The sequence below is a fragment of the Vicugna pacos genome, chromosome 13, assembly GCF_048564905.1.
Source record: "Vicugna pacos chromosome 13, VicPac4, whole genome shotgun sequence".
In the NCBI taxonomy this organism is placed as follows: Eukaryota; Metazoa; Chordata; class Mammalia; order Artiodactyla; family Camelidae; genus Vicugna; species Vicugna pacos.
In genome coordinates, this window is record NC_132999.1 from 50,589,900 (window position 1) to 50,646,408 (window position 56,509).

Sequence of the window (56,509 nt, forward strand, 5' to 3'; positions counted from 1 at the left end):
GCCCCTGGATTATGTGGCAGGAAGAAGGATTAAAGTGTGTAGAATACATCTAGTCTTTGTTAGATGTAAACTAAGGAAATGGGGTTGCATTATGTCCCAATCATTCTTTAATACTTGACCTCACACCATCACAGAGATATGTCCAATGGCTCATCCCTCTGTCTTCCTGTTCATTGCTCCTGCTGCTTTCAACCCTGCTGCCCCCTACTTCCCACCAAATTCTCCCCTTCATTTGCTTAATGAATATGTATTGAGAGCCACTTCTTGCATTAAGGTCATCCTAAGAACCACAGTAATTTTTCTTCTCTAAATTTCTTGAACACAGCAACTTCAGCAAAAATTGAGTTTTTGGGTCAAATAAGTTTGGAAACTGCTGCATTCTGTACCCCTGCTTGAGGATCCATTAATGCACTTTAACACAGAAATGGCTCTGAGAGGTCCTCAAGTAACTCACAGTTTCCCTGAGGTATTAGGCTTTGTGCTGGATGCTGGGCTTGCAAGGATAAGAGCTACACAAATCTACCCCTTCAGGGGCTCACAGATAGTGGAGACAGACAAGTAAACTAACTGTGATACAATTTTATCTATGCACTAGTAGAGACATTTGCAAAGTGCTGACAAAGCAGAGGAAGAAGAGGAATTCTACCTGGAAAACTGAGGGAAGGCTTTGCATTAAGAGGATATTTGAGTAGGAGTTTTCTAGGTGGAGAATATGGGAAAAGGCATTCTATAGACACAAAAGCATATTTAGAGATTTATAGGTATGCTCTTGTGTTGGTCTCTGGAATAAGTATTATTAAACAAGAGTTTATTTTTGTTTCTATTTTTGTTTTTTGTTTTGCATGTAATACTCTATTCATACCAGGTTAAGCAACAAATGGAATTCATTGACTCATGTAACTCAGAAACGTTGCAGGCTTCAGGCATAGCTGGATCTAGGGGCTTAAAATTATGACATTAGGATTCAGTCTTTGTTCTCCATTCCTTAACTCTGTTTTTCTTTGTGCCGAATTCCTTCTCAGGCTGCCTTTCCCCATGAGATGGCAGAATGACTGCTTACAAGTTCAAATCATATCCTTACCAGCAGAGAGTTTTTTTCCCAAAACGCTACCAACAAAAGTCTCAGGACTGCATCTTGTTGGTCTAACTTGGGTTGCTTGTGCATCATTAAGCCACTCTCTTCAGGAGGGGCATGGAATATTCTGACAGCGCAGACCTAGGTCACATGCTAACTGCTGGAGCTAAGGTGTGGTCAGCAGCTCTTAAATCTCATGGACTGAGAACTGGAGAAAGATGCCTTCCTTGGTGAGGTTTTTTTCTTTTGCTCCCTTTAGATTTACTCTCTAACCTTTTCCTTCCCGATTTGTGCCTCAGGAGGCTGACCTGTATGGACTACTTCAATGGGTCTCTTATTCTTTGGCTTATAGTTTTTTTTTGAGGGGGGGTGCTCTGGGGGAGTCTTTATTAAATGATACTTTAGTCTCAATCTCTGCCAGGGACTGGAAGTGGGAGCGACTCCACTTCCCTCAGGTTGTCCCAGATTTGCTGTCTTAGAGGAAGGAGGCAGGAAGCCTGCTTTCCTGAGAACAGCCTGGGAAGCTAGGCTAGTGCCACGGTAGGGGACAGCAGAGCTGAGGTTCCCCACCCACAACCCCCAGTCCGAGCTGTACGTGCAGCCTCTGGGTTACAGTTGAATTTATCCAATAGAAGACATCAGAAGGAGTTCAGAGGATTGGAGGAGGATGAAGTTAGGGTATGATCTCATTGGCCCTTTCTCTTCTAGGCCACTGCAGTTTGGCTACACACATATACTGAGTCTTCTGTCTGGTGCCCCTCTTCATACAGTTCCCTCTCCTAGTTCTAGTAAAGTCTCTCTTCTCTTGGCCTAGAGATGGTAATAGCTCCCTTCTGTTGGCAGCCTCAGGGTATCACACCATCATTCCCTCTTGTTTCTCTCAACTCTGCCCACACATTTGTATATAACCTTACCAAACTCACCTCAAACTAACCTTCTGCTGGAACCCTGATGGTTACATTCACCAAAGGTAATTTAAGTTTCTATTACAGAATGGAAGGGAAATGAATAAAGAGCAGGCAACAGTGATAAGATAGCAATTCTGGTTTGGTAGAGCTATTGCAATGATGCAGACCAGAGATGACAGTAGTTTGGACAAGGGTCATAGGGAGGGAGGTGGTGAAAAATAGTATGTTCCTGGTGATATTTTAAGGTCATGTTAACAAAATTTACTGATGAATTATATGTAAGTTATGAACCTTAGAAAGGACTTGGGATGGAAGCAGTTGGAAAACATAGGTCTGGAGTCTGGGAGTAAGCTCAGACCAAGCGTGGGGATTTGGGACAGAGGTGTGGTGGGTAGTTGAAATCATTGGCTCAGGTGAGATGACCCAGGAGGGGCATGTGGGGAAAAAAAAAACACAAAAAGGGCAAAGGGCAGAATTCAGAGCAACAACAGACTTTACATGGTGGGCAGAGGAAGAGTTGCCATCTTGTATCCATCAACTAGGTTGTGAGCAACTCAAGAACAAGCATGAAATCTTCCACGTCTTCCCTCTTACCATTGTGTCACAGTGTGTAATAAGGGCTTGCATGAATGAACTTTATGTAGTCTCACGTTTCTAACACTCCCTGCCTCTCCTCCTCATCATTGTGAGGTTCGAGTTACAGGCAGAGAAGAAAGGAGAGAAATTGATCCCTTGTGACTCAATCCATTGGAACCTGTGCCAAGGTAGATAGGCATTTTGCTGTCCTGAAAAACTCATGTAGAACCTGTCAGATTATGCTGTAGATCCTGAGTAGCTCATTTCTTGCCTTGCAGGAGAATTTCCAGGCAGGCTATTTCATTTCAGATTTTGTTTTTCTTATTTGAATAGATTTAAAAGTCAATACTTTGGGGGTCTGTGTATAGCTCAGTGGTAGAATGCATGCTTAGCACACATTAGATCCTGGATTCAACCCCAATACCTCCATTAAAAAATAAATTTAAAAAATTTTTTTGTTTTTTTAGAAGTCAGTACTTTAAAAAGTCCTTATTAGGTTTGTGCCATGGAATTAATTGAAGTGGTAAAAGAGCTCCGTGTCACACTCAAGTGTTGCTGGTGGAATGTAAAAGGAGACAGCTGACTGTGGGAAACTATTTGCCAGTTTCTCAAGCTAAATATACACCTACCCTGTGATTCGGAAATTCCACTCCTAGATATATATTCCAGAGAAATATGAGCACATGTTCAAAAAGCGGGGGTAGTTGTACAAGAATGCTCTTAACATCTTTATTTGTAATATCCCCAAACTGGATATATTCTAAATGTTCATCAAAAAAAGAATGGATAAACAAACTATAGTATATTCAAACAATGGAATACTACAGAGCCATAAAAAGGATGAACTGCTGATACACATCACATAAATAAATCTAAAAAAAAAAAACTCGTTGAGCAAAAGAAGGCAGACACCAAAGGTTATAGATGTATGATTCCATTTACATAAAGTTCAAGAAAAGGCCAAACTAATCTACGGTGATCAGCATCAGAATAGTGGTTGCATCTGAAGGATGTGTATTATTAATTGGAAAGGGGCACAGAAGAACATTCAGGGAGCATTCACTTTGTTAGATTTCTGCTATTTGCCAGGCTCTGTTCCAGGCATTGAAAAGGTAACAGTGAACAAAGCAGACCAGGTCTTTGTTTTCATGCAAATCCACCTCAGCTCTTTTCATTGGCTACATAGCATTAATGCATTTTAAATAGAAAAAAAAGTAGCCTTTTAAAAAAATTGTCTCTAGATAATTTTTAATTTCTTCTTTGATATCTTCAGTGACCTGTTGCTTGTTTAGCCTCCAGGTGTTGTGTGTTTTTTGCAATTTTTTTTTCTTGTAGTTGATTTTAGATTCATAGCATTGTGATCGGAAAGGATGCTTGATATTATTTCAGTTTTCTTAAATGATGAATACAGAAGATTTGAGTCCTTTTGTCTTTTAACCTCTCTACTAGTTTTGTGTGGCTGATTGCTTACCCTTATTGTATGTTTGCCTTTACTAGTGAGCTTTTCCATTTCTTAATTTTCTTGTTACTAGTTGTAGCCTTTTCTTTTCCACTTAGAGCATTTCCTCTAGGATTTGTGATAAAGCTGGCAGTCAAATCTGAGCAAGAGCCTTGCTGGGTAGAGTATTCTTGGTTGTAGTTTTTTTCTTTCATCACTTTTTTTTTTAATGGAGGTACTGGGGACTGAACCTAGGACCTCATGCATGCTAAGCACACGCTCTACCATTGACCCACTGACTCATGCCTCTCTTTCATTATTTTAAGTATATTGTGCTTCTTACCAGCACCACATTCAACATTGATTGGAAGATGAGCGATGCTGATTTTTGATATTTAATTTTTCCATTGTAAAAACTAGACTTGGTTTTTATGGATAGTTTGAAAACAAAAGGATAAATAAGAAAATTAAAATCACTCACAACCTCATGTTCTGGAGATAGCCACTATTCTATATTTTGGTGTATTTCCTTTCAGTCTTTTTTGTAAGATTAAGTATATCATTGGAATTATTCCATTTTTGGGGAAAAAAAAGAGTTTCTTTTAGCATTTATCAATTTGAATCTGGCAGTTCCAAAGCAGAAGTGGTTAGGGGCCTCCCTGGAATCATTTACTATGGATGTCCTATTTATTTTACTTGACATTGTATTGCAAGCATTTCAGTATATTTAAAGTCTATTTTAAAATGTGTTTTCTAACAGCTACATAATATTGCATTGTATTTCATTATTTATCTTATCATTGTTGGGAACAATATTTGTTTAGAATTTTTTCTTACATAGTTAACTGTGCAATGAGTATCTTTATATATAAATATATTGATGCATTTATGATTATTTCCTTAGACTAGATTCCCAGAAGAGGTTACTAGGGAAAGAGGCATGAACATTTTAAAAACTCTTTGGAAAGTTACAAAATGCATTTCAGAAAGGTTGTACCAACTCTCATATTGTCAATATATGCCTTGTCACATCCTAAATAATATTGAGTATTGTACTTAATTTTAAAAGTCCTTCCTATTTGATAAGCAGACAAAAACAAAAAACAAAAACCCAAAACCAACCAAACAAGAGAATGAACATTTTTTGTGTGCACTTCATTTGAAAACCAGCGAAGTTCTTCATCCATTCTTCTGTTGAACTATTAACATTGTTTGATTGACTGTAATGATATCTTGTATATTATAGATAGTGAAATTTTTCTCAGTTTCTGGTTTCCTTTTTGAATTTTTTCTTTTTTTGGTACACAAATGTGTTAAAATTTTTGTTTGTATGTAAAAGTATCAATCTTTTACATTGTCATTTCTTCACTTGCTTTCCCCCCGCTGACATTTAATTTACAGTAACCTTAATTTTTGATGATTTCTATTTTTTCATTTACCACTTTAGTTCAGTTGAAACTTATGTTAGTATAAAAATATGAAGTAAGACTAACTTAAATTCTTCTTCCAATGAATCTATTATTAATTATTAAAGAATCCATTTAACCCACTATTTTGTATATATACAATTTAGTATATATAAAAGCAGTACATATACACTTCTGGGTTATTTAGCTGTTAATAGAAACTGTTAGGGTACATGAATTCTACTATCTGTAAGGGAATGGGTACACATATTTCCAAATATTTTTCAGGAAAGATTTACTAGTTTATACTGCCTCCTTCCTGCACCCCTTTCTCACAACCTTCAAACTTCAGCAGTGTGTGAGAGAGCTAGTCTCAGGGCTGCAGGCACTTTATTTAAAAGTCTTTAAAAAATGTAGGATCACATCCTGGTTATGCTGCTGACTAGTTGTTTAACCTTGAGCTAATCTCACATGCTTTATGCCAGGTTCCCCTTTAGCCAAATGGAAATATCAGTGGTACCTCCCTCATAAGATGGTATTGAGGCTCAAATGAACTGTTTTTTTTTTAATTGACGTATAGTCAGTTACAATTTGTCAATTTCTGGTATACAGAATAATCAAATGCACTGTTTTGGGGTTTTTTTTTTGAGGGGGAGAAGGTAATTAGATAGATTTATTTATTTATTTATTTATTTATTTATTTATTTATTCTAATGGAGGTACTGGGGATTGAACCTAGGGCCTTGTGCGTGCTAGGCACACACTCTACAACTGAGCCATACCCTTCCCCTCTTCAAATGAACTGTTGTTTTAGAGTCTCCTGACAAATTATAAAATCCTAATAGTGCAATTAATAATTATTACGTGTTTATAAAGAGAAATATGTCTTTAAAAACCCACTCCTGCGTAATTTTGAGGGTTGAGTATGGAAGTACGTCTTTTCAGTGGCTTCTGAAGCCTGGATGCTGTTTGAGATTTCATCCTGCTATGTTCGTCTGAATTGCAAAGAATCAGTTCTATTTGCCTGCAGAATTTGAGGCTGCAGAATTAACTGCAGATGGGTTGGAGAACAACAGTGTTACTCCACGCTGGAAGGAGCAGCTCTTTAAATGTTGCAGTCCTTGAATTTGTTCTGAGGAAATATTATTTCCTGATTAATTTGAGCTACAGTTGGATGGAGGATAGTAAAAGTTGGATAACCATAATCAGGAAAGGGTAGGGTGTGGCACAGACAGCCAAGGAGGAAGTGGAACATTAAAAATTGGCAGCTGCATAAACAGCCCAGGAATTCAAATTCTTTTGAATTTTTTTGACTATCAGTGAGGGTTTGATCAGGAGACAGAAATCACACCAGTGATTTAAATAGAAAAAATTGAATATAAAGAGTTGATACCTAGATACAAAGTTACTAACTAGTAACTAAACAGGTAAAAAGAATGCTAAAGGATCATGGAGGTAGTGACTACAGGAAGCGGCTTCCATTCTGAAGATGAAAGGAACCAAACAAAGGAAGAGGTTTAATTATTAAAACTTAGAGGATAAGGGGATATTCAGCCATAAAAAGGAACAAAATACAAATACATGCTACGACTTCGATGAACTGTGAAAACATTATGCTAAGTGAAAGTTTGTTGCACTAGTCTACATATTGTATAATTCCATTTGTATGAAAGTCCAGAACAGGGAAATCTACAGAGATAGAAGACAGATCAGTGGTTGCCAGTGGCTGGGAGGGTGGGGATGGGGGTATACGAAGGATGAGGGGGTGATACCTAAGGGTACAGGGTGGTTTCTTTTTAAATTGTGATAAAATATACGTAACATAAAATTTATCATTTTTATCTTTTTGTGTGTTTGGGGGGAGGGAGATAATTAGGTTTTGTTGTGCTTTTTAATGGCGATATGGGAATAGAACCCAGGACCTTCTGCATGCTAAGCACACACTCTACCCCTGAGCTTTACCCCTCCCCCTTTACCATTTTAACAATTTTAAGTATACAGTTTAGTAACATTAAGTACATATACTCAGATGTACAACCATCACCAGCATCCATCTCCAGAACATTTTTAGTCTCCCCAAATTGAAACTCTGTACCCAGTAAACAATAACTCCTCATTACCACCATTCTTTCTGTTTCTATGAATGTGACCACTTTTCAGTACCTTATATAAGGGGAATCATACAGTATTTGTCCTCTTGTGTCTGCCTTATTTCACTTGGCATAATGTTCTCAAGTTTCACCCATGTTGTGGCATATCTCAGAATTTACTTCTTTTTAGGACTGAAATTCCGTTGTATGTATGTACACACCACATTTTGTTTATCCATCTGTTGATGGACACTTGAGTTGATTCCACCTTTTGGCTATTATGAATAATGCTGCTGTGAACATGGATATTCAAATATCTGTTTGCTTTCAATTCGTTTTTGTATATACCCAGAAGTGGCATTTCTGGATCATATGCTAACTGTATTTTTAAAGTTTTGTTTTCCATAAGGGCTGCATCATTTTACATTCCCACTAGTGATGCACAGGGTTCCAGTCTCTCCACATCCTCACCAACACCTGTTATTTTCTTTTCAGGGTTTCTTTTTGAGGTGGTGAAAATATTCTAAAATTGGTGGTGGTGATGGTTGCAATATCCATGGATATACTAAAAACCATTGAATTGCACAATCTAGATGAGCAACCTGTGCAGTATGTGAATTATGTCAATAAAGCTGTTTAAAAAGTATATGTAGGAGGAGGGCACAGTAGACCTGGGCCCCACACCTCTGAGAAGAGGGTACTGATGTTGCTGAGGGGTTGCCATGAGGCTGGTTGTGCAAGAGTTGGAAAGAACTACAAAACCTGATGCAACTCATACTGTCTTAGAGTGAAGCAGTGTTGCTGGGTGGTGTGCACAGGAGCCGGAAGTAGACAGGAAGGTGCAAGTCCCATCTTCCCCCTGCAGCCACATAGGGCCCTCACAGGGAGCCGCTGGCAAAGCAGAAAGGTGGTTTCAGTCCCAGCATCCCAAAGCCATCCCCTAGAAGGGCTGGTTTAGAGCTGAGAGAAAAGAGCTTAATGACATGCTGTCTTTTTTTTTTTTAAGCTTTTATTTATTTATTAACTGAAGTATATAGTCTGTTTACAATATTGTGTAGTTTCTGGTGTACAGCATAGTGATTCAGGTATACATACATATATATATTCCTTTTCATATTCTTTTTCATTATTGGCTACTACAAGGTATTGAATATAGTTCCTTGTGCTGTACAGTAGGGCCTTGTTATTTATCTGTTTTATATATAGTAGTTAGTATCTGCAAACCCCAAACTCCCAATTTATTCCTCCACCCTGCTTTCTCCCCTGGTAACCATAGTTTGTTTTCTTTGTCTGTGAGTCTGTTTCTGTTTTGTAAATAAGTTCCTTTGTGTCATTTTTTTTAGATTCTACATGTAAATGATATCATATGGTATTTTTTTTTCTTTCTGGCTTACTTCACTTAGTATGACCATCTCCAGGTCCATCCATGTTGCTGCAAATGGCATTCTTTCTTTCTATTTTATGGCAGAGTAGTATTCCACTGCGTGCACGCACAGCGCGCACACACACACGCACCCCCGACATCTTTATCCGATCATCTGTTGATGGACATTTAGGTTGTTTCCACGTCCTGGCTATTGTAAATAGTGCTGTTATGAACATTGGGCTGCGTGTGTCTTTTCAAATTTCAGTTTCCTCTGGATATATGCCCAGGAGTGGAATTGCTGGATCATAGGGTAAGTTTATTTTTAGTTCTTTAAGGAATCTCCATATTGTTTTCCATAATGGCTGCACCAAATGACATTCCCACCAACAGTATAGGAGGGTTCCCTTTTCTCTGCACGCTCTCCAGCATTTATTGTTTGTGGACTTTTTAATGATAGCTATTCTGACTGGTGTGAGGTGATACCTCATTGTAGTTCTGATTTGCATTTCTCTGACAATTAGTGATACTGAGAATTTTTTCATGTACCTATTGGCCATTTGTATGTCTTCACTGGATAAATGTTTGTTTAGGTCTTCTGCCCATTTTTTCGGTTGGGTTGTTTTGTTTTTTTGGTACTGAGTTGTATGAGCTGTTTGTATATTAAGCCACATCATTTGCAAATATTTTCTCCTATTCTGTAGGTTGTTTTTGTTTGTTTATAGTTTCCTTTGCTGTGCAAAAGCTTATAAGTTTAATTATGTCCAATTTTTAAATTTTTGCTTTTATTTCTATTGCCTGGGTAGACTGCCCTAGGAGAATATTGCTAAGATTTGTCAGAGAATATTTTGCCTTATGTTTTCTTCTAGGAGGTTTATAGTGTCTTGTCTTATGTTTAAGTCTTTAAGCCATTTTGAGTTTATTTTTGTGTATGGTATGAGGGAGTGTTCTAACTCCATTGATTTACATGCAGCTGTCCAACTTCCCCAACACCGTTTGTCCAGCTTTCCCAATACCACTTACCGAAGAGGCTGTCTCTTCCCTACTGTATATTCTTGCCTCCTTTATAGAAGATTAATTGACCGTTAAGTGTGTGGGTTTAATGACATGCTGTCTTAATCAGCTTGGGCTGCTACAACAAAACACCATAAACTGGGTATCTTATCAGCAACAGACATTTCTTTCGTTCCAGAGGCTGGAAGTCTGAGATCAGGGTGCCAGATCATAATCAGGTTCTGGGGAGTGCCCTCCACCTGGTGTAACAGATGTCTTCTTGTGTATCCTCACGAGATGGAGAGAGAGCAAGCCAGCTCTCTGGTCTCTTCTTATAAGGGCACTAATCCCATTCATGAAGGCTCCACCCTCATGATCTAATTACCTCTCAAAGGCCCCACCTCCAGATACCATCACACTGGGATTAGGGGTTCAACACAGGAATTTGGGGGCCACATGAACGTTCAGCCTATAGCACTTGCACACTTTGGTTTTGGAGTTAGGCAGTTCTGAGCTTAAATCCTGGTTTTGCTACTTACCAGCTATAGGACCTGAGACTTGGGTTCTTCATCTGTAAAATGGGGGTAATATTAAAACTTACCTCATAGGATTGTTATCAAGGAGACTTGAGATATTCATGAGGTCTTTGTATAGTGTGTGGCATATAATAAGTGCTTATTAAACATGTGAGTATATAGACATTATCCTGTGTGTAGGTATAAATAAATATTTTTGGCACTATTCCACACTTGCCTTTGTAGATTGGAACTTATAATGAAGAGAGACATGTGTGCTTAGAATTACTTAAGAAAAATCATTAAACATTCATTATATATAATTTAATGTCCTTATGGGATGCTGGACATAGTTCTAAGATTTTATTAACTCATCTGATCCTCATAATAACCCTTAGGTAGATACTGTTACTATTCTGGTTTTACAGATGAGGCACAGAGAGTTTAAGCAACTTGTCCAATGCCACACAGCTACTAAGTAGTGAGCTAGGAGTCAAACCTAAGCGGAGTGGCCATAGAGTCTGTGCTCTTCACTACTGCAGGGGGCAAAAAAGTGCTTCATTCAGCCTTAACTGCAATCGAAGGGCATCTCGAGATCTGCACTGTTACTACAGCAGCCACTAGATATATGTGGATATTTAAATTTAAGATAACTGAATTTAAATAAAACTAAAAATCCAGTTCCTAGGTCACATTTACCACATTTAAAGTGCTCAATAGCCACACGTGGATAGTGGCTGCCGTGTGGGCAGCATAGACGTAGAACATTTCCATCATCGCAGAAAATTCTATTGGACAGCACTGTTCTAGTTAACTCTAGAAAGTATTAACCAAACATAAGACTCAAACTCAACAGGTGTCACATGGGTTTGTTTTAATTAAATACCACTTCAGAATGTTATTTGCACCTAGCACACACATTTTTTTGAAAAATAAGACATGCCACATATTAGTCACTAAATTAACAAAATGTAAGCATCCACATAGAATATATTCTAAGGTGACTTCACTTACACAGCTTCTCAGAGAAACACACATTAAGATGTTTTGCTTATGAGCCAGCCTTGGACCAGATTTGGAATTCACCAGGCTGCAGGTTGGAGGTTCCCCAACACTACCCTGATGGACATCTTGGACCCACACTGTACCATCAAGCTGCCTGGTTTCCACCAGAAAAGCAAGGGAGAGGTCAGTCCTGCTTTCCTACCCAATTTTCAGTTCCATCCTGCAAAAACCTCCCATGACCTTAAGCTTAATGTGATGACATCGTCAGACCTGCAGCTTCCTGGGGGGGGGGGGTGGTGGAGCCGGGCTAAGCTCTCTTTAAAATCTTCAGGCATCAGTCTGTGAAGAACTGGTCCTAATGTCTGATTAGGGAACCCAGAATCCCAGCCTTTAGAACAGAGGGACAGAATTGAGTAGGGAGAGGAAGCCAGAGAACAAATGGAACATTTAAAAAGTTTGGTAACCTGGCCTTAGATACTGGCTGCGAGGAAGGAGATAGAAGCGTGATGTGTCATGTTGCTTGTAGCAATCAAGAGGACTTGAGGGGGGGGGGCAGTGAGAACCATAAAAAAATAAAATGGGCAGTGAATGGAAAGTTGATGTCCTCCCTGCCCTGTCCTAACAGCAAGTGCTGCTTATCTGTCACTAGCAAACAGTGCATTTACACTCGGGGACAAAGACGGGGAAATGCTCGCCGGAGACAGGATTCTCGAGACCATGGCTCCACCTCAGCTGTTCTTGCCTGACGACATGACCTAACTTGGCTTCCACTCGGGAAGCCACCACAACACTGCGCAGCCTTCCAGTACTCAGCTTCCAGTACTCGGAGGATGCTGCTAGTGCCCTAAAGCTGAAGGCAGGGAAGCTGCCCAGGCCCCCGAAGCAGCTCCCAGGCAGCACTGAACCCATGATCGTCAGCCGACCTGAGATGATGATGCACTTTTATCCACTCATCTTTCTTGCCTGGCTGGAGGTTAAAAGACCTGTAATGGAACAATGGGAAGGGGGCAGAGGAAGGCTGGGAGGGTGTAGTATGCTGAGTGATCACCTGGGTTTGACCCATGTGAACGGCCTCCCTGCTCACCTTCCCTTTATCCACTTGGCCTTCACACCCCCTCTTTGCCCACTTTAGAACCATTGCCTGGACAATCTGAATAGCAGCAAAATTGGATTTTAATTCCCCTTAAATGTTTTGTTCTTGCAGCGTGCAGCCTGATCTTGAAAAGTGGCTTTTATCACCCCTTTAGACTTTTCCTCCACACTGCACAAGGCCTACTTTCCAATCAGTGCTCATCCTGCCATTCTCTTCCTCATGAACCATCAATGGCTCCCATGCCTTGTAGGCATTCAGGTCTCTCCAAGATTCCACCTCCACTGCTTATCTTTCCAGGCTCCTCTCCCGCCACCTACCCTGGCTCACTCTTTGATACCTCCCAACCCATCTCTGTGTCTTTACAAATGCTGGCCCCTCTGCCCAGGGGTGATCACTTTACTTTCTCTGCTTTGCTCAGATCTTAGCTAGATTTTAGTTGCCACCCACCAATGAGTGGAGCCAAAATCATCTCCAATTTTGAATACCCAGTTCTGGGCTCGGGGCCTGTGACCTTTAGCAGGGCCTCCACAACTCTCACTTTCTGTGGTCTGCTGCTGCACTGGGGTGTCTGTGTCTCCCACTGCTGGCCTGGAGGCAGAAACCATGTCTTTTTCTTGTAACCCTTACCATCCAAATGTTTAACACAGAGTAAGTGTCTCATGAATATTGTTTAATTAAGTTGACACCTATCCTAAAGGAAAAAAAGTCGCTGTCTGTTACCTTCTTAGGCATGTAAGACACAATACAGAAGTGGTTAAGACACAATACAGAAGTGGTTATCACAGGAAACAGACATCGGTTTTGAAGTCAAGGTACTAAATCAGTATTAAGCACAATCCATAAAGGTTAATGATCTATCAACACTGGTCTATTAACACTGTTATCTTGCCTCTTGGTTCAAGGTTGCCTAAGAAAGCTGTTAAGTGTAGTTCTAGTGAGTAATCACTGGATGGAGGAATGCCACAAACCCTATGGGGATTATTCGGCCTGCCAAATGAACCCCCAAGAGGAACCAGGAATGGTAATTTCGACTTCCCAGCAGGGGTGTGTCGGGCTTTTAGCAAACCATTCCTCTCAGTTATCAGGCTTTCAAGGTGTGTGATATTTGGATTACCTGCTGGTGTGTCGGGCTTTTAGCAAACCATTCCTCTCAGTTATCAGGCTTTCAAGGTGTGTGATATTTGGATTACCTGCCTCAGAATCACATGTGCTGTCAGTTAAGAATGCAGACTCTGGGGCCTGGTCCCAGTCCCACTTAATCAGAGTGTCTGGTTGGGGTGTAAGAATCTGCATTTTAAATAAACTCTCTAAGGGAGCTTTATTTTCATGAGAGTTTGCAAAGCTTTATCTGCCATTCTCAATAGTACACAGTCAGTCTAGGGGAAGACGTTTGTGTATGCAGCCAGCCAGACACAGCAGCCCCATTTCTGAGGAGGCTTACTTCTCCCAGATGTATGTGCCCAGGAATGAGGACCCAAAGAGTCTACCGACACCAAGGAAGTTAACCAATGACTCAGGTTTGGTTTGTTGATCTAGAAAGGAGAGGATGGAGGAGAGTGAGCGAGGCTGTCTCTGAAATGAGCACCCCTAGTTCTCCCAGAGGGCACCAGATGTGCAGGAAAATACACAGGAAACAGCCAGGTTGCCTGTCTGTCCTTTTATAAGTGATGCAATCACCTTTTGCAAAATGAAAAGGGATTTTTCTTCCTTTATGGGCAGAAGTCTCATCACCCCTGCTCCTGTCTTTCTTCTTCTTCCCCTTCTCTTAAGTCTCAGTTTCCTTTGGTTGGGGGATTGGGGAGGAAAGCAATCATGTAGTTCACAGAACCAAAACCAAGTTAGTTTTCAGGGTAGATCCAGGACAAAGACATCAAGCACATGTTCGCTGGAAATGCACAATCAGAAAGCAGATGTGCGCTTCTAACAGGCGAGTGACAGAATGTTACACCCAGGGCTGGCTCACCATGCCATGTGAAGGTGACACAAATGTTATCACAGGTACAGAATCAGTGAGCCGGGTAGACATCAGGTCTGTACAGGAGGTGGGGGAAGACTGGATTTAGAGGTCTCCAGCCTTTCAGTGGATTTGGAAAGTAAGAGCAGAATCTTGGCCTTGTTTCAGTTCTGAAGAATGTGGCCACCTTTGGTCACTGACTGGGGGAAGCTTCAGTCACCATCCTCAAGGATGACAAAGACCTTGCAAAACTGGTTGGGCTGAACTCCGTACCCCTCACCTAGAATACTGCTTTCAACCCCCACCCTCATCATTTGAAATTTCCAGGACCAGGATAATCTACCCTTTGCCAGAGTCAAAGGCTTTTCAAGATCCTCATCCATAGAGTTCTTGGATTTAAAAAAAAAAAAAAAAAAGGCTTGAAAGCCAAGTTTCAGAATTAAGGGTTGAACCACTGTCAGCACGGCTTGAGCAGCTATAAATGGAGGGCAGGTGAGTCTCCTTCGAGGCAGGCTCATTCCTTCTTGGTGTGTTCCAGGACTCGGTAGGGAACCCCGGAGGCGCTTCTGGAGCTGTGTTCTTCCTGCATGACAGGCAGTGTGGCAGGAGCATAGATCTCAGAAATGTTGTCATTGTTTTCCAGGGCCCCGTAGGAGAAAGAAGCTTTGAGGTCGGGCTGCACTGTCATCCCCTTGTCATGCATGGTTTGCATACCTGAAATGAAATCCATTCCCCTCCTCAGTCATGATGTGGTCAGGGGGCCAAAGGAGACCGTAGCTTCCTCTATCCCGCCACAGACTATTTACTGTGCTCAGGAGCTAATCATGGTCATTGTCAATTTCCTGAATGCTTTAGATTGAAAAAAGAGCCCCATAAATATACATTAGAAATATAACGGTTGCTAAGCAACAAAGGATGAACCTTCAGGAAATATGCACACAGACCAGCCACTGTCAAGAGAAGCCACCCATTGGCTCAGAACAAGGTGGGAATGTCTGGGCCATAGGGGGAGCGGAACCAGCGCTGTGTGCTGAACGTGGTAGATGCCAGTGCTTTTCTGCTGAATGAAATCAGGATCCAGAAAACTTCGTTATACTGTTGAGAGGAGAGAGTAACTTTTGTGTCACGAATATGTGATGGTGACACCGTGTATTTGTAATGCCCAGAGGGAGAGTTCTGAGCTTTAACCTTAACATCCCTGATCCACATATGGGGTAAGGTGTGGTTTTGCTTATCCTGTGCACACTGATTTTGGATTTCTACCTACATATGAGGGCAAAGACTTTAGTCAGTTATCTCTGTAATTCCCCTAGTCAGGTGGGGTGTGGTCTCCTCTGAGGCCAATTCTTTTCCTGGTAGGGAATTAAGATCCTTCAAATTCTCTTAGCCCTTGGCTGAGTCATAAGAAATTGAATGCAAAGTATCTTCCATGAAACTATGGTGATAGTAACAGCTGACATCTGACTGCTTCATACGCCCTAGGCACTGGCTGAGTGCTTTAGCAGGAATAGTAACAACAGTGGCAGTAATGATGATGGCTAATGAGCACTGAATGTTTAGTTGGTGGCAGACACTATTCTAAATCGTTATCAAGTTTTATCTCACGTGATTCTCACAACTACTAATTAGGAAAATGAGGCAGCTGGAGGTTAAGGAACTTGCTTGAGGTCACCAAGCTAAGTGGCCGTGCCAGGGTTCAAGCTCAGGTGGTTTAAATTCTGAAGCCCACACTTAACCAGAATGCTGTGTGTACTCTCTGTACACCTGCACTTAATCCTCAAAAATCCTATGACAGAAGTATGCTACTATCCTCCTTTTCTGGATAAGAACACAGAGATTCAGAGAGGTAAAGTAAACTTGTCATGCAGCTAATAAGAGACAGAGCTGGGATCTGATAGCAAAGCCTGTGCTCTCATTCCACTCTGCAAGCGGCTTGGGGAGACCCAGTCTGTGGAAGGCCCTTTGCTTCCACTTTGCACAGGTGGGAATTTGAAGGGTACAGTTTAAGAGTTTGTCGTTTGGATTGTGGGGGAGGCAGATTGGGAGAAGATGAGGGGTTGCCTGTATCTCAGGGAAGAGAGTTGGTTTACCAGGCACAGTTTAATTTTATCAGTGGTCTCTAGCCAAAACTCACCAGGAATACACCCACAGTCTAACAAATTTGGGTTTCTTGATGCATTGCAATGAAGGAGATGTTCACCATAAGCACTGCGGAGTGTTTCAATACGAGGGTATCAGAAAGGACTTACTGCAAGATTTGGCTTGTGTTAGGTGATTCAGGGAGGGTTGAAGGAAGCAGGGCTTTGCTTTGGATGGCTGCTGTCAGGAAGTGGGGATAGTCCTATAACTGGGGATCCTAATGATTCTTATCTAGAAGGAAAGAAGACTAGCTGGACACTAACGCTGCGATTGGTCAGGAAGCAGCAGTCACTCATGTTAGAGGGATGGCTGCTCTTTTTTTGTGGTGTGGACAATGTTCATGTTCTGCCTGTGTTTGGACATGATAGCGGAGTGGTCCTGTTTGCGTCTTGATCCATCACAGTCACATGGTGACTTTGTCTGATGATGTTTTGTGAAGTGCTCTGTGGTCAGCCATGAACACCAAGGCCCAGCTGTGGGAGCCAGGCCAGCTCCCAGCCTTCAGGGACTGCTTTTCTCCTTCTCATTTTCTAGAAGTCTTTGGGATGCTAAAAGGCTTATTTAAAGCTTCTCCCAGTTGTGACACAGAGTGAATTTTTGGAATTTGTTGCTTCTTGAACCATGGCTACTGGTCAGTTGTGAAGATACTATTCTAGGTAGACCAAGAGCAAGGTCCTGATGCCAAACAGAGAAACCAGCTGAAAAGCAACTCTGTGTAAGCAGTTTTCTTCATATGTTCTACCTGCCGTCAGGTCAAACAAGTGCTTGAAATCTTCGAAGTTTTTTTTTAAAGCAAAAGGCAAATGAAACCAAATTCAACCAGGCATCTACCAGGTCCCAGACACTGTGCGAGGGGGTCTTTAACTTATCATCCCACAACCCTGGGAAAAGGAACCCCAATTTACAATTGAGGGCAGAGGCCTTGGGGGGTCCAGGTGCCCAAGGTCATTCAGCAGGTAGGTGGTGGAGCTGGGATTTGAATCCACGTCATCTGAACTCCAAGCCCATGCTCCTCTTCGTAGTACAAACCCATGTCTACTCAGAAATCCTGATACGCCACAGCAAGAGGGCAGGGTCTCCTTTCTCCAAAGTCCGACTTCCCACCAATCACAAGCACAAAGAAGAAGCGAGAGCCACATCCACAGACAGACCACGGAACACTGATATGTAAGATTACCTTAGGTTACCTTCTACCTTCTACCAGAAAATACATCTCTATATATGCATATGCAAATACTTATATAGACGTATACACATACACAGTTGATAAACACACAAACACACGTGTACATACACATACTTGCACACACAGAGTTGACACCTCACCTATCTGGAATTCAGCTATCCAGCGCCCTCATCTATCCGGAACACAGCCGAGAAACAAGGAAGTAAGCAAAAAAGGCATCTGAGCAGCCAGATTAGATGTTTACAAAGTCCATGCACTAAATAAAGCTCATGCACTTAACTCCTAGGAGAAACCTTAAGGCCCCAGTTCGGAGCTTATTTATATTAATTTTCTACACGATTCGAACAACTTGGGTCAAATGAGAAGATTGACACGGAGCCGCTATACGCAGGTCACAGCACGAATGACAGACAACAAACAGCTTATTAGCAAGAGATGAAGAAATAATATAAAAAGTGGACACACAAACCCTGGGGCCACTTAGAGCAGGGGCACCTCAGTCAGCCCTGAGAACACGCCTGCCTCCCAGAGTACTTTATTAAGCAGTGTTAAGTATTAAGCAGTACTTTGCACCAGCACTGTGACTGCTGTCTTAGTGAAGGCTGGGAGATGATGTTTTGGAGACAGTTCCATCTTATGTAGCTAAAATAAAAATTAATTTTGAGTTGAAGAATGAAAGCTAGCGGTTGCTAGCACCCTATAATAGAATTTAGGTCGGCAACCCTAGATGGGGCTGGCCCAGGGTCTTAACTTTACTAATCTGGATCCCTTGAGGCTGGGCAGGGAGCCTCCAGTTCTCCACAAGCCCCGCCACTCCCTCTGGTGCAGTCCTCGGCTGATTGGCACATTTATGTTCCTGCCGTTTGAACCTGTGCTTCTCAGGGTGAACCCTTAGCTCCCTGGGGAATTATTTCCAGAACAATCCACTCCCTTGTGGAATCTAAGGGGTGAGGTTACAGTATTTGAACTTCACTCATCCTGCCTTCCTTCCCCTCTCTGATCATTCCATTCCGCTTAGATGAATGGGTTTTTTTCCCTTTGCAGGCAGGAAGCCTGGTGCTGCAGATCGTAATTATATGCAGTGTGATTTCGGACTGTCTTTAAAAGATCCCCAAACAGACATGAGAACTGGCAAGATGTGCTCAAAACCAATTGAGGTGCCTCAGCCATTGCCTCCTCTTCCGCAAACTGAGATTAAACAAAAAACCAAAAAAAAAAATAAAATAAAAGAGAGAGAGAGACAGTCACACCGTAACGGCACAGCACGCCGTCCCTGTACCAAACCCAGAGGCTGCTTGCCTCCTGAAGCAGGAGGCAGCAGTCATTCTGTCGGGATGGGCTGGCCAGCTGGAGACATGGGGTTTGACGTTACCTGGCATGGCATCCATGGAGATATAGGGCTCGAAGGGAATGGCCCGCTTCCTGTGACGTGTGATTAAGAAGACGCCCAAGAATGCGATGAGGCACCTGAGGGGCACAAGCAAGGGAGGAAGAGAGGGAAGGCCAGAGTGAGGTTGGGAGGGATACTTTCAAACCTGGGTAATGGGGAAAAAAGGGAAAAGAGGGTTGCAGGCTGTAGAGGGGGCTTGCTGCTGGGCGGCCCTGAGATCAGCAGGGAGCAGATGCCAGATGAATGTCAGCCAACGTGGCCCACACGAGCCTCAGTCAGGACAAATTAGGCTCTTCTGGGCAAAACCCTCACTGTTCTTCTTCCCCACTTACCCTGTATCTCAACCTTATCTTTCAAAAAAAATGTTTTTAATTTAGAAAGTTCTTTATGGCCTAAATTCAATCAATACAGGAGCAGAGAAAGCAAAAATTGGAAAGCCCCTGTACTCCCCTAGTCCCTTCCCCCACCCCCAACAGATGTGTATTCTTCCAGAGTCTGTTTTGTTTTTTTCTTTTCCCTAGAGCTTGGATAAACAAGCGCACTTTCTAAACATTGAGGTATAATTTACATGCAAGAAAATGCGCAGTCCCTAGACATGGAGCTGAATGAATTTCACTTGTGTACACACTCGTGTGATCGCCATCCAGGCCAAGAGGGAAGACATTTCCATCCCCTCCACCCCAGAAAGTTTCCTTGTGCCCCCTCCCAATTGATGCTAACCCTTCCCTAGAGGAAACCAGTGTTCTGACTTCCACAGATTGGATTTGCCTGTTCTCGAACTGCTTGTAAGTTCAGTCTTGCAGTGTGTACTCTTTTATGTCTGGTTCTTTCACCCAATAAAGGTTTTCAAGATTCATCTACTTCATTGTGTGTACTAGTTGTTCATTTTTTTTAAAAAAATATTTTTCTTTTTTCGTGGAACAGACCTGAGAGTCCAACTAATTGATTGATTGATTGATTGATAGGGAGGAAGGTAAGTAGGTTTGCTTATTTATTTACTTTTAATGGAGGTACTGGGGATTGAACCCAGGACCTCATGCGTGCTAAGCATGCGCTCTGCCACTTGAGCTATGCCCTTCCTCCTCAGTATCTTTAACTGTTGTGTTGAACCCACTGTCTGAACACACTGTAATTTGTTTCCTACTCGCCTATTGAGGACATTTAGGTTGTCTCTAACTCGGGCATATTATGAATAAAGCTACTGTAAGTTTCGTGTACAAATCACTTTGTCAATATATGTACTCATTTCTTTTGGGTCTATATCTAGAAGTGGATTTGCTGGATCATAGGGTACACTGTACATTAAAAAAATGTAACTTTAATGCATCTTAGACATTGTTCTATGTCAGGACCTACAGACTGGCCTCAATTTTTCAAAGTGGCAGTAATTACATGGATATAATATAATGTATTTAACCCATATTTTACTGATAGGCACTGAGGTTGCTTCCAATTATTTGCTTACACAATTGATTTTAAAATTAATGAACACCCTCATATATGGATCTTTATGTCCCATTTCCATACTTTTCCAAGGTAAATGATTAGAAATGGATCCTCATTTAAGAATTTTACTGGTATTGCCACATTGTCCTCCCACATTAGAGAACTTCGCACACTGGCAGACAGCCGGTCCCCTCACCCTTTTGCCAACATGGGATGTCACCCATCCTATTGGCTTTTGCAAAATGATGACGTTTAATGTAGCTTCAATATGCATTTCTTTGATCTGAGGTGAGATTGAGAGTCTTCATGTGTCAAAATATGATGTTTTCAAAGTGATAAGGTGGTTAAAGCCCAAAAGAAGAAAGGAAAAGGAGAAAAGGCCCTCTGGGGAGTAACATGCTCGCCTCTGGGGACAGAGCTCCCAATGCTGACTGTGCCTCTGGCTCTAAAGGATTGCCTGGGAGGCTGAAGCTGGAGTGGAGAGACGGGGCAACCTGCCTGGAATTTATGCACCGCGACCTGGGGCCCGGGAGTGGGCTGGGACTCACCCCAGTGCAAACATGCAGACGTGCAGCACGTCCTCCCCGATGAAATCCAAGTAAAAGATCGCGCCTGCAGCAGCAAACGATAGAAAACACAGGTGAGCTGTTTTCAGATCAACTACACTCGCCAGTCTGTCTAGGATTTGGCTAAGCTCTCTCCCCTGCAGGAAACCAAAGTGATCAAAAAATACTATGACTGCACCTAGTAAGATATTAGAAGAATGGAGTAAAAGCCATTTGGGGAAACATTGTTTTTTCTTTCTCCCCCTTCTAAGCCCGTCTTACTGCCATCTTTTTTTCCCCCTTAATTTTTTACTTTGAGATATTAGACTCACAAAAATAGCATGGAGTTCCCATGTACTCTTCACCCAGCGTTTCCCAATAAAATGACACTATGATTTAATCTACTGACCTTACTTACCAGTTTTTACACTCTCCTTTCCCCCATCTTTCTTAAGATGGAAAACCAAGGCTTTGTGTTTAAGCCATCGAAACTCTCTAACCTCACACGGCCAGCAGACATCAAGCCCTGCAGCACGGGAGTGCACGGGCCTGCACCCTTACCCTGCGGCCAGCATCCGTCTGGACTCATTCTGCCTCCATGCGCCTCCTGCAGTATACCGGAGCTCCGGATTCCTCGCCTAGCTTCTGGCTCAATCACGATGTTTGCTATTCCTTTCAAACTTGCCTGGACCAAAGTTGTTGACCACAACTTACATCTCTGCATTAGGTTAGCTTTCTGGCTGCTCTGGGGCAATGCTCCACCCCAACCCTGGTACCACTCACAGCACAGGCTCTGGCAGGGTTCGTGCCCTCTCGATTCCTCCCTCCGTGAGCAGGATTTGGGCACCACTTGTCTAAAGTGCGGGGCAAAGCATGTAGCTTTATGGCCAGGCCTTCCTCAAAGGGAGGCACACTGGTTCTTACTGGTCTTTCTACTCTGAAACTTTAGCCACCATTGCCAACTAAAAACAAACAAACACTGATATGCTTACAGCCTGTGAAGCCACCTAAGGAAAAGAAAAAATACAAGGGTGAAGTAGAAGAAAAGGGGAATGTAATAATGATGATGATCGCTTACTGAGCCCCTGTTATGTATACATTCATCTCTAAAAATTACACAGCAGAAATGTGTGGTCACTTGGCCAGTGGACGCTGTGGAGCTAGCAGATGATGGTACGCATTGTAAACGAAACCTCACACAGGCAGTACAAAGTTGGCGACATTTGGATTGTACATATTTCAATTCTAGGAGGTAAGTGTTAGCACTCCCATTTTATGAATGTGGATCTGAGGCTCAGAGAGGTGAAGTGATTTTCCCACAGTCACACATCTCTGTGTCAGTGCAGGGGTGCAAACCCAGGACTCCCTGTCTCTAAATTCTGCACTTTTCCCACAAAACCATCTACAACTGTGGTGGTAGAACAAGTCAGCGGAGTTGGCCTTCAGACAGAGGCAGCGTCCCCTCCCTCCACACTAGGGTAGTGTACCTGCTGTCAAGGTAGAAGACAGAAATCTAGCCACCAGCCAGGCTTACCTGCTGTGATGGCGACGGTCGTGGACAGGATGTAGCCCACACTGGCAATCAAAGAGGAGTCGTACATCTGGGAGGCTTGACCTAAAAACCTTCAACACAGGAGCACTTGGGTCAGTGGGCAGTGGGGATGTCAGAAAGGCGGAGGTGAAAGCCGATGACAGCAGGCTTGTTTTGAAATACAAAGATGATGCACAAAGAACACTCCTTGGGTTTATAAAGATGCCAGCCTTGGGTCTCCCCCAGGCTGGGGTCCACGCTTTGCTGCCATTTTCCTCTGGACACTCAGCCCGAGGCCCAGCCCCCTCCCCTGCGCGGGCCATGCCTTCCCCGTCTCACACCCCTGACCCCGTGGTTCCTATCGTTCGAAATGCCCTTTTCCTCACCTCTGTGTCCCCTGTGTCCCCAACCCACCGAAAAGCCATTCTTGGTCTCTTAAACACTCCAAGGAACTCTTACAGCACTGGTCACATTCTGCCTCATGTTGTAATTTTTTTAAACAAATTTTCTTCTTAATTCAACAATCACGTTCTCACTACAATCTCCATCCAGGGTAACCCTCATCTTTTGGGGATATATTCTTTGTCCATTCTCTGCACAGCATTTTGGTTATTATCGCATAGCTGCTTACTCCACAACACACTTCCCACCCAACTGTAATTGCCTGTTTCCTGGGCTGTCCCCCGACCAGGGTTGTGAGCTCCTCCGCTCTGTAAACCATATAAACACAATTCTCGGATGATTATATCAGAGGAACAAGAATGTTTCTGAATGCTGGTAATCTGTATTTTGATTAAGGATCCTACAGTGTTGTTTGATAGGCTTCATTTAGACTATGTGTGAACTTAATATATGTTAATTAATGAAACTGAATGGTTTTACTGTGTTTAAAAAAATAGTTAAGTGACTGCAGTTCATCTCTCCTTGTGCGGAAGGCCCATCACGGCCGACACACAGCAGGCCCTCGGTACATGCATGCTGACTGCGTGAGTGAGACACTTCCCGAGGCGGGCAGGGCACCGATCCCCTCTGGAACCCCTGGAGGGCACAGCACAGAGCCTGGCACCAAAATCGCTGCAGTAGGACTAAGCATAGCGATAACTGACAAAGTAATAGGAGTGATTGTCACGAAAGGAGCTGCTGTTTATTGGACGTAATCCTGGGGGCCGTACTAAGAGCCTCTGTGATTCTCCTCTTATTTCTGGATGAGGAATCTGTGCCTTAGAGAAGAGGAGGAGGAGGAGGAGGCGTAGGGCAGAGGGGTGAGGGGTGCAGGATGGGCAGGGAGCCAGATGCCCGGCTTCCAGTCTCAGCTCTGCCACTTCCTGGCCCCTTAACTTCGCTTTGCTGCAGTTCCTTATAGGCAAAATGAGGATAACATCACAATTGCGGGAATCAAATGAATTCAAGTTCACGTGAAGGCAGTGAGAGCAGTGCTTACACTGGGCACCCAGGCAGTGACCCCCACGATCCCCGGAGGTGCTGCTGGTGGACATTGAGCCTTGGCGCTGGAGTCCAGGGCCTGAGCTGCCCGAGGCTGACCAGCCCCACCCACCACACTGAAACCTGCACCGTCCCCCCTCCTGGCCCCACGCGGGACTCACGTGCCTCCTCCTAGGCACCGGGGCTCAGGCGTGAACAAGGTCCAGGCCCACCCTCATAACTGCTGCTACTGAGGGAGAAATGGTCACCTTGCTCTTCCACTTGGAAAGGTTTCTTGAGGACAAGAAACAACAACTTTCTGTCTGCCACCTGGCAGACGAACAGGGGCCTCCTGGGGACAGCACAGCTTCTCTGAGGTCCCTGAAATGTACGCCTGCCGTAGAGCAGATGAGAAGTGAGGCCACTCCATTCATGGTTCTCACACTTTGAGGCAGAGTGAAAAATACACCACTTTACAAGCCACAGGGGCCCCTCCAGGTGATAACTCAGCATATTAGCAGCCCCTCTCTCCACAGTGGGTGCCACACCCTGGCATTTGAACATTCTGCCTTCCCTGTGGCTTCAAAAACAAATATAACCAGGCGCAGAAGATGGAAGAGACCCCCATGGAGAGGCCCAGCAGGAGAAGGACGTGCAACTCACGCGGCTTGATAGACAGCGGTCGCCACCATGCACACGAACATCACGTAGAAGATGGGGTAGTCGAGCTGCAGGTTCCCCTGTATGGACAAGATGAGCATCCCAGCCACGGCCTTTACCGTCACCACGGTCATCGAGCCTGCAGAGGGTTGAACGGGGACGTGTGGGAGCCTTGGAGACACGGAGGGAGTCAGACCCTGAAAGTCGGCGTCTGACCCCAAGGACCGGACGCGGTGAAATAGATGGAGGGAGTGCTGGTGGAGCCAAGCCAATAATTGACTCAGTGAGATGATGCCCTCCCTTTGCAGTGGATCTCTGTGCGTCTCCCGTGAGAGGGGAAGGCAAGAACCCGACAGGTATTCCCAAACATCCCTTCTAAACTCTACCAAGAAAGGGCAGTGAGTTCAGGTCTCTGAACCCCAGAGTGGCAGCACCGTGCCTGGAACACAATGTGCGGGAAGTCAAAACAAATCTTTTTGGGAAATTTTTTTTTTTAATTGAAGTACCATCAGTTACAAGGCATCAATTTCTGGTGTACAGCACAATGTCCCAGTCATGCATATACATACATATATTCCTTTTCATATTTTTTCATTAAAGGTTATTACAAGATATTGAACATAGTTCCCTGTGCTATACAGCAGAAACTTTTTTAAAATCTATTTTTATATATAGTGGCTAACATCTGTAAATCTCAAACTCCCAAGTTTATTCCTTTCCACCCCTTTTCCCTGGTAACTGCAAGATTCAAAACAATCTTTGAACATATCAGTGAGCTTCTTTTGAGTATCATTTTCATAGCAATCACAGGAAAAACATGTGCTGTGGAAAGAGCTTAGGAGGGTTTTTTGCTCTTTTGGGGGTCTTTTAAAATGCTTACTCACTTGTATTTTTAAAAACACTTCTTTAGACCAGAGATCTCTGCGTTTTAGAAGGCATACCCCTGTGCATATGTACATACTTTTCAAATATATGTTTACTTATTTTACAATTATAGCCACATACTACTGTGCTTATCGGGTATGTATGTTACAAAACATGTGCAGGAAATAAATTTAAAAGGTAGAAATAGAAATAAATCTCAGCTCTAGTATCTGTTCTTCCTGTACATCCAGTGGACCACCTTGCTCACATCACCATGGAGACCACTGCTCTACCCAGTGGGGCAGACACGACTTCTGACTCTTGGACCCCCTGCCAAAGCAGGAGCTACAAGAAACTCCCAGGTACGGCACAAATGAAGCCCCTTGCTCTGCCTTCCTGTTCTTTTCAGCTTCTGCTCGTTTTGCCTTCTCCTGCCAACAGCCCATCATACACAGCGGCTGGGGGCCCCTCCGCCACTTAGACTAGTTTTCAAACATCGGCAGCCAGTTAAGACAGGCACTTTCATCAAGTTGTCTTTGTTAGTGAGGAGGGGACAGGAAGGGGTTGGCCAACGTGCCTCAGAACCTTCTGGCCTTGCTACTCACCAGGAGAGAACGTTTTGGGACCATGATCTTCCAATCCACTGTAAAAATGAAATCATCAAAGAACGGACTACTGATTCATGCTACAACATGAGTGAACCTCTGAAACATTATGCTCAGTGACAAATGGCCACGTAATGTATGATTCTGTGTATATACTATGTCCAGAAAGGCAAATCCACATAGACAGAAAGTAGATTAGTGGTTGGCCAGGGCCTGGGAGGATGGAAAATGGGGAGTGACTGCTAAGGGACACAGTGACAAAAATGTCCTAACATTTGATTGTGACGATGGTTGCATCCTCTGGGAATATACTAAAAAAATCACTGAATTGTATACCTTAAACAGGTGAACTTTACGGTATGTAAATTATATCTCAGTGAAGCTATTTAAAAAAAAAAATGGAACCCTGTCCTATGATGCCACGCATCTGTGTGGTTTATGGCCTGTGGCTGGAGTGGGGGCCTGCTGTGGGAGGGGCACAGGGAAGTGACACACACTGGGCACCTGTGCTCATCTCGGGGCATCTCCTCTCCCCGCTGAGATCTGGGTGTTCTCACTGCCTATTTGTAGAGAACAGTGAGGCTTCAACAGGGAGAGGCACTAGGAGGCAGCAGCAGGGCTGCACCTCCCCCCCTCCCTCCCCAGAAGAACAAGTACTTCTCACAGCTCTGTTTAGTAAATCACACCTATGTGGGGTTAGAGCCTTGCCCCAATCTGATTTAGGAGCCACTTCCCCCAAATCACCCATGCCTCTAAAAGGAAAAAAAAAAGAGAGAGAGGGAAAGAGTAAAATCAAAATCAATTCTTGGGGGCGGTGGAGCTCAGTGGTAAAGTGTGTACTTAGCATGTATGAGGTCCTGGCTTCAATCCCCAGTACCTACATTTAAATAAATACATACATAAACCTAATTACCACCCCCGTGCTCCCCCTGAAATCAATTTTAGCCTTTGAATCTAGAATTAATTCCTAACCTCTGATAGGTTTTACATGGACACTTAGGGACTCAGTTATTGGAACTTGCTCCACCTCTGACTTCTCTGAAATAATCCTATCCCCGCCTCCCTTACCCTGCTTTCTTCTTCTTCATTGAAATTGTCACTGCCCAAACTTACACTTTCGATGTATTTGTCAACTCGTTTACTGTCATTTCCTCCCTTAAGAGTGGGCAGCACCCTGTCTGGTTCACTGCTCTAGCTAGTTTGCAGCCCACTTCCCGGCACTTAGGAGACTGGGAATTGAGCAAGGACACTGAACGTAGCCAGCGGCACCAGGGAACCGCCAAGAGCTGCGTCCACTCAGCAGGGACGCAGCCCCTGCAGCTGCTGATGCAGACGGACCAGCCTGAGCCGGCCTCCAGCAGCTCCTGGGTCCAGAGGCCACGGCTTGGTAAACAAAGCCCCCATTTCCTTTTGGTGCTACTTGGCGGCAACAAAACTCAATCACCCAGACCCTCACTTACCAAGTAATGCCACCAAGAGGAGAATCACAACGATGTTGTTGGCGTTCCTCTCCTTGTAGAAGTACAGCAGCAAGCAGAACAGGATGATCTCCACGAGCTACGGACAGCAGCAAGGGGGGAGGTCAGGGGGCCCAGCCAAGACTGGGAGACCCGAGTGAGTGGGGCTGGAGTTTATGCTGCTGATTTCACAGCCACAGGCCCTCAGAGCTGAAAGGGAATTGAAACCCCCGGCATTTCCCAAACCACTAATGGATACCCTGGGGAAATGGAAGGAACGCTGAGTGACTCTCTCTAATCCCTGGACAACACTGAGCAGGATTTCACCTCGTGGGAGGGCTCTGCAGGCCAGGTGCTGGCCTCACGTCCACCCTGTCCTGGACGGCCAACATGCATCAGGCTGAGCTGGTTTCTTCCCACTTCACTGCTCCATGGGTAACCCCATTAAGACTGGGAGTTGGTCAAAGAGGGAGACACTTGTTCATCAAGGAGAAGAGCTCTTTGTTTAAAAGTATGCATGCCACCTGCCCCCTAACCAAGCCTCCGATGTGTGCGGCTTGATAGAGTTGAAAGAAGGGGACATGTGGGGACAGGGAGGCCCAGTTCTGAACTTGGATCTCCTTCTGAACTAGTTGTGTGGCCTTGGGCAAGTCATCTAACTTCTCTAAACCTCAGTTACCTCCTCTGTGAAATAGGGATAATAGTTCTTGCAGGGCCATAATCACAGCTTATACTTTTAATGAAGTCATAAATATGCCAGACTCTATTCTAAGCATTTTATCTTTACTCAGCTCATGAAGTCAGCACAGTAATTCTACAAACTAGGTACTACTGCAATCCCAACTAAATGGCAGACCCAGGATTTGAACCTGGACAGTCTGGCTCCAGGGCCCATGGACTTTCCCACTAGGCTACACTGCCTAAAGGCTGGAGGCCCAGTGTCTGGTGTTTAGCAGGTGCTCAGTCAGAAGAACCTTAACTGCGAGACAATGATAAGTTTGTGAACTCTGAAGTCTGGAAGTCCCCTGGCCTTGCATCCACAGTCTGTCCTTTCTGTTCCTTAAAGGTCCAGACATTTGGCCACACTTTCCCAAGAGGTGAAGCCCGTTCCCAGCACCCAGCAAAACCTAAGCAGAAACATTGGACAATGGCTCAGCTCCGCCTGCCCACCCCAACCTCCTACCAAAGTTTATCTATCATTAAAAACCAATGCAGAAACATTCGTGGGCATTTTGAGAAGAAAAACAAATTTTTTTAATTCCTCATAATTTGACACCATAAAACACAGCTGTTTTCATTTTCCTGTTTCTTCCTGTCTTTGTCACAGTGAATACATATTTTACCTACTTGTCATCATAGTCAAAGCACAATTTTGTACTGGGCTGGTTTTCGTTGCCATAAACAATTTTCATGTTTTATGAAGTTGTCATAATTATCTTTAATGGCTGCAGAATGCTCCATCAAGCAGATGTACAGTTAGTTACCCATCAACATTCCCAGCCTTCATGTGTGCATTCGGGGCAGAGGGGAGCCCAATTTTCCAGCCATTCTTCATGACGCTTAAATGCATGCAGGAAACGCACATGGCATCCTATGGTGGGATGGCTGGGTATGGTTGTTGCCTCCTGACAGACCACAAGCTCTGTGAGCAGTCTCATTTATTTATTTATTTTTAACATTTTATTTATTTATTATAGTGTTAATTATTTTATTTTGGTGGGGTGGTAGTTAGGTATTTTTTTTTTAGAGGAGGTACTAGGGATTGAACCCAGGACCTCGTGCATGCTAAGCATATGCTCTACCACTTGAGCTATATCCTCCACCTTCATTTATTTTTTATATCCACAGTGTCTGGCACATAGCAGACACTCAGAAAATATTTATTGAACTTGATTCGGCCACATCTCTCTAGCTAGCAGCACTACCTCACAGTTACAATGGAGGAAGACAAACTGAATTGGCCACTGAGCATCGGCCAGGTGCTGGGTTGTTCCCACCTGTCTCCCACCTGTCACCTGTCTCTGGTCCAGTGACCCCCACCAATTTACAGAGAAGGAGGCAGAGCATCTGGCTAAGTGACTTGGCTAAAGCTACATGGTATGTAACAGACTCAAGTCCTGGACTCCCTGGAAGAAAAGTCTGTGTTTTGAGGTCAAACTTTTCCTGAAGAGGTGGGACTGCCCGGCAGACACCTCTCTATGGCCACCAGGTAAATGCTGGGGCTGGCTGGGGGTAAGGAGATAACCAGGCCCCAAGCCTGGGGAGACCCATCCTCCACCCTGTGGGCAATCTGAGGAAAAAGGACGTTCTGGGGTTCCTGAAGCAGCCCCAGGCTGCTTGAGTCAAGGGAAAACAGAGAACCCCTTTGTCAGCAGGCGTGGAAGGAAGGTGGCCCGTGAGGCCAGGCAGGCAGGTGTCAAGTCCATTTCCGCTCTCACAGGACTCTGAGCAAGTTCACCAACCCCGAGATCCAGTTTTCTCATCCATAAAATGGGGAGAAAAATGCCTACATTATAGGGCTGTTGAGAGAGTCTGAAATGTGATGAAATAAACTTTCACATATTAAGGTACAGGGAAGTCATTCTGGCTTATCAATGATTTAACTCCAATTTTATGCTAACTCAAACAGCCTGTTTGAGTCCTATCAAACATATATAGTATATGTGCTTTAATTATTAAAGAATAGGGCATACTGACGAGAGGTAAAGAATGTCCATGTTAAAAATAAAGATTAAATGCCTTCCTTTCCGGGATGCCAGTGCTGGTCCTCCTTTGATGATCAGACTCCCTTCCCAGGTACCAAGGCCATACTGACTCGCTGTGTATGTGCTGATTTTTTTTTTTAAACCGTGAAGGACTGTATTCCTGACTTACTTGATGTTCTTCGTTCTGACAGGATAGAAAACTGTGCTGAAAACCGTGCTTCTCTGGAGCAGTTCCTCAGAGCTATCTGAGAGGCTGTCTCCCCGGCTATAGTTCTTAGGGTGGCTCAAATAAAATTCTTCTCTATTCCCATTACTGATTATTTTCATTGACAGGCAATACATTAAAGTGTTTAGCGTGGTGCCGGGCATGGAGCAGGAATATGCCAGTAGTTCATCAAATACCTTAGATGTTTGCCTTCATTAGCCTATTTGTAGACCTAACTGGGGTGTAATTGGGACAGAGGACTGAGCTCTGGCTGGGGGTTTGGGAGACAAAGTTCCCAGTATCTCTCATGCTTCCATCAGCTGTGTGATACTGGACAAAAAGAAGTAAATAACATCCTATAACTGTTAAATTTTAACTTTTTTCTTCTTACCATAAAAGTTTTAAATGCTCACTATAGGAATTATGGATGCTATGTGAAGATGAATATGAAATAAAAACAATCATAACTCCATCTCCCAGAGACAACCACTGATGGAATTTCTGTCTTTCTATTCAGTCCTTTAAGGATAATGTACAAACCTACAAATACCTCTAAAAAATAGTTATCACACTACACATGCAGCTTTAGACATTACTCAGGACACAAGGGAAAAGAAGCACTTCCCCAGGAACTACACGCTCTCCACAAGCACGGTGCTCAGTGCTGTGAAACACAGCAGCACGACTCCCGTGAGCCCCCTCTTGCTGGGAATTCAGGTTTCCGGTTTTCGGGGCTCGCTCCCCACTCCCGCCATCTCAGGTGGAAGGACCAGATGCTTGTCTTACCATGTACAGGAGAAAAGGCCAGCTCACGAGGTGCTTGGTGATGTTCTCGCCTGTCATCTTCTCATGACTGTTGGGTGCGAATGTCACCAGCAAGTAGGTGCCCACAATGGCCAGACCGCAGCCAACAAAGGATAAGACGTAGCGCCCTGCAGGGAGGGGGAGGCTGTCACAGGGCTCACTGCAGGCGCAGGCCCCAGGACAGAGCGTGCTTCCGGGGCAGCACATGATGACCTGCTATGGTTTGTATTTTGGGGGGTTTTCTTTACTTGAAAAAATTTTTTAAAAATCACATTTAATATTTAAAAAAATTTTAATGTAGTGTAGCATGCATACAAAAAAGTGCTTGATGAATTCTCACACGGTGAACTCACCATGTAACCAGCACCCAGACTGAGAAATGGAACATTAACAGGACCCCCAAATCCCCACTCGTGTCCCCTTCCAATCACCAGACACCCCCCAGGGTAACACTTTGACTTCTGCCAGCACTGAGTTTGCCTGGGTTTTTACTTTACGTAAATGGATTCATACAGTATGTCTTCTTATGTCTGTGGTCACACAAGACTATATTTGTGAGGTTCATCTGGATTGTGGTGTGTGGAGGTAGTTCATTCATTCTCAAGGCTGTAGGGTGGTCCATGTGTGCATATGATACTGTTGATGGGCATTTAAGTAGCCTCCAGTCTTGGATTAAAATAAAGAATGTTGCTAGAAACATTCTTGTGCATGTCATTTGGAAAATACATACGTACTTCTGTTGGGTACAGAACTAGGAGTGGGATTCCTGGGTCATACGTATGTGGCTGTTCAGTTCAGTAGTCCACTGGTTTTCCAAAGAGGCTGTACCAGTTTACACCCCCACCAGTAGAGGATGAGAGTAAAACTGCATTATTTTTTCATCTTCATTTCAGTCACTTTGGTATTACACTGTGGTTTGAACATGCATTTTACAAGGAACATTCTAAAGCTCGTCCAGCAAGATGAACAAAAATAAAACAAAAACCTCAAAAGCAAACCTTCAGAGCCTACCACGCACCTTTTAAAATTGTCTCATCCTCTCCCAATTGGCCATTTAACCTATTCCCAAGGGAACTATTTAAATACTATCAATACCCACGGGCCTGTCAGAGACCATTGGTGGCCCAGGAGGCCTGTTCCTGGGTGAAAGACAAGAGTCTCCTGACTCTTTCCCAGGGCCCTGTCACACTCCAATTGAACCCCATGGAGTGGTGAAAAGCCTCTGGAGGTGAGTCCAGTCCCGGGCAAGCTGAAAAGCGCTGTGAGTTCTCAGAGGCACATATGGTGACCATAGGCCTCTGGATTTTTCTGTGATAGAACCAACTATACCTGTTTCATTCTACTATCTCCAGGAAATGTGATACCACCTTAAATATCTTTGATTTTCATTCTAGGCCTTATAAAGTGCTCAAAAACCGGTTGTTCAATTGCTCAATGAATGAACGAACCATGGTTAAACACAACACGGTGTTCTGTGCAAGTCTATTGTCTTAAGTTTTCCGCAGACAGGGAGGGACAAGTCTTACTCATCAACATGCCTGCATTGTCTAGCACAGGTCTAGCGCTGGATGAATGTGTGCTGAATTTAGTGGAACTTTAAGCAGGACAGCTACATAGAGTTGTGCAGGTTGCTCACTGAACAAGGGCACCTAGCTGAAGGGATGAGGGGGGCTAAAGTCTAGACCATGCTTTTCTCACTAAGGCATGTGCCCATAGAACTACAGATGCCCAGAGGGGTATCTTTTTTCAGTTCACATAGGGCACTGCCTGGACTGGCATGTCTTGAATTCCAGGACTACCTAGAGTGACTCCAGGAGGGACATAAACCTTTACACTAGTCTCAGAACCAGCCCAGCCCCTCTCTTCTCCCAAGGAGGATTACTGCAAATCACTCTGAGTCTTTTAGTCTTCGTGGCATCGTTTACTGAGCAGTAGTTCTGCTTTTTCAGTGTAAGATGCTTTTCTTTTTCAGCCTCCTGGTCCCATCTTGCTCTTATTCCACACCAATGATTCAGAACAGTGGTTCCCAAACCTGGCTGCGTGTCTGCAACATCTCAGGACCTTCTTCTCCCTGACATTTTGTACTTAAAAACTTTCAGACACACAGAAAAGTTGAAAGAGTTGTACAGCAAGCCCCCAAAGTCCGGCTGCCTAGACTCTAAGTGGACATTTTATTATACTTGCTTTCTCACATATCTACCCATTTTCTTCATCTCTCCACTCATTCACCAAACCAGTGTATTTTCGGATACACACTGGGGAGCAGGAGACAGATGACCCCTAAACTGGGGTGAGCTGGTTTTATAATGAAAAAAAAGCACAAGCATAAAATTAAGAACAGAGGCTCAAATCCGTGAACTTACTCAGAAAGTCTTTAGGTTTCCATTTTTCTTTGATGAATATGATTCCTATGATGGCACTGGCTATAAAAAAAAAAGAGCAGAGGGAGAAGAGAATTGAGGTTGCCATCAGTCAGATGGAGTCCCTTCGCCCACACCCTCCGGGTGGCTCATCTGCATTGGGGCTTGATACTTCCTAAGCTCTCACTCATGCCCCCTAGGGCTCAGGCTCTTGTTACTCCATCTCTTAGAAACAGAAACTCCTATCTGAGCCTCCCTGAGGGTTTTCTACAAGGCCAGGAGCACTGGGTGTTGAATGTTCGCTGTGTGATAGGCAACTTACTCCAGTTATTTCTGGCATAGTCACTCTTTGAGGTGGGCGCTGTCATGATTCCATTTGAAAAATGGGGACCTTGAAGCTTAGAAGAGATAAAGGATCTACTAAAGATCATGCAGCTGGCCAGGAAGGGCTACACTCGAACCCAGGACTATCGGAGGCCAGAGCTCTTGTCCCTTCCACTACAAGGCCTACCTGTGATATCCGCCCCCCGCCACCCCCACCCCGTTCTTTTCTCTCCTTGACTCTTTTGCAATTAAATGAGATAATATATGCAAGTCATTTGTCACACAGTAAACATTTGCTCAGTAACTAAGCTGTTGTCATCATTACTATTAAAGTACCTGGAACAATGACTAATAAGTAATGGGTGCCTGATAAGAGGTGGTTATTATTTTAATATTCACATATTTTTAATATTATTTTAAGAAACTTAAGAAACTCTCAGAGCCCCTTAATTTCCAGTGGCCATGATCTGAAGTGACAGAAGAATCATTACAAAAAGCCTACTTTTAAGAATTTGGTTATTTGATCCTTATTAAAATTCAAAGACTAATACTTAAAGCACTTAGTCACCAGCCACTTATTCCTCATTGTGCATAAAGATTCTGAAAGCCCTTTGCATAGATCAGTAATGGGTAGGGAACAAATCTAAATACCTATTGGGGCTGGGCAACAACACAGATGTAGAAAGTGGGTCAGATGAGAAACAAGAGGCAAAAGTGGAGATTATGGCAGACTGCTTGTCTCAACCGAAGGCACTCAAATTATATTTTGAAACAATACTGTGTGGGGAAGAACACAGCATGCCTGAGGACCTCGGTCATTACGTGGGCTGCCAACCCTGGTCAAGAAAAAGAGGAGCTTTTAATAAACAGGATCAGGGAAAGCAAATTGGTTTTTCCTCCCTTGCTAACTCCTGGTAACTGGTAATGACTGCCTGAGGCTCTGAGAACTTGGAGGGCCCATCCGGGCTCACTAGGAAGGAATGCTATGATTGATTAGTGTTGTCTGCCTTGGGCACAGGAGGGGCACATAATTACCACACATATGCCATCCCTGGTGTAGAAGAGGCCCTCTTAATTCCAGGAGGAATAAGACTTAAAACATGACTTTCTCCTGTAACAGCAGGGACGAGCTTCCAGGCATTGTAATGCTTGCCATTGAGATGGAAGGAAAGATTTCAAAGCAAGTTCACTGTCCCTGCTCCTATGTACAAAAAGCTATTATTGGTCACTAATCTACTAACATCTTTTATTCAGGAAGAGAAAAATTTTTTTTTTCAAATTGTATTTTATTTGTGACCTCGTGGGCGTTAAAACTCCTTTGTCTTTTAGTTGGTTTAAATGTTCTGAAACCCTGGTTCAGGATTACAGAAATCATAGAAAAATGGCAGATGAGAAAGTTAATGATGTTTTAAAGATGATATCAGTTGATATAAAAAGATCAGAATAAGCTGAATGTGCATTTCTTAGAGGCATAAGATATCTGAACTCTGTGAAAGCTTAGTGGTAGGATGAATGGGTTAAGGTTTATCTTCCTTCTGTAGCAGAAATAAAAAGCAATTCTGATAAACCTTCTAAATTTTAGATTCTAGAGGCAGACAGCCTGGTTCGTAGCCCAGCCCTGCTCCTCACTAGCTGTGTGATCTGGGGAAAGGAACTTTACCGCTCTGTGCCTTGGTTTCTTCATCTGTAAAATGGGGATAATAACAGAATCTCCCTCAAAAGCCTGCCAAGAGACTAGACGACCAGTATCTGTACAGAGCTCAGAGCAGGGCCCTCTGTGTGTGTTAGGTATTAACATCAAAGCAGAAACTGATTTGTTTAATGAGTGTCTTTGATCCTGGCAGTGACACTGCCCACATAGGTGGGTGGGTCCCAGGGGAGGGGCGGGGGGGACCAGTCTTACCTATGACGGAGACTGCGCTGAGGGGCACGATCAGGGAGAGCGGAGCGAAAGCGTAGGAGGCAAACACACCGAGCTCGCCCAGCAGCATCAGGAACAGGCCCAGCCACCATGTCTTGGTCTTGAAATAGGCCCGAGGGTCCTTGGAGCCTGCTAGGCGGATGTGGCAGTACTTCTAGAAATCCGAGAAAAAAATGCGATTTGTCCAGATGTCTAGGGGAAAGATGCTGTGATGCACGGATCCTAAATCCACCCCTGACTTTTAAAAATAGTTTGGGGAGCTCTGTGGGGTTTTTCTGGTGTCCTTACTCAGAGAAGAGCAGAGCAGCGCTTAGATGGCTATTCTATGACGGCAGTTCTCTAATCGGCTGGGAAGCTCTGAAAAAATCCGTGTCTGGGCCTCCCTCAGAGGGGAGGTGTGGGTGAGGCCCGGGAATGTGCATTTCTGATGCTCATCACAGGCAATGAGCAACTTGGGGTGGCAGCCATGATGTAAGGACCCCCACGTTGGCCCAGCCCTCAGGTTGACCTTCTCCCTCTAACAGCAATGCCCAGGAGTCCCCTAGTTCAAAGTGTCCACTCGGATACACACCTTTCTGTAAAAGTGCTTGCAGCTTCCCTGTGGTTATTAGGGGACCCTGCCCCTCCTCGGGTGGATACCTGCCCAAGCATGGACAATGTTCTTTATTCTGGAAATGTGAACTTGGGACACAGACACAAGGCAGTGACTAAGGAAAGCTAGAAAGTCACAATGACTTATAGGGCCACATCTGCCATGTGGGGAGGATCACGATGGGGGCTGCAGAGGCACAGATGTGTAAGCAGAAGTGCTGGTCTGCAGAGAGAGGAGAGTGAACTAGACAAGTTGCTAAGAGACCACATAGCCTTAGAAACACACACATGTGTGTGCACGAGAGCAGAGAGGTACCAGGTACACAGGTACCAGGTACACATACTGGTCATGTGTCCTCTCCAGAGAGGGAGGGCGGTTCCCTGAAGCCGGGAGCTGGGTAGCGCTGTGGGGTTTTTCCTGTCGGTAGGTGTCAAGTTTTAGTCTGAGTTTCCCAGAAGTCATCCCTGAAACAAGGGCTTGGGAGTAAGCAGCTGATTTGGGAGGTGATTCCAGGAAGCACAAGTCAGGGAGTGGGCAAGTGAGACAGGGAAGAGAAGAGGACCAATGGAGAGAGCATTCATGGGTGAGTTAGTGCCTTGGGCAACTGGGGCTCAGTTCCACTGGGGACCCTTAGAGAAACCCCGTGAACTCCCCTCAGAATCGTCCTACCCAATGATGGGGAGCCTGGGGCATTGATCCATTGACTTCTATCCCCACTAGTGGAAGGCCGCCCCCAGGGGCTTTAACAATCTTCACCCCAAACACACAGCTGGCTTCCTGGCTCTCCAGCTGCACCTGTACACTAGTGGAGCCAGTTCCCATGGTGCTATGAGCTCAGCTTGGCCGAGGGGTTGTGGGGCAGGGCACCCCCAGAGACTTTTAAGTAATGAAGAGCACTGTCTTCAAAGTTGAGGAGTAATGGGGGGATGAGGTAAGGGCAACAACTAAAGAGATTCTGGAACAACCCACAGGGTATTGTCCCAGCCCAGGGATGGAGTGGGAAACATCCCAGAGAAGAGGCAGCTAGGCCTGCACCAGACATCTTGGCTATCAGCCCCAGGCAGTGCTGGTGGTGGAAACTTACCTGGAGGTTAAGTGCAATGCTGACCACAAGGTGCCCAAAAATCGCCAAGAGGGCGCCAATCAAGTTTTCCTGTAAGGAAAGTTCACAGGAGCAGACATGAGCAGGGCCTAAGCCAAGGGGCCCCAGGACATATTGAACCCATCTGTTTGCTGTTCCCCAGAAAAACCAGAAAAGCAACACCCATCACAAAGCCACACCCCACCCCCACCCCAGACCCTCTACTGGAATTTTACTACGCAAGCTTGACCTGGCTGCCTTGCTGGTTTACAGAACACCGCCCAGAACAGGATGCTACCAGATGGCACCATCCTTCATCCACTGGTCACAATGACCTGCTTGCCTAAATCTGCTCTACCAGTTCTCTTAATGTATGGACTTGCCATGGTTTGCACAGACTACATTCAGGAATTAGAATTTATACGAGAAACACAGGCAGGGATGCTATCTGCCATCTTATCAATGGAGTCTTCATCTTCCCAGAGGGGTTCTCATTGGACAGTCTTATTGGGACTGTCATTTAAAGAGCTTCATTCTCTTCCCCTGGACAAGGATGGGCCTGTGACCTGACCCACATTTGATCCAAGCTAGGCAGGTCAGAAACTCTCTTCCTGGGACCCAAATCCTGGACTAAGAAACACAAAGGCTGAAAAAGGCTAGTTCATCCCTGCCCAAGATGAGGCTTAGACAAGCCAGACCCCTGGAGCCTTCCTGGTTCCTGTCCTTCCTGAAGCTGGCTTCCCCAGCTCTTCCTTCTATTCTGGGAGCAGTCCCCAAATCTCTTTTTGCTAGTTTCTGTTACTTGCAACCAAAGAGCCTAATAGAGTCAAGACTTGATGGAACACAGTTTGGGAATATGTTTATTTTTATTAGTCCAACTCCTAGTAAACATGTTTTCCCTCCCTTTCTTAGAGGGGCAGCTTTTGTAGACAAAAAAGGCTATGGCATTTACTTTGGTTTTCAGAAAAATTATATTTGATATTAAAATAACAGATCTCGAATCTAGTTTTTTGGAAACAAAACCCTAACAAGGAACTAAGTCATTCTTATAAGTCTAATAAACTGCACTTATGAATATAAGGAATCTTAAATATTCTTTAACATTTTGATGCTCTTCACATACAATAAAATTCTCCTATAACTTTCAATTTTAAAAGACTTCTGCTTCCAACAAAGATGGAGTAGACATTCTATTTCCTGTGCTTCCCATTATACACAACTAAAACCCCTGGACATTACATATAAAACAAACATAAGAAGACTGAAGGGTAGAGAGAAGAAGGCAGACAGGCTAGGGACCTTGGGACCCGAGGAACCACATGGTGGGGAGTTCCTTGAGTTTTCTTCTTGCCTCGTATACCTCAGACTTGGAGCCGAAGAAACTGGCAACCTGGAAACACCAACAGGTGTGACCAAAAGCAGCCACAAGAAAAGCCTGCTGTCTACTTGGAGAACCAGGAGATGAGCAGCCAAGCCAGACAGAAAAATTGTAGACAGTAACTGCTGTACTCTGAACACTGCAGGGAAAAAAAATGGCCCACCTCGTCCACCTTCTTGAAGCTGTAACAAAGGCCCCAGACTCTCCTGCTGGGACTACCAGCGAAGGCCAAGTAGGGAGCCAGTGGCCAGTGATGAAGTGGCACTCCTCCTCACCCTACAGTGGCAGTAGAGACCACAGAGAGCCTGGACTTCTGCTCCCCACCCAGCCTCTGCCTTGGCAGTTATGAAGCATGCCCCCCACCCCCAGCCGCCAGCTGGGGTGGTAGGTATCACAGGAGGCAGGACAATTACCACTACCCTTTCACAATTATACTGTCCCAAAGTTGGGGTTACCATTTGTAGTAAACTGCAACGATGGGTGCAAAAATTCCTCCCATCTCTGCATACACATGCTACAACCCCTTCTCAAGAGATAGGGGCTCTTTCCCTCACCACTTGAATCTGGGTTGGACTGTGACTTGCTTTGATCAACAGAATGAGCAAGGAGTGAAGTTCTGCAATTTCCGAGCTCAGGCCTTATACATTCTGCTTTTGCTCAGACGGGAACCCAGCCACATGAAATTAAGTCCAGCCTATCCATAAAAAGAGAGGGAGGCCATGTGGAGGACCAAGCAGATATATGAGTGGGCCCAGTCAACACCAAGAGAGGACAGAGGCACAGCCACCCTGGCCAAGTGCCAGCTGATTCAGCCAGCCTAGCTGAGGCTCCGGACGTGAGGGAGGCCATCCTGGATGCCCCAGCCCCTTCCCCAGCCCCAGCCGGGCAGCACGGATGATACCACGTGGAGGAAAGACACAAAGGCAAGCCATCACTGCCGAGCCCTGCCCAAATTCTTTCTTTTTAAAAAAATTTTATTGTGGTAAAAACACTTAACATAAGACACTTCCTCTTAACAAATTTTTAGTATCCAATTCTAACTATATAGAGACAATAGGGACAATGTTACACAGCGGATCTGTAGAACTGATTCATCCGGCATAACTGTGACTTTATGCCCACTGATTAGCAACTCCCTACTGCCACTATCCCCGCCTCCGCCAGCCCCTGGCAACTGCCATTCTACTCTCTGATTCTAGAGTTTGACTGCTTAAGATACCTCATGTAAGTGGCGTCATGTAGTATCTGTCCTGTGGTGACTGGCTTATTGTCTTTGTCAATTTGGGCTCCTCTAACAAATATGATAGACTGGGTGGCTCCACAGACATTTATTTCTCACAGCTCTGGAGGCTGAGAAGTCCAAGATTAAGGTGCAGGCTGATTCTGTTCATGGTAACAACCCTTCTCCCGGTTTGCAGATGGACACCTCCTTCTTGCTGTATCTTCACATGGTAGAGAAAGAGAGCTCTGTCCTGGGTCTCTCGTAAGGGCACTAATCCCATTTGTAACGACTCCACCCTCATGACCTAATTGCCTCCCAAACACCCCATCTCCAAATGCCATCACACTGGGAATTATGGCTTCAACATACGAATTTTGAGGGGGACACATTCAGTCTTATTTCACATAGCATAATGTCCTCAGAGTTCACCCACATGGTGGCACATTACAGGATTTCCTTCTTTTTTAAGGTTGGATAATATTCCATTGTATGCATGTACCACATTTGTCTTTCTTCATTTATCAGTGGACATTTAGGTTGTTTCCACATCCTGACGACTGCAGTCAACAGAGAACTAATACCTCTTTGAGATCCTGACTTCAATTCTTTTGGATCTTGTTCACATTCTTGATCCCCTGAACTGTGTAAGCACTAAAATGGTGGTTGTTTTTAGCTCCTTAGGTTTCCAGGTGGTTTGCTGTTACACAGCAATAGCTAAACAATGTGCTTCCTTAGTGGACCAAGGTTGCTTAACAATCCAGCAGTTTCAAGATGTGACTTTATTCCAGATATTTACCAGTGGTGGCTTTGACTATCCATCTGATCTGAGTATGCATCACTCTACTGCTTGGTTGGCCTCCATTCCATTTTTTGCTCAGTAAAGGTATTTTAATGTCTTCCCATTTTAATGCCTGGCTCTAAATGCTCTTTAAGGCCATTCTATGAACCCAGAATATCTTTTATTTAACTTGTCATTATCTTTTTTATTGAGACAAAATTCACAAATCATAGAAGTCAGCATTTTGACCTTTTAAAAGTGTACAGTCCAGTGGTTTTTAGTATATTCACAATGTTGTAAGTGATGCCATTTAAAATGGTAGAATAGAGAGCTCCAGGGATCCATTCCTCCAGAAAAAAACGAATGAACTGGCAAACACTGAATCAACTTTTATAGAACCCTGGAGTTTAGTTAAAGACTTATAACAACCAGGGGAAGCTTGGTGAGGAAAGAAGCAGTTGCTTTTACGCTAAGAGAGCACTGTGGCATTTTAAATTGCCTGCCAACCATCCTTTACAGTCCAGGCCTGTGGCAGTCATGACGACAGAGGGAGCAATATGGAACTTATTAAAATTGTGGTTGTGGATTCTAGCCTGTCTGGTGGCTCCCTGAAGGAATGGCACAAGGGCTTGCGTTTGTTTTGCCTGACTTGGAGCAACACCAGGGCTGGGGGGACAGCTTCTGGGATGCTTTTGCCAAAGCATTTAAGGCACAAATATTGGCTGCAGCAGCCTGGGGCAAGGGGCACACTAAAGAAGAGCAATAGACAGAAAAAGCCTGGGCAGAAACAGACTGGGAAAGAAGACATGTGGAGGGAGGGCTTTTAAAAGCTCCCATGGATCCTGGGGAATCAAGAAGGCCATGCAAATACCCAGGGCTGGATGCACGCTCCAAAGATGCTTGAGAAGATGCTAAGCCTGCACCTCTGGCAGCCTTCAGGCTGGGCAGAAGCGGGAAGTAAAGGCCAAGGCAGAACTGCATAGAGACTGGTAAGTGTGGGAGTAGTGCCCGAGTCTGCAAAGACTGTCAGAGGTTTTTCATTCCATTATATGGATATAAAATATATCTATTCCTCCTCCCACCACTCCCTCCCTCCTTTCTTTCCTTCTTTCTTTCTTCCTTCCTTCCTTTCTCTTTCCTTCCTTCCTTCCTTTCCTTTCTCTCTCTCTGTCTCTCCCTGTCTCTCTCTCTCTGTCTCTCTCTCTCTCTCTGTCTCTCTCTCTCTCTCTGTCTCTTTTTGGCTCTAGGCATTTCAGGAAACTATTAAAACACAAGCTGATGACAAGCTAACAGACACACAGACACACACTTCAGTGGGCCACATACAACAGAAAACACAGACTTCACATAAAGAGTTAAGAAAAAATCAATAAATAAGCAAACAATAACAAACTACAACAAGCAGCAACAAGAAGTAGGAGGTGGGGGGTGGTGTGTGGATCTGATTTCCAGAGTTGCCACATAATATTCAAAATGTTCAATTTTCATCAACTTGTGCCATGCCACTATCTAAATCCAGGACATTTCCATCATCCCCCGAAGAAACCCCAAACCCATTAGCATTCCCCCCCATTTCCTGACAACCACTAACCTAATTTCTTATCTATAGATTTGCCTATTCTGGACATTTCATATAAATGGAGTCTTATCATATGCAGTCCTTTGTGACTGGCTTTTTCATTTAGCCTAATGTTTTTAAGGTTCATATGTTATAGCATAAACCTGTACTTCATTCATTTTTATGGTCAAATAATATTCCATTATATGGATATAAAATATATCTGTTCCTCAGTGACATCTGAATCGTTTCCACATTTTGTCTATCATAAGTAATGTTGTTATGAACATCCTCGTACACATTGCCATATGAAAATATGTCTTCAATTCTCAGGTATATTTCACTAGGAGTGTGGAAATGCTCCGTCATTTAGTAACTCTATGTTTAACTTTTTGAGGAACTGCCTTGTCTTTAGAAGATGCATCAATTTACATTCCCACCAATCAAGGGTTCTAATTTCTCCACATCATTGCCAACACTTGTTATTTTCCTTTTAAAAAAATTTGATAGCCATTCTAATGAGTGTGAAGTGGTATCTAACAGTGGTTTCAATTTGGCATTTCCCTAATGACTAATGATGTAGAGCATCTTTTTATGTACTTGTTCGTTATCTGTATGTCTTCTTTGGAGAAATGTTTATTCAAATCCTCTGCCTATTAAAAAATTCACATATAAAACCAACTACTAACCATCATAAAGCATACAATTCAGAGGCATTTAGTACATTTACAATGCTGTGCAACTCTTTGCACATTTTAAAATTGAGGTTTTTGTCTTTTTGAGTTGTAAGATTTCTTTACATATTTGGAAACTAAACCCTTGTCAGATATATGATTTGCAAATATTATCTCCTGTTCTGAGGATTATTAAATTTTTACTTTCTTGACAGAGTGCTTTGATGAACAAAGGTTTTTAATTTTGATGAAGTTTAATTTATCTATTATTTTCTTTTGTTGCTTGTGTTTTTGGTGTCATATTGAAAAAAAAACACTGTTGTCTAATCCAAGGTCACAAAAATTTATACTTATGTTTCCTTCCAAGAGTTTTATAGTTTCAGCTCTTATATTCAGGTATTTGGCCCTTTTTGAATTAATTTTTTTACATGAAATGAGGAAGGAGTACAACTTCATCCTTTTACATGTAGAGATCCAGTTGTCTCAGCAGCATCTGTTGCAAAGACTTGATATTCTTTCCTTAGTGGTCTTAGCACCCTTGTCAACAATCAATTGACCACAGATATACTGGTTTATCTTTGGTCTCTGTATTATATTCCACTGATTTGTATGCCTACCCCTATGGTAGTACCACATTGTTTTGATTACTGTAGCTTTGTAACAATTTTTGAAATCAAGACGGGAAGAGTTCTCCAACATTGTTCTTCTTTTCCCAAGATTGTTTTGGCTAGTTGGAGTCCCTTCATTTCCACAGAATTTTAGGATAAGCTTGTCTCAAGTATTTTCTAATTTCATTTCTGATTTTTCCTTTGACCCACAGGTTAATAATTTTCACGTATCTGTGAATTTCCCTCTTTGCTGCTGTGAATTTCCTTCTGTTATTGATTTCTCATTTCATTCTATTGTGATCACATGATATGCTTTGTATGATTTCAATCTTTTATTTGATGTTTGTTTTGTAGCCTAACATCTGCACTTTCCCAGAGACTGTTTCATGTGCATTTGAGAAGACTGTGTATTCTATAATTGTTGGGTGGAGAGTCTTATAGATGTCTGTTAGGGATAACTGGTTTATGGTGTTGTTCAAGTTTTCTATTTCCTTGCTGATCTTCTATCCATTATTGAAAGTGGGGTATTAAAGTGTCCAACTATTACTTTTGAACTATTTCTTCCTTTAGTTCTGTCAGTTTTTGCTTCATGTGTTTTGGGGCTCTGTTAGGTTGCATATATTTTACAATTATTAATATCTTCTTGATGAATTGAGCCCTTTATCATTATATAACGTCCTACTTTGTCTCTCATAACAATTTCTGTCTTAAAGGCTATTTTGTCAAATGTTGGTATAGGCATTCCAGCTCTCTTTTGATTACTGTACGTGAATATCTTTTCCCATCTTTTCACTGTCAACCCATTTGTGTCTTTGAATCTAAAGTGAGTCTCTTGTAGGTAGAATATACCCGATTCATGCTTTTAAAAAATCCTTTCTACCAATTTCTGCCTTTTAATTGGAAGAGTTTAATCCATTTACATTTAATACAATTACTGCCAAAAAAGAACTTCTGCCATTCTGTTGTTTTTCCTTATGTGTCTTATTATGCCTCTTTTTGTTCCTCAATTCCTCCATTACTGCCTTCTCTTGCGTTAAACAGATATATTTTAGTGTACCATTTAAATTCCCTTGTCATTTCTTTTACCATATTTTTAAAGATATTTTCTCAGTGATTATACTGAGGATTTCAATTACCATCTTAATTTCAGCAGTATACAAAACTTTGCTCCTATATAGTTTCATCTCTCCCCTTCCCCTTATGACATTATTGTTACAAATTTCTTCATTACTTTTTGCATTCCTTTCATTTAAAAATATTCTTTTGGGTTCTCCATGTCTCACTTATCTTTGCTGATCAATAGAAGGTATTCAATTTATGTTTCCTGAATAAATGGCTTAATCTGAGCACAAATAAATGGGGAAAAAAAAAAGGAAGAATGGGATACATGTCGTAAGAGAGAAGTTCTGATAAAGTGATGGAATTTCAAAAGAAGAATTCATCCTGGACACAAGGAACTATGTGACTCAATGTCATATGGCAAAGGCAGTGTTAGGGTCGTAACTAAAATCCAGGCTCTCAGACTTCCAGCCTGAGTTCTTTTTACATGCCTGGTCTGCTCTTCCACCATCCATGTGACACTCAGCATGAGGCTGAGCATAACCAACACCCTCGACCAACATGGGTGGACTGTAGAGGACTACAGAATTTCTTGGAAACTTTGGGAGGACACCATACTCCTAAAGAACTGCTAAACACAACAAATGTGTGTGTGTGTGGGGGGGGTGGTTATTCAGGCAGGCTCTGGAGTCAGGTAGACCTCAGCTTAAATTCTGCCTCATCACTCATAACCACATGATTTGGGCTTATCTCTGAGCATCTGTTTCTTCAACTACAAAATAGAGATATTAAGAGTGCTTATGGCAGGGGGAGGGTTTAGCTTAAGTGGTAAAGCTCATGCTTAGCATGCACAAGGTCCTGGATTCAATCTCCAGTACCTCCCCTAAAAATAAATAAATAAACCTAATTACCTCCCCCCACCCTCCACACACACACAAAAAGAGTGCTTACTCTTAGGGTGGTTATGAGAATGAAATGAGATAATCTCATGGAAATAATGAAGCACAGTTCCTGGAACAACTTGGAGGGTTTGGGGAAACAGATTTATTTGTGAGAGACTTCTCAGAGTCTTCAATTAATGTTAGCTATCGTAGTTAGAAACATCCATCAGCCAACAATAGGATATTATGAGAACCTCCTAAGTGCTAGGCATGTGCTAGTGGGAGGTAGTCATGCCTACCAGAGAGAGCTCAGCCTTTGGAAACTGACAGACCAGGCTTGCTGTAAACATAAGAAATGATGATGACAACAAAAATGACAAACAACAACATTTATTGAACACCATGTGCCAAGTGTTATTCTAAGTACTTCATACATATTAATTCATTTAATCCTCACAACAACCCTATAAGGTAGGTATTATTATCCAACTTTACAGTGAGGAAACTGAGGTAAAGAGGATATGAGGTAAGCGGCTGAAGCAGGACTGGAACCCAGTTAGTCTGACATTAGAGCCCATGCTCTTAACTATTATGTCAATCTATTTAATACATAAAGCTCTAGGAACAATGCTTGACACAGGAAAGGTATTCAATAAATAACAGTTATCAAGGGTTGGGGAACTGGTTCTTGTCTCAAAGGCTCCTAGGCTAGTGCAGAATACAGACATTTAAAATACTACAATATATTAGCGATGGGTCTAAGAGCAATCAAAATATAGAGGAAGGGAGAATGGCATTACAGACACTTACTCATTCATTCAGTGCCTAGTGTGTGCCGTGCACTGGCTGTAAACGTGCACTGAGCTGTCCTTGTCCTCATGGAGTATATACTAAACACCTGATTATTTAATCACACTGCACTTAGAGCTACTTAAGAGAAGCACAGGGGCCTGACCTAGTGTGTAGGGAGATCCAGGATTGAGAGGGGTCAGAAATGCATCTCTGAGGAATGGTTTCAGAGGGAGCTCTGAAGACCTAGAGAGGTAGGGTGGGGTGGAGAAAGCCATTCTGCATCCCATGGGAAGCCCCCAAAGTAGGAACGAACATGGTGCCTTTGAGGAATGGGAAGAAGGTGATGTGGAGGGATAAAACCCTGGGGAAAATGGGCTCTAAGGCACTGAGAGGTAAAAGGTGATGTGTGTTTGAGAGCTTGAGGACCAACAAGGGCTTCTATGTAGCTGGGGCAGGGGTCCAGGGAAGACGGAGGGAAACCAGAGTGTAGCGGGATGAGGCTTAACGGGTGGGCTGGCCAGATGGCAAGGGGGCTTCTTTGTCTCAAAGGATTTGGATTTGGGCTTGGAGACAACAGGGAGGCTCTGAGTGACATTATCAGGATCATTTCTAAAAGAGAAATCAGGGTGGCAAGGTCTAGAGGGCCATACCCTTCAGACGGGAGGCCCCAGAGACGTTCCGCTACGAAGGATTTGCTGATACTGACAGCTTAAAGGATTCAGTCGCCATATCCTCATTTCCCTCTGCGCTCTTTGCCAGCTTCCTATAGTCCCCTTTCTCATTTTTCTCAATAACTTCCTCCCACTTTATCAAAGAAAGGCTTGTCCTGTAGAATCTTACCTTGGTATGTTGCCCCAAGTTGTAAAACTACTAAGAAACCAAGGGGAATTTCAAAATTTTATTCTGTAGGAGATTTCTTTAGTGATAAATGCCCATCCTAGGAATTATTTTCTCTCCCTCTCCCATACGTCTTCCTGTTAAGGCATGACATAAGAGTGGGATACTCTGGCCCTTGTTAGGATATTCTGAAATCAGAGGGTCTGATTTAACTGATGTTTGGACAATAAGGACTAGCTTTGTTAAGTAGGTTATACCTACAGTTTTAAGTTTTGACAAAAATGTATTCAAGCATGGGATAAAGCATTTATAATTATTAATAGTAAATATTTGCATTATATTCTATAATTAAAATATATGTCAAATATATGTATTATAATACTAAGAGCAAAGGTGTAGTAAAATTAATAATATTTCAATTTTCCCAGTCCTCTGGACATATCAAGGTAACCCAATGTAACTCTAAGTGCAAAAAGTTACCAAGATAATTGATAATGCTTTTTTGGTAAACTTCACAGAAATTGTAAAAGCAAAAACAAATCTAAAAACCAAGTGTGTCTATTTCATTGCTCTGAACAAAAATGGAGGCCATAATCATATTTTCAGCTGATAGGTCAATAAAAATAGTTTATCACTACATGATTTTTAGCACGTAACTTGGAAGGAGTTGAAAGAATTCAGTGATACTGCTATAACAACACTCCTTCCATTCCGGGTACTTTTGTGAAGAAGCTCAGTACTTCTGAACCATAAAAACCAAAGCTTGCAACAGAACTGATGCTAAACTCTATCTCATTCTACCAATTAGTAATGTTTACCTTGAATAATGAAAATAAAGTCTCATTCTTCTCATTCAGATATTCATTTCTAATACAGTGTTATTTTTTGCTTAATAATTGTGATGAAGCCTTATATTGCATAATTGCTTTTATTCAGTTATATAAAAAATTTCTGTATTGCACCAATACCTCTGAACCTTGTATCAAAGGAAATTTTTTTAAATGACAATTGGTTACATTCTCCACATTCTTTCTTGTAAGGAAGTATGATAGGTGTCCATAAAAATGTTGTGTTAAAAGACAGACACATGCAAACAAAGAACAAAGAGTGTTTTTGCTCAACCCAATTCTGCAAGGATTGAGTTTAACCTGCTGCCATCACTGACTGACAGTGCACTCTGAGAAGAAATTAGGACAGTAACAGGATGCTCTGTGCTTGGACAAGCAGTCCCCTCAGATAGCTAGGTGTGCATCTCAGGAAGGATTTCAATGAACCCAGATTCTTGCATCTTCCCGTACATAGAAAAGCACTAAAATCAGTAACTTGAGATATCTGTTCCTTGTGATTAGCAGTAACCTTCTACCAAGATGTACAGTTGACTGCATATATTTCCTAGTCAGAAATCCCACATAAACTGGCTTCTCCCCCTGCCTCTTCTGAACAGCTTCTCAGAGCTACTGAGCGGCTATCTCCTGGGCTATAATCTTCAGTAAGTTCTGGGAATAAAACTTACACTTACAACTCTTAGTTTGTGCATTTTTCTTTAAGTTGACACACAATTTGGGGATAAAATTCTGTGGGAGGAATGGAAGGAGAATGCAAATTCAAGGAGGAAAAGGAATGATGTAAGATTCCCAACTGTTCAAGAGGCTTTTCAGAAGGCTGATGGTAGATATGACATGGTCTTTATATTCTGGGGGCTTTAGTTAAGTGTGTGAGAAAGTTAAAAAAAAATGGTATTTTAAACATGCCAGGAATTATATTCTTTGCGAATATTTAAACTTGTAATGAAAAGTTTTAAGTTTTAGATGTCAAATAAAAGAAAGTGTGAGGAAACACACAGAATTTCCTTACAGGGTTAAGTTTGAGGACCTCAAAGGAAGCCCTTCAAAGGAGCTCTTAAGGATTGAAAGCAAGGACCTCAACCTCATGGGAGGCAAAGACCTCGGGCCCAGGAAGGTGCTCTGGCTAATAATTCAGTTACCTATCCTAATGGCTAAACTGTTAAAAAGAGTTAACTGGCAGTGATTTTGCAAGAACTGCCTTGGGCAGGCAGGAGACAAAAGGATTCTGGTTCCCGCTCCAACAACACCTTAAACTGCCTTATCACCTTAGTGGGAGACAGAGGAGAGCTAGAAAGAGGCTCCAGAAGTTGTGCAGAAACTGAGACCTGGGCAGAGGCTGTTCAGAGGACACATGGGGGTCACACAGCTGCAGGTTCAAGGGTGGGCGGGCCGCTGAGACCTGCTTCGCCAAGGCTCGGTTCCTTTCTCCTCTGCTAGTTGGGAATGACAGCTCCCATCTGTCAGAGCTGGTGCATGAACTTCCTGAGATCGTTTGGGAGAAACACTGAATTCAGTAACTTAGAAATGGGGTGAACAATAGGAAACTGCCAACATCCAACCAGTTTTGACCTACAAAAGTGCTGGTTTCATTTGGTTCAACCTATAACTGGTAGCTGCTATATTATCTTTACCCAGAGAGATCAAGCTGTCCTCTGATGGGACTAAATCCACGAGGCTGCTGGAAAATGCGTTGCAAAATGTGACATTAAGATGGAGTCATTTAAGTCAAGGGGTTTTAAAATGGAGCTAGGAGGCCTTATATACACCCTCCTCAGAAGGAACCACGAACTTCTGAATTGAGCAAAACCACGAATATTCCAAGGACTCTACAAGACCACTGGCAGCTTGTCACAGTAACGGACACCCCCTCCCCCGCAGTGATGGCCTTAGCACTCAATCCTTCTGCCTCCAATGCCAACTAAAATTCCTTGTAACGCAAGCCTCCCTTCTTCACCTTTAAGAGCCCCAGACTTTTACTCCCTAACAGGATGCTGATTGGGTTGACACCCAAGACTCTATGTGCCCCCGAACTGCATGCAATTCTTTGATCCCAAATGAACTCTTCTGGCTTGATTATTGCCTACCAGGTTTATTTAGGTTGACAGTGTTGTTAATAGCTCACCAAGAGGAGGTAAAGAGATGAAGAGGAGAAACAAACAGCTGTAACTACAGACAAGTCAATACTGTTTCAGGGAGGAGGCTGTGGAGGGGTGGAACCTGGAAATGAAAATTGTGCAATGCACAAGGATAAGCCAGTATGAGCATCAAAAACAAGGTTAAAAGGTTACTATAATAATAAAGTCTGATGTTTATGGAGCATTTATATAATCTGTACTATATATATGTGTGTGTGTGTGTGTGAGGCATATAACCCTTTGCACAAAGCCCTTTCTGTGCATCACCTTTGGGCCACAAACAGCCCCATAAAGTGGGTAATACTATGAGCCCTATTTAGCACAGAAGCTGGAAGTAGTTTAGAGATGAACAAAGGAAGGCTCAGGGAAGTGAAATAACCTGCCCGAGGTGAGGACTGGAGAATTTGGAGCTAGAGGTCTGACTTCCAGTCTCCTAATGAGAATCACTCCTCCACACTGTCTCCTGTTGAGCTCTCTGAGGTGTCCTTCAAAGGCAGCAAAATAAAATTGGGAAAAAAAAGACCCCCACCTTGTAAATGCTACATTCCCACTAATGACACAGGCAGCCGCGGTTTTTTTAAAAAGCCATTTCCACAAGCACATTAATCTCCACACATAATAACTGGCTACACAGACACGGTTAGCAACAGTGCAATATAACTTAATGCCCTTTCATCCAAGGGTTTCAAACGACTTTATCAATGCTAATTATGCCCCACACAGTTGTGAAATTGTGACTGGTTCAATTTTATGAGCATTTAAAGTCAAGCAAAGAAGTGGCCAGTGGCCCAGGGGTTACATGGTGTGAACACACACCTAGTAACCACCCTCAAGGGCAATTCAGAGCTGAGGTGACAACCAGCCGGGCCCCTGACATTAAGGTCCTCCTCCAGACGTCAGCATTGGAAACTGTAAAATGGTGGCATCCAGGTCTGCTGGCAGGGAGGGAAGAGAAAGGCAGTTCGAGGTGCCTCCACCGTGGGCCACCGCTGGGAGCTTTCTTAACTCGGTCCTGCCACTGCCACTTACTGCTGTATGACTTCAGGGGAATTACTTTCACTCTCTGAGCCTCAGTTTCCTCTCTGAAAGATGGAGCTGACCTGTAAACCCTCGCAGGACTGTCATGTTTTAGGAAGTAAGGGACGTGTTGAAACATCACCTGACATATAATAAATATTAAAATAATTCTAGCTGCTATTATTATTTTTATAATTTTCATTTTTATCATCATCATTATTATCAGCAACCCTGATAAGGACCTTCCTGGCTCTGATATTCTCTGATCCAAGAATTGATCTTTCACCAATTACAATTCTGAAAGAAAAGAAACTATTCCCAGAAAAGCAGCCAAAGGTCACAGAGGCAGGAAACCTTGCTTGGACATGGGTACCCAAGTAAAACCTCAGCAGGTCTCCTGATCCAATGTCTGCTTTACATCTGCAGACAACAGCCTCTACTGAAATACTATGGTGACAAGACTGTCATCACTTGCTATTGAAACTGACCTCCCACAGTCCCTTGGGCTTAAAACTGCTAACAGTTAAGTATACCCTGCATTCTGGCTCACGCTGAGGGTTACTCACATTTAAAAACAAGGGATACAGCAGGCTGGCTAACAGCCTCTGCTACACCTGTAACCTGGCTTCAGGCCAGCTCTATGACATTTACCTTCTCCACGATTGCCATTTCAACACTTAATAACCAGTGTCAGGGAGAGAAGGGGCCTCACAGAGTGCCTGGCACAGCACAGGCAGGAGGAAGTGGTGGGTAAGACCGAGGGCTTTAGCAGTGCGCAGACTTGATTCAAATCCCAGCTTTACTACTTACTGACTGTGTGGCCTTGGGCAAGTTAACTAACCTCTCTGTTCCAGTTTCCTCATATGTGAAATGGGGATACAATAGTACCTACCTTATGAGACTTTCGTGAGAATTAACACAGTCCCTGTCATAGTAAACACAGCAAATGTTAGCTGCCACTGTGATGAGGATAATTCCTACAGTAATTGTGACCTGGCTATGGAACTGTGGATAAAGGACCTCTATTTTCCTGCTAGGAAGGCTGACAAAGGCTTCATGGAAAAGGTGATATTTGAGCTGGAGCTGGAAGGGTGGGTAGGATTTCCACAGGTAGAAATCAGGTGCTGGTGCAGGCAGCTCCAGTTTCCTTATTTGCAATGTAAATTCAGGTCATCCTCGTACCCACCCTGTAGGATGGATTTAATACTGACCTGTGAAGGAATTACATGGCTTTCCCCAAGTTACAATGCTATGAAGTGACAGAGCTGGGGCTGGAAGCCAGGTCTCCCCAGTTCCAAAGGCCGTGCTCTTAACACCCTGCTTATCTCTCTTTTTGTGCCAGATTCTGTCTTGGGGGGCAGATACTTGTGGACATGGCTTCCCCACCTCCCTCCTAGACTCCTTCAAGGAGGAGATATCTCAATTATCTTTATAGCTCCCGCCCCACCCAGCACAGGCATGGAACAGCAGGTGCTCAGCTGAAATGCTTATTGCCAAATAGAAGAAACTGACGCCTGACTCTTGCAGGCTGAGGCAAAGCCTCCAGTCAGGGGCCCGCGAGGATGCTGCCTCCTGGGCAGCTCAGGCTGTTGTCTGTCTTTCACAGACCACCCACCCTCAACAACCAGGATCCACTCCATCCCGGGTAGGGCAGAGGGCAGCGCTGCAACTCACCACAGAATTCTTGTTTTCTAACTTCAACCCTCCCTGATGAAGCTGGACTTGGGGCCTCTTAATGTTCTCCCCAGAGGTAAGAGATGACTTTGCGGCAGCCTGCCCAGCCCACGGGACCACCTTTCTCAGAGAGGCCCACAGTGTGACGGCGGAGGAGCCAGGTTTGCTGGAGGACTCCACCCCCAGCCACCACTGATTGGACCAATGTAGACACCTGACCCATGCTGGGCCAATCAGATCCTTCTTCTTTTGAAGGTGGGGTAAGAGTTCTAGCAGCTTTGGCGGCCCACTGCCTTCCCTGCCCTTGGTTCTATGAGCTACCCTGTAGCCTTTTCATAGTTTTTCCTTATGCTTCAGTTTCTCTGAAATGGATTTTTATTCCTTGCAGCCAAAATAGCCTTAACAAAATCAAGGAGGAAGGAGATAGCTTCCCTTTAGAAACTCCTTCCCCTATCCCCAGGTAAAATTAACTCCTCTTTCCTCTGCTCTGTGCACCTTCATCTGCTCCTGTTTGTAACCACGAGACCCTTCAGAGTCAAGCCTGAGTCAAGCCCCTCCCGCACGCCTAGCGCGGGGCTAGGTGCTTTTTCACTGATCCATGCAGCCATGGAGGCATGAAGGATGGAGGGAGGTATTACTACCACCGTTCTACCCGTAACAGAAGCTCCGAGGATTAGCTAAACCATGTAGCCAAGGTCACTTAGCTAAGGAGGAGCAGAGTAGGGATTTCCCTTTATCCCGCCTGGTACCTAGGTCAGCTCGTCTGCCTCTGTTCCCATGCCCGTCTGCCACCTCAATTCTTAGGCTCTTTGGTAGAGTCTCTGTGACTTATTTATCTTTGTTATGGCACGAAGATATTTCTGTAATAAGTAACTGAGTTAAATTTGTGATTAAAATGGAAACTTATTAGAAACCTCATCAGAGAGAGTGTTCTGAGTTTTCCTAGATTCTGTCTTTATTTATTTGGCATTCGTTCACCTCAGGGACAACTCTATTAAGTATATTTTCCTATTTTCTGTATTCTCAATGCTCTGGCATTAGTGACCTTGCTGGCTGGGGAGAGACTGCCTCTCCCAGGGCTGCCCAATTCTTAAAGATAGCAAAGGGGCATGCACTCTGAGCTGTTCACTGCAGCATTGTTTAGTCACCCCAGATTGGAAACAACCTAAACCGTCCAGCAAATTTTGATACAGAAGCTCAATAGATTATTGGGCAATCATTCAGAAAGCACGCTTTCCAACACTACTCAGTGGCATGGGGTAATATTCCTCAAACAAGGTTAAGTGAAACAACCAAGATATAAAACTTTCTGTCTAATCTGATCCCAGATTTGTAATAACAGAAGAGACAGGAAGGAAATGTACTGAAATATGAAAAAAGGCTGTCTTTGAGTAATGGAGCAGATAATTTAAAAAAAAAATCAAATCTTCTAAGTGGGAATGAATTTCTTTGAAAATATTTCTCTGCTTTTCTATTTTTACATATTTTAATGACAATTTTTCTTCTGATTACACAGTTTCTCCTCCGTATGGAGGGCCTGCTGGTTTCTGCCAGCGATAGGCATGCGGACCCTGGACATATCTGTTAGCCAGTGCTGCACCATGTTACTTTCTTGTTAGAAAAATGCAAAATTCCCAAACCTCCAAATAAAAGGTCTTGCCTTATAGGAGAATGAAGCCTCGCTCGCAGAGTCGGCACTGCTAGTGGGAGGAAGCTGCTGCAGCTGCAGGGCTGCGCTGTGGGCTCCGTCCATGGTGGTCTTGGTGCATCCCACCTGGCCTGGCTCGATCTCTGGAGCTGCTGCTAAGGCATCTTTCCTTGTGCTGGTCACCGCCTTCCACCAGCCATCGCCTTCTCACGCCGAAAGAGCACTTCAGGGCTCTTTTGGTCGATTTACAGCCTCTTCCTCATCTTCACTCAGCGACGTGCCAATTTCTACATCTCTTCCCAGGCAGTCAGCCGGGGATGGGTCTCCTGATTCATGCGGTGCTCTAGCGGGAGGGGAAGAACATTAAAAACGCATGAACAGTGAAACACTAAGCGCAGCTCTGTCACCCGAGAAGAGGATACTGTTAGGACAAAACACAGACTGCTATGGGAAGTGAGCCCATTTGAAAAACTGTATCATGCCTTTGGCCACTTCATAAAGATACGGCTCATCTACCTCAAAACCTTTTCCCTGGCCCTTAAAAAATCCCCTTTTGATAAAATGCCATTTGCAGCAACATGGATAGACCTGGAGATTGTCATTCTATGTGAAGTCAGCCAGAAAGAGAAAGAAAAACACCATATGATATCACTTATATGTGGAATCTAAAAAAAAAAAGGACACAAACTAATCTACAAAACAGAAACAGACTCACAGACATAGAGAACAAACTTAGAGTCACCAGCAGGTAAAGGGGGTGGGAAGGGATAAACTGGAAATTTGAAAACTGCACCTCTTGGAGAGTGATGGAAATGTTAGCTATCTTGATTGTGGTAGTGGTTTCATTGGTATATACATCTATCAAAAGTCATCAAAGTGTACATCTGAAATATGTGTACTGTACAGGAACTGTACAGGAACCATACCAAAATAAAGGTGTTAAAAATAAATAAAAAGTTTTTAAAAATCCCCTTTCCTCTCCACCTTTGCTTCCTTTCTCCCATCATATCCTAATTTAAATCTTACCTTTCCATAGGCTCCCCTACATAAGAAGTATAACACTGCCTACATCTACTTCTCCAGGACTCCCCCCACCAAAAAAAAAAACATTCCACTACCGTAAAAATAGAACCATCTGCTTTCCGACTTAGGAAAGAAAGAGAAGAAAAGTTATGTCCATGGAAGATGGAAGAATTAGCCTGCTCCTGAGGTCAGCCCAGCACTGGACCGGGATGGGGAAGACCTAAGTGACCAGATCATTTTGCCTCTGGGAGTCTTAGCTGCCTCATCTGCAGAGTACAGATAATAATGTGGCCTCAAGTAAAATCAGCAATGATGGTAATTCCCGTTAACTTCATTGGACTGATATTTTCAGGGCATCTCAAGCTTTTCCACCAAACAGAGAAGAAAGAGAGAGTATGCCCCTAGTGTTCTGGGAGGTATGGCCACAACACCTTACTGCAGTGCTAAGGGTTTCTTTGAGGTCTTGTTATTTTTTTTTTTAAATCATATAAATGTGGATTTTCCTGAAAAGCCTATGTTCATTTGAATATAAAAATATTTAAAATTGCTTTTGACCTGCTACCTGTTTGACCTTGGCCAAGTTGTTTAACTTTTCAGCCAGTTTACTCTAAAATATGGATATTCTGCTCCCATGTTTGAGAATTTGGTGAAATAATGCATGGAAAATGCACGTACAGCAAATGGTCAATGAATTTCAGTTATTATTAGTATTAATTTTATTCTTATC

General features: G+C 43.5%; 1 protein-coding gene across 2 annotated transcripts; it reads right to left on the bottom strand.

Moving 5' to 3' along the window:
* Positions 1-11,221: 11,221 nt before the first annotated feature.
* On the bottom strand, positions 11,222-54,901 carry NIPAL3 (NIPA like domain containing 3). 2 transcript variants are annotated; one of them, XM_072975102.1, is made up of 11 exons: positions 54,772-54,901; positions 37,657-37,725; positions 35,963-36,134; positions 33,739-33,798; positions 31,358-31,503; positions 27,665-27,761; positions 24,739-24,874; positions 22,657-22,745; positions 21,126-21,189; positions 19,114-19,208; positions 11,222-15,130 (listed from the first exon to the last, which is right to left on the bottom strand). In XM_072975102.1, the coding sequence occupies exons 1-11, from the start codon at positions 54,862-54,864 to the stop codon at positions 14,931-14,933; spliced, it is 1,221 nt and encodes a 406-aa protein (XP_072831203.1). In that variant the 5' UTR covers positions 54,865-54,901; the 3' UTR covers positions 11,222-14,930. The 2 variants fall into 2 exon arrangements, with proteins under 2 accessions (XP_072831203.1, XP_072831205.1); XM_072975104.1 differs by lacking the exon at positions 54,772-54,901 and adding an exon at positions 53,112-53,244.
* Between the last annotated feature and the right edge of the window lie 1,608 nt (positions 54,902-56,509).

What these genes read in the sequence shown, in the direction of transcription:
- NIPAL3 (XM_072975102.1), bottom strand. Translation starts at nt 54,864, where the DNA reads ATGGACGGAGCCCACAGCGCAGCCCTGCAGCTGCAGCAGCTTCCTCCC. An exon ending in GGCCTTTTCTCCTGTACATG is followed by an intron (nt 27,762 to 31,357) that starts GTAAGACAAGCA and finishes TGCTGTCCGTAG; the next exon opens with CTCGTGGAGATCATCCTGTT. An exon ending in CCTCTTGGTGGCATTACTTG is followed by an intron (nt 24,875 to 27,664) that starts GTAAGTGAGGGT and finishes AACCCTCTGCAG; the next exon opens with GCTCGATGACCGTGGTGACG.